This window comes from Lissotriton helveticus, chromosome 7 (assembly GCF_964261635.1).
Source record: "Lissotriton helveticus chromosome 7, aLisHel1.1, whole genome shotgun sequence".
NCBI classification, from domain to species: Eukaryota; Metazoa; Chordata; class Amphibia; order Caudata; family Salamandridae; genus Lissotriton; species Lissotriton helveticus.
In genome coordinates this window covers 65,758,601-65,830,689 of record NC_136068.1, presented here as the reverse complement: position 1 = coordinate 65,830,689, position 72,089 = coordinate 65,758,601, and the positions used below count along the sequence as shown (strand labels likewise).

Below are 72,089 nucleotides of genomic sequence, written 5' to 3'. Positions count from 1 at the left end.
CCCGCCGCCACATTAGGACGGCGGTGGGATCAGCGGCGGACGGCAAGTCCGTCCGCCGTTGATCCGCAGTGTATGCAGGCAAATATGGTGGCGGTGTCTGCAAGACGCCGCCAGCCATATTAGGATGCAGGCTGAAACATGCTTTTCTACGGCTGCTTTTCCGCCGTGGAAAAGCATGTGGTCTTTTATGTTTGGGGGCCCGTTACGACCCCCAGGGTGTCAGGGGGTGGGGGGTGCACATGGGGGGTACCTATGGTACCCCCCAGCATTTATATGCACAAAGCGGCAGGCACCGCGCGGTGCCTGCCGCTTTGTGCATGTAAATACAAAGCATGCATTTTTAACCTTGCGGCGGGTGCTGCTTCAAGCAGCACCCGCCGCAAGGTTAAAGATACGGGATGTGTCCGCCAGGGTGGCGGTCACATCCTAATTGGTATGGAGGGACCGCCGCTGCCCCTGCGGACGGTCCCTCCACCTCGGGGTGGCAGACGGACGCAGGTCCGTCCGCCATCCTAATAGGCCTCCTTGTTCCCCATTTCAAATTATGCTCCTCCAAGTCACCTTTCTGCATAGCTAATGAACACTTATATACAACCCCAATCCGCTGTTCACATCTGATAGCTTTGACAATTGGGTTTGGCTTTATAATCCTCTGTTTTTACTTACAAAGGCTCTAGTCTGTAGAAATTTAAAGAATTCAGTTTTGGGGAGTTCACATTAACAGCTAACATTGTAAAAGGGATGAGATCCCCTTCCTTATATAAATTACCTATATATAAAATCGCTTTACTCTTCCACTTAGTAAAGTGGGTGTAGCTATGGGTGTATAGTATCAAACCTTTTCTATCTGTAGCTTTCTCTGTACCACCTTCCACACCTTATAGGCAGGTATTATTACCTTAAAGCGGGTCTTTTTATAGTAATTAAACTCCAACATTCTACATAAGTAGTTCTTAATCTCCACACTTAATAACATCTGACATATAGATTGAGACTCCGCAGAGTTGCCTACTTCCTCCCCTGTCAATATTTTCTGTATATTTTGTAGGATACAGGAATAATAATAAAGAGTGGAATCCGGTACAGCCCAGCCACCTATCTCGTGGGGTAATGTCATGAAGCGCGTTGCTCTGCGCGGTTTCCCTTGGGCCCATAAAAACCTGATACAGTATGACTGCAGCTGTTGTAACTGCCCCCAAGTAAGCTCTAGTGGTACAGATCGAAAATAATATAAAACTTTGGGTAAAATCATCATTTTTAAGATATTGCACCTCCCCACCAGAGAGAGATGCAAACATTCAGCTCTATCTAGCTGTTGTTTAATGCTAGTAAGAATAGCGCTCCAGTTGACATCCACCAGCTCCTTTAAATATGTCCTAATCCAAACACCTACATTTGTCACTTCATTAGTTACTCTAGGGTCCCCATTACAGGCCTGGTTCGTGCAGATAATCTACATTTTCGAGGTATTGACTTTATACCCAGATACAGATCCAAACCTGCATATAGCTAACTTCGGTTCCGAAGTTATAACTGCTATATCATCTGCGTAAGCTAATACTCACAGCTACTCCTGTCCGCAGTACACCAGTTTAATTTTCGGGCTTCTCTCTAACATAGTTAAAAACAGATTTATATACAGTGCAAACAACAATGGTACTGGTTCAGAGACTAAACCATTCATACATATTCGAGCCTTGGGAGTCTTATAAATAACTTGGATCGATTTAATAAAACCAGAATCAAATCCTGAATCATGCAAAAAAAAAAACATAAAAACTCCCATGAGACACGGTCAAACGCTTTCTCAGCATCTAATAGTACCAAACCCAACGTGGTTCCCTGCACATTACCTGTATCTAGCAAGGTCACTACCCTGTTGATATGATTGACCGTGCCTCTGGTGGGTATAAACCTGTGTTGTCGTGATGAGACCAATGGGGTAATAACCCTAGCCAAATGAGATGCAAAAATGTTAGTATAAATCCTCCAGTTGCAATTTACCAGGGATATAGGTCGATAAGACCCCTGGAGATCTTCCGGTTTATCCTTTTTCTTAAACACAATGATATTTGCTTCTTCCCAAGATGGTGGCACCCTGTTATGCCTGTTGTAGAGAAGCCAGCATATCAGTTTTTAGTTCTTGGAAAAAGGTTCTATAAACCTCTAGGGGTAACTTATCTGGGCTGGCAGCTTTACTGCTGGATAGGCTATTTAGTACTTTCTCAAGTTTCTCCATGGTAATAATGGTATCCAAAATTAACGCTTCCTCCAGGCCCAATCATTTGCCATTCGTCCACTGCAACAAAGCCTCAACTTTCTGTCCCCCAAGATTATCTCCCTTGTAGAGAGCTGCATAAAACGTATGAAACACATTCAGGATCTCCAGAGAGGTATTGACTATCTTACCCTGTGTGTCTTTCATGATTTTAATTCTTTGTGCTGCGTCTTTAAAACAGAGACTTTGTGCTAGGCATCTCCCGGTGGCCTACCCAAATTCATAATTCTCCTCCTTGAACAATTTGTATTTCATAGCTATCTCTTTACTCCAATGTAAATAGATTTTGGCTATACTGCGAGCTACTTCAGTTTGCAATGAAGTGGAATCTGCTCCAATCTGTATAACCCTAACAAGATGTACTTCTGCTAATCTGAGTTTCCCGTATAGATCTTGTATTTCCACCCTTAGTTGCCTCTGTTTATGGAGCCCAAAGCTCAGTACCTCTCCCCTGAACCCTGCCTTTAGTGCATCCCAAAAAAAAGTATATGAGTGTGTATTACGATTAATTTCTAAAAATTGCCCAATCCAGTCTTTCATATAATTTGTGAATGCTATGTCTTTTAGGAGTTTCCGATCAAACGAGGAAGATCCCGGAGGGGAAAAAGCATTGCTTGTCGGAATGTCAATCACCATTGGACCATGAACTGCTTTAATTCTTGTATAAACCTGTATTTTAGAACCCAAGTCATGTTGATGGGATAAAGAAATAATCAAGCCCCACACGTTTATTGTGGGGGTGAGAATAAAAAGTAAAACCAGGATCTGGACTTCGTATTGTGGACCATGCATCAATCAGTCCATGGTCCTCCAACAAGTGATATTATGCTTCCTACTCTTATAGAACTTCAACCCCATTCTGTAAGTCCTGACCGCCTAAATTAATATTTAAATCACCACACAGGATCAATGGAGTAGGCCATGATGCCAACTCTAAGTAAAGGCCTTCAAGTACTGCAGCCTCCTCTAGAGTGGAACCATAAACAGAGCCCAGGGTAAATTTTGAGGCCCCCTTTAAACACTTAATAACCACCCAACGACCGTGTTTATCCTTCAGTATTCTACCTGTGTCCAGTATCCCGTGTTTGGCCAAAATGGCTACCCCCCCAATTTGTGATAGACTGCTCTGTGCAAGCCAATACTGCGTAGCCTATTTCATTTAGGATCTTCTGTTTACTCCACGGTACATTTGTTTCCTGTAAGTATACCAGATCAGGTTGCATCATATGTAGTTAAGCCGTCATCCGCCTTTTTCCATTACTGATTAACCCTCATACATTAAAGGAACATATGCGTAGTGTAGACATTAATATCTTATCCCCATCATATGCTACTATATCTCTTGAGTTACTAAATCTGCCATAAATGTTCATATATCTGTGTGCCTCTATCTTCCACTTGTTATGAATTGCATTTACTTTTCCACCCAACCCTCCCTTCACCTGCCACCCCATTCCCCACCTAGTCCCCCCTCCAATTCCTCCCCAACCCCATCTTCCCTCCCCATCTGCGTGGGGCTGACAAACAGCCTTGCACCCACCCCCACCCCACCAGCGATAAGGCATTAGGACCTATGGCCTAGGGGCGGCTCCTCCACTAGGGCGGAGGAGCACCGTCCCACTGCTTTCTCAGAGTGCGAGAAGCGGAAAATAAATTGGTATTTTAAATACCATTTTAATTTTCTGCTTCTCGCGCTGCAAGAAAGCAGAAGGCAATGGTATGCCTGATTGAGGCAGGCGGGGAGATATGCCTGGTTGGGGGCAGGAAGGAGTGGCTTGCACCACTCCGAGTACCCTGACTGTTTGGTCGGCACTCTGGGGCCGACCAAAGCAGTCCAAAGCAGTCATGCGCACTCTACATTTTCTCTATGTAGGCTGCTTGCAGCCTACATAGAGAAAATGGCCTCCCTGCAGGAGCTTGGCTGGGCGCTGTCCAGGACTCCGCACCAATCACGACGCTGCTATTGCAGCATTGTGATTGGCATAGAGGAGGGGAGGTAGCATGCCTGTTCCTGTTCAGGAGCAGGAAAACGCGGGACCCGGCCCAGCAGTAGAGGCGGCACGCGACCAGTCAAGTAAGTTTAATTTTACCCCCCAACCCCACCTCGCAGTTATCCCGAGCGACCCCCCCCCCCCCAACCACCCGCGAGAATTGCGAGCCGCGACTGATATGGTCCCAGTGATGGATAACTAGCTCTCCTCAGTAGTCCCCCCTACACATATAATTTCACACTATCTACTTAGATAATGATCCATGATCCCCGATTCAGAAAAGAACAAAAAATGGAGAAAAGAAGAATATTAAAGAAGAAACACAGATAAGGAGACCGAGAACAAAAAAGAAAAAAACAAAACAATATACCAATACAAGACCCAAGAAAGGACATGTATCCTCTGTTAACTCTTTAGAGATAGATTGTATATATTCTTTCGCCTTCACTTCCGAAGTAAAAAAACAAGTCTGCTCCTTATATATAGTCTTCTAATCTATGCTGGATCAAGTAAAAGTACTTGAGCCCCTTTACTTTGAAATGGGAGAATAAGCTGTCTTAATCGCCATCATTTTTCCACAGTCTGATGACAGACGTCTGGCCTTACATATAATTCTGTACCCTTCCCCATCCTCTTTCTATCCGGGCGTCCAAGTTGGTATACAGCTTGGCGAGCCAGAAAGTTATTAACGGATATCAAAATCTCTCTTTGTCTGGAGGTATTCTGTCCTGGTTTTCCACATTGTACGAATGGAAATCTATGTGCTCTTTGTATCTCTTGCTTGCAATCACACCGTGAGAGCTCCGGGAAGGCCTTAGAAAAAAGATCCACAATAAATTATCGTGTGTCCTGACCCTCCATGCCCTCGGCGATCCCCAAGATTCTCAGATTATTGTGCCGGAGATAATTTTCCAAATCTGCTAGCTTCCAATGTGTGTCATCTTTAGATGCTTGCTTTGACCCTGTGATTGCCTTTTGGGCTGCCAGCTTATTCTCCATATTCGAAATTCAGGCTTCTGCCTCTTTAAATCTTTCCGCAAATTCTGAGCAAGATTTCGCAATGCGTTGGATTACATTTTGTAATTTACAGCACGTGCCTTTGGTCCGTTGACTTTCAGTACGGGTTTCTTCCCTGTGAGCCATGATGGTTTCATTAATCACAGCTAGAGAAATATCTTCAGGATTCTCCACTATATCCTTAGTTAGATGTTTAGTTACACCCCCCCTCGTCTGTCCTTATTCTGGCCGAGAATGAGTTATCCCATATCAGGACCTCTCCCCCCCATCTTGAGTAACATCCTTGTCATGCTCGAACCTCTTATGCACTGTCCTAGGGGCAGTTTCTGATGCATCTGACCCTTGCTCTTGATCTTACGAGTGTACACTGCTTGACTCGCTGTGTCCACTGCATTTCCCTAGACCAAGATCTATGGCTCGACTCAATTTTGTCCCCAGATATATCCGACGGGTCCGAAAGCAAAAAAGAAAATTCACCTGAATCAATTTCCTTATTTATATTTTGCGCAGTGTCATTTCCATTCGGCGCATCTCTTAGGTCATCTGTATTCAAAACGGTATCCATATCTGCCCTTTTAATTAAGGTATCACTCCAAACAGTGTTCAGTCCTATATGTTTCTTTTTTTGTAGCGTTTTCTCCAGGGCAGGGGTCACAGAATCATACATTTCACCTCTCGAAGCCTCTGCGTTTAGGGGGACATCCCCCGCATTGCTTATTTGACCTTTAGGTTGGTCACCAGGGAGGTCTGTATTTTTCTCATCTTGTCAATTTGCCTGTACCTCCTACTAGCCCCCCAGCATCTTTTTGCAAGTTACTTTGTTTTTTCCCTTTCCCAGACAAACACAAAGAGGGTATGCTACGCTTACCACCATCTTTGTTATGCTGGTCGCCCCTCTTTTTCTCTTCCTGTTGGCCTGCATTATTATTAATAATGCTGCTCTTCCCACTCCGTTGCTGTACTGAGCCAGCTTTGGCAGTACCTGCTGTATCCATTGGGGTACGCAGCTTCGCCTGTGTACCTTTTGGAGGTATTAAAGCTGACGATCCAGATAGGTTCACTCCACGCTTTGCTCCGGGAGTACGGAAGCTGAGGGGATGCCAACCAAAGCCAGGACCCGCGACGCCACAAATCGGGAGGCCGCCAAGGGGCTCCACAACATGCCTCACTGGGTCCCAAGGTAAATTCTTTAGGTTTTCCAAGTTGCAAGGGCAACATGAAGGACGAATTGCTGGCAAGAGGGGGGGGGGGGCGAATCATAGAGTGCTAGTTCTACGGCCGGCGAACGGATGCCATCTTGCCTTCCGGTACTCTCCCATTCAAATGAAACAAGTGCAGGTACTCAGTACCAGACAGAGCCTGCCCATTTAAAGCACTGCATATGATTGATTGATTGATTGATTGTGGGTTTCTAAAGCGCTAGAATCGACTCCCGAAGGAGTATCTCTGCGCTGTAGACCGCTGGGGAACCCGTCCTGGCTTTCCCTGTGAGATGGTCCCTACTGGGTATCTCCAAGGTGAAACCAGGCATCCCCAGCGTATGTGTGGGGCCGTTGTGGAGATGAGGCAAGCTAATGCCCAGAGTTGCCGAGTGTGATTCCTAGTTAGAGTAGGCACCGAGGCGAGAATTATCAAGTCTGTTGACCCTGGTCCAAGACCCCTGCATACTTGCATTAAATACTTGGTTTCCTGAACTGGGACTTGTTTATACACTTATTTTAAAGAAAGTGCTGGCTTCTATATAAGAGCAATTTACTGCTTCTGACATACACTCAGACTACTTTCCTTTCCAGTGTCTTATTACATGTTGTGAGACACCTTACTCTTTGAAATTCAGCAAAGGTTTGTCAAATGCAGTGGAAACCACTCTGGTACTGCTAAACACAAGTTCTGAATCCCACGGAAAGGCACCACTGTGAGGATATATATATTTCTTTTTTTATTTAAGTTTTGTATAGCGCCAGCTAGACCCGAAGGTATCAGTGCGCTTCACAACGGATACAAATAAGCATCAACATAACAGGTAGGTCGAAGCAGGGTAGGGAGAGTATGGGAAAACATGGTCGCCTCCGTGTCCTTAATAGAATTGAAAATTCTTATCACGTATGTTTGCAAATTTTTAATTCTTTAACAAATTCTTCTTCTCTTCTTTCAAAGCTACATTAAGGTTCAGCGCCAAGACACCTTCGGGTATACGTGCGCTTTAGAAATCACATTAACATTAACATTTCCCCAGTAAAAACTGCAGTTTTTCATGTTTTACTGTCAAACAAGCACTCAACTGGAACCCTCAAGGGAAAAGGAAAAGAGGAAGGCCAAGAAGCACCAGGCCTTAAGGCGGACTGCAAAGAGATGGGTTACAACTCGAGTCAGATTGAAAGAAAATCCCAGGACAGAGATGGTTGGAGAGTTCTGGTTGGTGGCCTCTACTGAAACAAAAATTAGAAGAGATCCAGTAAAGTTTATAGCATCAATATTAAAAAACCAAAATCAAAATGGCCAATGAGAAGAAAAGCAAATCAGAACTCATTTGTTACTGATGTAGTAGGTCGTTCTGCATAAATGTGTTTAAAGGGTGTCCCGCCTTAAGGAAAAGATGCAGAATTTATGGTAGGAAGGTTCACATTGACAATGGCATGAAAGATGTAAAAAATGCAAAACCCAAATCCAGTTTGGCCCAAGTAAGTAAAGAAACTCTTTCAAAGTTTAATGTTAAATAATGGTCATAATGATGAGTCAATAACATTATTAATGAAAATTTTGGTGATTCTCCAATAGGTACCTGCATGTACTTGACACATAAACACAGATCAATGCCAGGCTCAGGGTCACCAGATTCCATCAAAACTAAGGACAAACTTGATACAGTTCTGAAAGACACAATGAAAAGGTAATAAAAACGTGATATTAATGCTTTGCAGTCAAAGGTTCTACTGCTAAATGTATGGATTAGTTTGCCATCAACACCCAATTTGATAGAAGATCTCCTTGGATAAAGGTTTATGTGCCTCGAAAAGTGGTTTGTGTTTTTTGGGTACGGATGCTAGAAACTCCTCAAAATAATTTTAATCAATGGGAACCTAAGCCCTTTACAGTTATGGAGTCAGACATGAGCACTCCAATTTTCAAATCATTTACTAAAGTATTTGCAAAAACATTTGGCAATTTGTGGGGTCTCATTGACAGGATTTGCCAATAGAAATGTTCAACTCCCGTTCAACAAAAATTCATGTGAATACCTACCAATGTCAGATAAGTGTTGCAACTTATACTGAATGAAACTGTGGGCGAGGGTATCACTTAGGAATCAGAGTCCTCTGAATGGAATTTGCCTATTGTCCTGGCTAAAAAAAGTGATGACAAATCACATTTGTGTGTAGACTTTAGGTCATTTAATGCATATGTTTTGATTGGCACATATTCCCTTGCCAAAGATACACAAAATATTATCCATGCAGGAGGGAGTCACAGTAATTTCAACCTTCGATCTAAGAACCAATAACCACCATCGGGCCTCGCCATGCAGCCTTGTTTTTCAGAGGTAAATGTTTCTCCTAATCAAAGACTAGCATAGCTCTCTCAAGAATTTTCAAGACAATATCCTAGTTTCCACTAAAGACGCTGTCTTTTATTGAGGTTCTTCATAACGGTTGCTCAAGGCTAACTGATAAATGGTTGGCATTCACTGTTGAGAAATATGCTTTAATGGGGATAATCTTGAAGTTCTGTCTCAGAGAAGGCTGTTGTAACAAATGTATCTCTGGTTGATGCTATTAAGAGTGCTTCAGCACCAGACTCCATGGACAAGATGTGCGTTTCTCAGTGTACTTTTGTAACTTTGTTAAGACCTTTGCCTGAGTCAAGAAATCCCTCACAAAAGTGAGAGGAATTTGATTGTGGGGAGTATAAGAAGAAAATGTTTGAGTTCTTCAATGGAGCATTTGTTTCTTCCAACACGTATAATTTCTTTTGTGTTGGCAAATTGAGCAACATTATTATGGATAGAATCACAGTGCTCTGTTCTCTCAAAGATCAGGAGCTCATGAATGGGTAGTCACTTTTGCCTACAAACTTTGGATTAGGCCTGGGCGGAGTTCCACTATGCGGAACTCCTCGAAGTAACCATAAAACTCCGCCGCGCTCAGTTCCGCAAGCAGCGGAATGTGTTATGTCACGCCATTTCCGCTGATTTTTAGCACCTGGTGTTTGTCCCGCGCTGGAAAACCAGCGTGAACAGCACCATGTGCAGTGCAAGAGGGTGCTGCTTTCTTCTGCTGCTCGAGTAGATATTCTACTCGAGAAGCAGCTTCCTCAAAGCGAACGGAAGGTTTCTCAATGAGAGCTTTAGCGGCCATCCGCAACTGCCTGTGTTGAGAAATCTCACCGGGATGTGGTCTGGAGTAATACTTTCCTCGCTCGCGCTCACCAACTTAATGTTGGTGAGCGAGGAAAAATCTTTGTTCGCTACGCGGAAAGCGGAGTGGTAAAAACTCTGCAAGTGGAGTGGAATTCCATGCCCAGGACTACTTTGAATGAGACTGACAGAATACACTGTAAATTAGTGCAACTTGCTGGCTTGTGTGTTGAACACTGACCATTTTATACACCATATGAACTGTAATAAGGTTGTGGTGACAACAGACCCTGAGCAGCTGCTCATCAAATTCTGTATTGGTAGTGCTACTGCATGCAGTGCTCCTTTGTGTCCGAAACTGTAAGAGTACTGTTTCGAAATAATATTTATTCCCGATATAAATATCCAAGCAGCATATTATCAGGTCTTCCTTGCCCAGGCTCATGGCAACAAATCCTGATTGAGTAAAAACCAATATAGTGGCAGTCATGTCAGAAAGTGTGATACAGTCATTCAGTGGTATAGTGGAGGAACAATGGTTCAAGGCTGAAGACAAAGATAATATACAAACTGGAGGAATATTTCATGAAGGGTTGGCCTTGGAGTATTAGCTTGTCCTTTTCCATGTGTCACGAGCTATGAGTAGAATGGAATTCGGTGATGAGAAATATCCGCTTATAAAAACGTATTCAGATCCTACTTCTGGCAGACTCCTATGAATGGTTAGACTGACCGTTGGTTAGGCCTCCTCGAAGTTTGTGGCGCAAGTGACTAAGTGTCAGATGTACAAACATTTGAAATACCAATGTCCAAATTGAGCTTCTCTCCGAATCACAATTAAGAAATTAGTATTCCTAATGTACGAAACTCATTGCGTTTCATTTAGGCATACATTGTGGGTCGCAAATTGACCTACCTCGTGAATATTAATGAGGTACGTCGCAGTTTGCGACCCATTAGGAAACACAGCCATCACAGATATGGTGGCCTGCTGTGGTCAGCTGACAACCATGTATGTGATTGCTTTTTAATAAAGCAATTCTTTTTAAATGCACCCTGCTTTTAGGTCTCACGCCTAGCGTTGCAGTGCGCAGCATTGCTCGCGCAGCGCAAGACCTCTTGTAAGGGGTTTTGGAAGCTGACTATACACTTGTGCGTGTGATCACGCTTTTGCAAGCAGGCATTGGCTTTTGCGGTTTTTTTTTTAGAAAGGCACGCGATGGGGCAAAGGCGGGCGCATGTACCGCCTTTGCAATGCCCATTTCCCTCCGTGTCTAGTGTGCGCAGCAGCGCGAGTTCGCCTCTCTGCCGTGCACCCTCCCCTGCTCCTCTGTGGTGCACGTGCACCACTAGTTTCCAATCCCGGCCCTGCTCCTCTGTGGTGCACGCGCACCACTGTGGATATTATGCGCCAGCAATCCCGACTCCCATTCCTGCACGGCATTTCTCCATCCCCCTGACCCCAAATCTTTTTGTTCTAGCGCTTGCTTTTGTTTTGAGCGCTGTAAATTACAGGTGCCACTGTTGTTAGATATTATCGGAACACGTCTGATATAAATCCAGGGGTACAGCGTGCCGTGCGAACACTGCATGCCAGGGTCAGAGGCATGGCCTGTGGCCGTGCAGTGGGAGGACGCGAGCTCTGCTCTAGCTGTGAGCTCATAGTGTCCGTTCTCACTGCCCCCTCTGACGCATGCTGCCCCCAGAGGCACTCCCCCGCAGATGGGCTGTGTCTATGGGTACAGACAGGCTGGGGGGCTCTGCTGGAAGCACTCCAGCTCGTTTCCACGAGTTCCATAGCCATTCTCAAAGTAAACCCCCAGGCCCTCCATGACCAGCGCCCCGGGGACGAGGTGGCCACAGCCCTGTCTAATGATCCGCGCTGGAGCAGCCTCGCAGTGCAAGACAGGAGTGAGCACTCACACCGGAAAGGACAGGTGGGGTACCCGTCCCTCCTGGCCCTCCTGAGGCACCCTGCTCAAGCCTGCTGGCTAAATAAGCGTCACCGTCGAGAAACCTCGTCCAGTCAGCTCCCGGTGGAAGCAGTCAGATGCTCTGAAGCAACAGGTATTCATTCACTAGTGCCCCCTCCCTCCCACTGAGTTCACAGGGCATCGCATGCATCTAGCGCTTGTTCATATTAATATCACCACATTAATTAGTTCAGAATATCCTGGCACCCAGAATGTTTTAATCTTCAAATATGAGGATATATTTTCAAGGCCACAGAACTTTTTATTTGGACGTGGCTACTTAGGGGGCAAAGTTAATACTGTGCACAGTGGTTTGGGACACTAACACTGACAATTTCCTCGTCAACACTTTGAGAGAAAGCCAATGCGGTCCCCTCTTCCCAAATCGTGAGCAGGGTGCCCCTTAAAACTCAAGTCATACGAGTGTGGCCCAAAAACGTTCTGCCTTACCTACCACGGAAACACACAAAAAGAAAAGCTTATCGACATACAGGTTTAAACCCACACACTGGGCATACTGGGTTATACAGAAGGGAGTTCTTGGCGGGGCATGCAGACTTTTAGCACCCCTTTACTCGACTTACTACTCTCTAAAGCGGCTAACTCTCAAAAAAATCTTCTGAGCAGTACAGAGGTAAAGTTAGGGAGATGGATAAGTCTAAGTCACATTTCTAAACAACAACTCGGGCCTGGGTTATTTTGTTTGACAAGGCTGTGCCTGTAAAAGTGTGTTAAAAACAAGAGGATTTTTTTCGAGATGCACCATAGGAAATCGTTTGCTCTTCCTCGTACCTTCCACGGGGCTGCAATTGCTGCGGTAGACTGGCTATGATGACCAGAACGGTCCATGTCACCCACAAATTAAGCTTCAAGCTACGGGGTACCAATTTGACATTAATTGTAAGCAGACGTGTTTGTACACCTGGCTTAAAGTATAGATCCAAGACTACAAAAGCCACAGTTCAAATACGCCAGTAACGAAAACCCAAATCAGCAACGTAACGAGCAGGGGTTCTCACCTGCAGGCTTTCCTTTAGTTGTGGTATAAGCAGCCTGTACTTTTGCACAGGGTCGAAATCTTGAATCTGCTGCGGTTGCTGAACGGGGCCCATGGGACCAGAGAAGATGTGCTGTTGTGCCCGAGGGGGTGCAGGACCCCCACTGGGACCTGGTGCTACGTTCATCATCTGAGCATTCATCTGCATCATCTGCCCCTGCATCTGCTGCGATGCCATCTCGGACTCCTCATCGAATTCTGTTCCAACAAAGCAGCGTGCATTTCGATTGGCCGCGCGCCCTTATTATACGTCATCACAATGCGCTCTGATTGAGCATCGCTCTGTCAGAAGACTTTCAGAGGAAGAGTTGCACCTATTTGCAACAGCAATGCGAATTAGTGTGTTCATGTAATAAATCATTGTAAGTTATTATTTTAGTGAATAAGCATACCAGCTATTGAAAAATAAATTGACCTAAAACTCACAATAACATTCAAAATTTCACTTATCCGTAGTTATTATCAAACTAGGTGTCAAGTTTACGCCTTCTTATGTTTGACAATTTGAGGTTTTCAGTATGGTTATGTGTGAAGTTTTATCAGTGGTCGAAGTGCATTAAAAACAAGCATTGGCAAAACCAATAGGTCTCGCAATGGCTTTGTTTTTTTTTTTAGGTCGAGCCTGGGCAGCGCATGTGCTGCTCTGCGAGGCATGCTGTTTTGAGGTAGGGATTTGAAGCTCCACCCATATTTTTAATTGGCTTGTGTTATTGTCAACTGCAAACTGTGGCTGTTCATAGTTCAAAAGGCTTAGCAGTCCTTCAGTACCACCGTGTCGCATTTTGTAACCTCCCATGGTGACACCTCCGTTACATTTGTTGTTACTCGGTAGGCTTTAATTACAGCTTCCAATAACTATTTTCTCAAATAGCTTTGTCCTGCTTGCTGTTGCAGGCAGGACACGCTCTCTCCTAACACTTTAAAAAAAACGTATAGGGTATATTTGCAATGTAAATGCCAATGCCTTTTATTTATCTGTTTTAAAAAACAACACATAAATAAAAGGCATTGTCATTTACAATGCCAATAGCTCAAACTCTCATAACTGCGAGACTTATTGCATTGCAAATGCTTGATTATAAAGGAGAACTGGATGCCTTTAGAAAGAAAGAAATTAAACCTTCATGGTTCATTTTTTAAGAGTAGGCAGTGGTCCCCACTGTGTGCTCTTAAAACATATTTATTACATTCTCAGAGGGGAAGGGGTCACCAAGTCACTGATGGATACTGGCACAAAGTTTTGATATCGACAGAGGATTGGCACATTTTGGCCATGGCCCTGATTTTAGGGCCTGCTATACTGAGAAGGTATTGAAATGTACCAATTGTAAACATTATTTAACTCTCAAAATTTAGTCAGTTTTAGACTTGTCTAAGAACCCTAGTTTATTGTCATTGATGATTCAAACCAAACGTGCTTCTCAAGCTTAATTTGTGCCGGTGCTTTCCGGTGCTTAGCACCGGTACTTATTTACCAGGGCCGGGTTTACACTGTCTGCCACCTTACATCAACATCAGGCCTGCACTCACTGCACATCATATCATACATGTTGAAGCAAATATAATTGGCTCACTCACTGTGGTGTTATTCAAACTCTGCTACAGTCTCCCGAGTCTCCTGGTAAAAGAGAGAATGATGTGCAGAGAAAGCCGATAATAAATCCATAACCCTGCAAATTTGCTTTCACTTTCGTGATGCCGGTGGGCGGGCCACTGATTCAGCTGTATTTGGTTCTGTGGGGGGTGGGGTAGGGGCTGCGGCAGCCTGCCTCTGTAACCTTTTTTTTAATTTCACGTCCGGCACACACCAGTGGAAGAATAGTATCCCATCATAGAAGCCAAGGCCATCTCCCATCCAACAGAACCCACGAGACTAGTATTGATAAAAGAATGTGCTTTGATGAATTAAAATTTTAAAGCATTCCCCTGCACCTCAAGTCTATGATTTTTTGACTTGTCGACGGCCACCACAACGGGCCGACAACGTGCCGCGCGGCCCCCGTGTGAAGTGCAAGAAGCGCACCTACTTGGTAAAGGCTGCCTGCAGTGCACGCACGCGGTGCGCGACGTACCACGTTTGTGATTGTGTGTCCCGTCCCAGGGCCATCAATCTTGTAGCGCGCGAAAGCGCTACCAATGACGGCCCTGGGAATGTTTGGCCAGGCCTCGCGCTGAAATTGCAGTGCCAAGGGCGTCATTTTGCCCCCACCTGCCCGCGGTGCATGTGTCACTAGCGGTAATTGTAAGACGGAGGTGAGACAGAGCTGAAGAGGGAACAACGAGAAAGAAGCCGAGGCAGCAGCAACCCGCCTGCAGCTCCCGCAGAACTGCCATTTCCCCAGCCCACAGGGCGGCGGCGCCTCCCACATCAAATACTAACTAAGTAAGTGAGCGGCATACATTTTTTCTAAAGCACTTCTGGCATGATGGTACAAAAACATATTTTCATTGCTTGGAGTCGAGCCCTGCACACTCAGCCTTATTAATAGCGGGCAGCATCGCATGCTGGATGACACCGGGGTCAGTGTGCTCAGCTAATCGCTTTTAATTATACTACTGCTCAGGCCTGTCCCTTACGGGACAGGCCTGAGTGAGCGGCGGTATTTGTCCTTCTGCAGAACCGCAAATGCTTAGAGAGCTAGCCCGTGCAATATGAAGTTTGAACACTCCACTATTCTTAACGAGGGTGAGTGAAAGTGCATTTAGGTCGTGTGTGCTCACTGCTAATTGATTTTAATTATTTATATTACTGCTCAGTACTGTGTCTTCACTTTTGAAGTAATACAGCCTCCGGCCTGCCTAACTGTTTTTTATTTGCGGATGAAATGGCCATTACTTTCATTCATCTTCTACCTCCTTTATTAGGAGACGTGGGGGAAACAGATTTCAAAACGCAGTGTGGTGACAGGCAGGGACAACTCTACAACAAGGCAGAATATGTCCAGGCTAGATAAGTGCCTGATCAGAACACAGTGTGCGCCCCTCTGCCCATACAGGGCCAACTATGGAGGAAGCAGCAAAATGTAACTACCTAGAGGAGCAAAAATCATTGCCCTGCCTTGTGAAAATGTGCAAATATGTCACACTTCAGAATAGCTACCTACTAGCGCTAAAGCAGAGTGGAAAGATGTATTCCGAACATCATTTCACCTACTCTTCGCGTATAACTGGATTGTTGCTGGCACTTCAAATTCAGAAGGTACTGTTTTTTTCTAAATCAGTGGACACCAAAAAATACATGTCACGGGTGTAGTTCCTGTCTAGGGGCCTGATTCATAAAGGGCCTCCGCACTCGTGGCAGAAGACAGGGACATCTCAAGTATTGTGGGCGCCCTGGGCCACAATCTTAAAGGTATAATTCAGAAGTAGCAGGTGTAAAGTCAATGTGTGCACACATATCAGGTTGTTTAATTAAAACCGCTATGGAATATGTTTAAATGCAATTAAAATTAGGCTAAAATGCAGCAAAACCATATAAATGCATGCATACAAACCCAATCTAATGTAGCTGGAACAACGTGATGACACGTCATGACAAATGAGTGACAGCGCATGAATAATACTGTGCATGTCGTGTGCTGTCGTGAATGAGACAGCATGTCAGTGGCAACTCCGTTGCAAGCAGTTGCAGACAGAGAAATCAGTGCATTAAAACTCCCAGAATCTTAGTCGAAAACAGGCAATATGCGTTCGAGCAGCGTTCCATCACACACTCAAAGAGGTATCAAACCTCGAGACAAAGCAGGGTTGGGCCAGCGGAGGAGTAAAACTGGCAGTAACTGAATGCAGGTGACATTAGGCTCATGATGAATTTTGCGCTTGTCGCCAAATATGTAGTGGTGGAAATCATACAGAAGACTCCATATACAGATGAAAGTAAGTTTACATGTAAAGGTACAGGAGCCCACATCCCGTATGTCCAACCTCCAAGGGACCCCAGCTGTAACTAACTATATTGCAGCTGGGTACCATGGAGAAGGAAAGCTGGGCATGAGCCACTACAAATAATGACAGATACAAAAAGAATTATGGTGCAAAACAGTGCATATGCCCTGGCAGTGATAATTGGAATATGATGTAAACAATACGAAGGGACTATGTAGAACACTACAATTCTGCACGAAATGCTGTCTGTAAGAAACATATACTCATGGGCCGTTAAAGGCCAGATCCTACAAAGGATGAAGCCATTAAAAGCTCTGAATTTGATGATGCTCAAGTGAAAGAATTGCTTGTCATTAAATGTTCTGTATTTCAAGTGAGAATAACAATGCTGTACTACATATATATATGCCCTGAAGAAGTCCAGTGGGGACAAAACGTGTTGCCTATCCTACAGTGAAAAGACATTTTTAGAAGATCACGAATAAAGAAAATAATGTTAAATTCATTCTGACGTTTCTTTGCATTATGTGGGTTTGTTATACTGACCTGGAAATTTGTTGTATAATTTATTTTTATGTGTTTACTATAATTTTATGCTGTTTGAGGGCTGGGTTTTTCATATTGTACACACACTGATGAATGCACAAGAAGCTCTCAACTGCCTTAGCTCTGGTTCCATTCTCTGCTCTCATCAGATCTTGGGCTGATCATGTACCTCACCAACACATTTTCACTCTGGCTCGTTCAGTCCCACACTTTTGTGGGTCAGCACAGGTTACTGTTCAGACTACTGCAGGCACTCTTTTTCATGGCCCATTATTCACACACATGGTGTGACAGAGCAGGGTCTACAACATGGTCACTCTACCTGGGACTAAGATAGATTGAATGTGGAGAGAGATGGTCCTGTGGCAGACCCCTATAGGTTGACACAGTAGATGCTTGAAGGTTACTGTGAGGCCCTGCTATTGCCTTAGCTGGATGTCAATTTACAGATCTTGAGATGAGCAGTTTTGCCTTTTTTAATATGCACAGGCTCTCCCAAAGTGGTATTGGGTTTGGCTCCACCTTTAAGAGCGACTTTTAGCGTACTGGTGAGCTACCAGTAGCTGTAGAGCTACTTGCAGGGGACCCTGCCCTACAAGTCTCCTGAAATGTGACAGAAATGTTCATTTTTATTATGCACTGAATATGCATACACATATTTCCATTATGAAAAGAAGTCACACTTTGGGCCCTGAAGTTCTGTTTTACTGGGTAAGCCACATTTGCTTATTACTTAATAGAGTCTTCCTCTATAAATGCAGGGCTTTAAGTGGGCCGTGTCTCACTGGTGCTGAGCACCGGCAGTTTTTTAAAGGGGGCCTCGAAACGGGTCTCTATCGGGCTCTGTTTTGTGCCCTTACCAAGACAGGGTCTGGGCTCACTGGCAATAAGGACAAGCCTCACAATCCAATAACTATAAACCAAAACGAGCACCACTATTGCCACACTACTTAGACTTGGATCATGGATGATCGCTCGAATTACTGAACCAAACAGTAACTCTCAGGAGGTGTTTTATCCGGAGTTAATCCAACGAATTTTATTAATTTTGCATCACAAATATCATATAAATGAACAATTTTTCTTGTTTAAATACAAACAACACTTATTTGGCTCCACGTCACATATAAAAGGACAATTATTTACAAACAAAGAGACAATTTTAAACAAACTACCAGCTTTCATTCAAACACTCATACACAACAGCACATTGATATATACACACATATAAGAATTACACAGCAATATTAACAATTTCCTGATTTAGAAAACATAGCATTGGAAAGAGCAAATGAGAAGTTTTGAAATGCTTGATAATCAATAGAATATTCCTAATGCTGGGTAGAGGGGGTCTACGCGTTTCGATAACCCCTTGTTGTGGGGAAATCTCATCAGGACCATGTGCCTGTAAATGGAGAACAAGAATGAATCAACCGGGGGGTAGAAAAACCATGCCTCTGACACTACAGTGGGGGGTGGGGAAACTAATCCTACCTGTTTTGTGCCCTGGCACAGGCGGTCCATTTTTTTCCGGACTATAGTGACTGCAGGCACATCGTTGTGCACGTGCTCACACTGTTCAATTCTCACTAGTTGAGAAGTTGCGGCACGTCATGCCAGGTGAGCGTTGTAGGCAGTGGCGTAACGAAACTTGAGGGGACCCCCCTGCAGGGTACATGGAGGCCCCCGCTCTGGATTTAATCTGGAGCTGTCAGGCCAGAGTACTGTGCTGAGGGACCCCCTGCAGCTCAGGTGCTCCTGCACCGCAGGAACTTGTGTTAAGCCACTGGTTGTAGGTGGAAGGGAAACCATTTAAAGAGTCATTTTCTCTCTGGGTTGACCTCTTTTTAAAACTCAGAAGCAGCAACATTGTTGTGGTGACACCAGGGCTTTAAGTGGAAGTGTTTTAAATATTATTTACAACAAGCCATAGCTGTTGCTTATTTATCTTATGCAACTAACAACCATTGACAAAGCCAAAAGTCCGGACTTGTTGTAGGTATGTTGTTACTTGTCGTATCATATATATCTGGCTGCAATGACAGAAACAGCAAAACACATGTCAGGCGGCACACTAAGCTAAGCACAGATTTTTAGCTTACGTTTGAGCCACTTCTCTTTGAGAAACACCCCTTCCCCCAGTTTTTTTATCCCACTTAAAGCCCTGTATAAAGCTTTAGAAGAGAGCAGCGAGCGTATTTGACTGAACGTCTATGCCACGATTAGACAAATGTCATTCATGTGGCTTTTAGTGGGGGTAGCGGTTCTTTCTTGCACGACTGTGTATTTGTGAGGGGGGGGGGCTGGCTGCAGCCTTCCACCCCTTCCTTTGCCCAACATGAATGGCAGTGAAGGGAAGCGGCTGACAAGGCCTCATTCTCCTCCCAAGAATCAACGCTCGCAACCCTTGGCGCCAGATGAAAACCACGTCCTCCTGAAAGAAGAGGCGCACTTCGCGCGCGCCCCCCTAAAATAGAGGAGGAAGAAGGCTGCAGCGCCTTCCGGCGACGGTTTCCACCCGACAACGCACGCGATCACCTGCAAGCTAGCGGCCAACGGTCTCCCTCGCGCTCTGACGTATTCGCGCTCTGACGTATGGACAACGATCTCCCTCGCGCGCTGACGTACACAGCATAAAGATGATGTCACAAACGTCTTGTACATTGTTCAATCTTCCACTCGCCACATGCGGAGAACAAGACATAGTAAAACGTTATTTTTCCGTCGGTAAACCACCGGTGTTGAAGCGAAATACATGGCCCTGCGCAGGCCACAGCCTCTTCTCGACACTTTCTCAATGTTCTCGTGGGGATGAAAGAACAAGCACGTCGCGCGCCTTTCGCGGAGAAAGCGAGGGAAACCCCAGCATGTGCCGCAGCGAAAACCGAAGCGCGCATGCGCTGTCCAGACGGGCTATATCGCACTTGAAGATGCCAGAAGAAAATACACGTCCATTTTTAATCATAGTAAAAAAACGGGACTGAGGAAGGTGTGTCGCCTGAAATCGACGGTTCATTGGCTGTTCGCTTGGGGTCTTTTTATTATGTTCCAGCGATGCACACGCTTTTAGCTCACTCCCGAAGCGAGGCTTGACACGCACAACTACAACAAAACCCTCCATTTTACTTTTGCGCGCATCTCTTCTATTGGCCCCGTTCCATTCTAACTCGCGGTACTCCTCGGGCTTCTGATTGGGTGCCTCGTATCCCATTTTGCCACGACTGTGCCCGCCCCGCGCTCAGTCGGACGAGGGTCGCGGGAGGGAAAGGACGCCTGTCTCGTTCCGAGGTGCGGTCTCCTCACGCGGTTTGTGTTCGCTCTTTCTCTTCACGCACGGAGAGAGGGAGCAAGCGTGTTTACTAAACACCTGTATATTCTCTCGGGACCGAAAATACAGTTGCCTAACTGTGAGCATTTTTTTTTTTAGGGCATCCCTGTTGTGTTCATTTTTTAATCGTTTTATTTTTTTAAAGGGCCTTCGTTTTAACGGTTTTTTTTGTCGCGGGGGACCGTTTCTTACTGCAGAATCCTCTTTATTGGCACAAGTGCGTCACTGAAATACAAATTTAATAAAACATATTTTCATTTTGCCTGACGCAGATATTTTAGACTGGTTTTTATTCCTCGGTGTTTATTTATTTACTCCCGCCCCCTCGGGTGGGTTGGTTCCGCCCCAGAAGCCTGACTCTGGCCTCACCGATTGAGCGAGGGTAGGGGGACCGTCCGCTCTCGCTCAGCGATTGGCTGGCTCCGAGGGGGGACCTCAGTCGCACGCCGACTTGTGAGCTAACGGGGCCGGCCCGCGCGCGCTCCCGCCCGCCACGCCCCCTCCCGCGCTCGAGGCTGCACAAGGAGGAAGCACGTGGGCAGCTGGTGTTGGGAGCTACAAAGGGACTCGGCAGCCTTTAGACCTGTCCGGCGGGATCCAGCTGCAGGAGGACACCGAGGGCCGCCGCTGCCTGCTGTCCGGGGGATCCTTCGGGGCGAGCATCGACCCGTGAGCCGCAGCCTGCCGCAGGAGAGCCCGGTGGTGAGATTTATGTTCCTTTGTCGGGGAGCCCTGGGCTGGGAATGGTGTCTGTGCGGCTGATGCAGTGGTCGTGTTCGTGCAAAGTGCATCCCTGGGGCTGCCCGCGTGGTTTGTCTTGTAATTGCCTATTGTGACGGCGGGCGGCCCCACTGAATGCTTATCGTATATGTATGTGTGTATGTATATAAGTGGGGTCTATTGTGCTTTGCTGATGGTTCTGATCTGTGTTGGATTTTCATGATGCGCTCAGGTTGACTGTATTTGAATCCTTTTGTGACTTATTGGAAATAGGACATTTATCTGACATAGAGGGGGGGGGGGGGGGGGGGGGAGATGCTCCGCATACTGTGAGTGAAGTGTTAATGTAGCGGGCGGCCAGCTTCAAGCGACCGTGCCATAGCGCCTCTTGCAGCGCGCTGGTCTTGTGGGCGCTTTGTGGGGCCCCGCGCTCTCGGGCCCTTGCGCCTTAGTAGGTCCGTCTGTCTGGGGGAGGATGCTCCGCATACTGTGAGTGAAGTGTTAATGTAGCGGGCGGGCGGCCAGCTTCAGGCTCCGCGCGACCGTGCCATAGCGCCTCTTGCAGCGCGCTGGTCTTGTGGGCCCCCGCGCTCTCGGGCCCTTGCGCCGATGCTCCGCAGCCTCCCGCCTAGGGATGCTTCGGCCTCCTCCAGTGCTTCGAAGTGCACGCGCTGCTTCGTGGCACTGAGGCCCGCGCGTCTGACCAGCATCTTGTGCGGGCGGCGGCGATCAGGCTCCGGCTGACTCACGGGGTAACCCGGGTCACCCGGCGCGGACTCCGATGCATGCCCCTTTGTGTCGCCGGGGAGGGGCGGGCGTGAGGCCGCCGGACCCCGCTCCTCGCGGGCCAGCTGAGCGCAGGTGAGCGTGGCACCAGGCGCACCCATCAGTGACCCACTTTGGCGTACATTGTATTTGGCTTCATCCTATCTGTCGGTGGTGCAATGCTTTTAAGGGGCCATGAGTGCGTCGGGGGCCCGGGATGCTCGGATGTCTGTCTGCATCATGTAGGTCGAGGACGCGCCCAGATGCAGAGGCGCGGGCTCCGCTCGCCCACCGTGGAGGGAGCAGGAACAGCATCCGAACAGATGGCACAAAGGCGGCTGCTGCCTGTGATCGCAACAAAATGGTGGCCGCCGCCAGCGGGCGCCCTGTGCACCGCAGCTGCTGCTCGGTCCCGGCCTTGGGGGCGATGGAGGGCGGCGGGGGAGAGGGATGCGGACCGCACACGTGTGCGCGCTCTGGGGCCTTCCTGTCACCGGGGTGACGCGGCGAGTAAACCTGGCCGCGATGGGGGAGGGGGCACTAGACAGGAATCATAAACCGGATTCCCAAAGCTGTCCCTTGCCCTCTACGGCCCCATAAAATGGGAACAAGTTGACACTTTCTGCTTCGATCGCCAGACCCCGCTGCGAGACAGAGGCAGTTCCTCCAAAGGCTCATGAGCTCGCGCCGGCCGTTCCTCTTCCTTTGGGGTGGGCATACCCGGCTGGGGTGGCGAGGGCACGCCGCAGCTTGGGTCGGGCATGCATGGATCCCCCTTCCCTCCATCGGTGTCGGGGGGCAGTGCTGGGTCGGAGCGCGCTGTCACTGAGCACTTGTGCGAAACGCTATAAAGTTGTACCATTTTTCCGTTGCCTGCTGTTAAGTGCACTGTTGGTTTGCGCCAGACGGTGGTCTATAATACTCCATACGGGAGCCCACCTAATGTATACATTCTTATGGTTCACTGTCTGGGCCCTGTCACTCACATCTACTACTCAAGTTAGAAAGTCTAAAACTAGCTTACACAGTGTGAACAAGGTGACTAACTGTGCTAGCGCAAATTCGACCCCAGGTTTCGACCTCGTAGTCTGAATTTAACCAACAGGACTCGCAAGCTGAGTGGCGACATTTGTAAGTTTGGCTACAACTTTTTTCCCTCCATTTTACCAGTGGCAGATTTTTTTGGGTGGCGGTGTAACTTGTTTTCTTTCTAAAGCAGGCGTTTTGCTTTACATAGGACTGCGGTCCGTCAACTTGTTTATGGGGTGGACGTAGAGCTGCGGAGTGGGGTGCATATCTTCACACGACTTTGCTGCATTATTTGGCTAAAATCCACCTTCTACCGTGACCTTGCAGTTGTGATGGATCAGCCATGGGGGCTTAAGCGCGGCCTTGCATTTTTCCTGGGGTTGCAACGTGGACTCCACTTTACAATGGCCTGCAGTGTATCTGCCTCTCCAGCACCTCTCGTAGGAACGGCGCCGCCTCCTGTAGTGTAAACTGTGGCTACCCCCAGCCCCTGCAGGCTGTGTCGTGTCATCTGCTCCGAGTCTCTCCTTGGCTGTAGTGGGGTCAAGTGATGCTCCTTAGTTTATGGTGCGTTCCTGAAACCTTGTTCAGCAAACGCGCTCACTTATGATGGGCTCCTGGTCCGTGGTTTCAGCAGTGGCCTCTGTCCTACAATAAACATCTTGTTCATGGCCCTTTATCCAGTTCTTGGGGGATCACTATTAGATATAAAATATAAGAAAGCTTGTTAGCAGTGGTGCCGCCTTTCGTCTCCTTTAACTTCTCATGTTGTCAGCGAGACTCAAGGCCGCGATCTTAGATGGTTTGCGGAGTCTCCTCGCATGTGTTTACAGCTTGTTTCAGTTTCTCATCGTGGTCTTGTGATTCACCCTCTGGTCTGTTATCAATGGTTTCTTTGTCCTATAAGATCCCGATGATGGCTCCCGCCCCACAGACCTCCGCAATAGATTGTATTTCAGTTGTCCTGCAGGGTGTATTGGCGCGGGAGCCCCCTGACTCTTGGGACCACCTCATGTGGTTTGTTGTGCCCCGCAGGCCCTCGGGGCATCCACCCCCTCTTGTCCTGCAGTGTGTATTGGCGAGGGAGCCCCCTGACTCTTGGGACCACCTCATGTGGTTTGTTGTGCCCCGCAGGGCCTCGGGGCATCTCCCCCTCTTGTCCTGCAGTGTGTATGGGTGACGGTGCCACCTGACTCTTGGGACCACCTCATGTGGTTTGTGCCCCGCAGGGCCTCGGGGGCATCCACCCCCTCTTGTCCTGCAGGGTGTATTGGCGAGGGAGCCCCCTGACTCTTGGGAACACCTCATGTGGTTTGTTGTGCCCCGCAGGGCCTCGGGGCATCTCCCCCTCTTGTCCTGCAGTGTGTATGGGTGACGGTGCCACCTCCGCCAGTTCGCTTCTCAACTTGTTCCAGATGCAATAGCTGCCTTTGTTTGCGGTGCAGACCGGTTAGTACCAGTCGCTCGCGGGCATCGATGTCTTCTCTCTTCCAGAAGAGCATATGTTGGCGTGGCGCCGTGGCCGCTGGAGTGCTGTGTACGTTTATGTAGGGGTGGCTAGTGTTAGTCCGGCGTCCCCCCTTGAGCCTTGTGTTTATGCGCGGAGGGCCCGCAGAACGTGTCCAGAAATTAGTGAGATCGCTGTAAGGCTGCCAGCATGGCCCTTAAAACTCGCTCTATCATCACCCCGCCCTTTAGGAGTCAACGCGGTCGGAGAAAAGTGCTCTCTCGGAAGAGCATGTTTTGCAATTTGCAGGCCTGCTGCGTGCGCGCCTCCAGCCCGGTTTTATGTGCATGGGGCGCAGATTCTGTGCCCCACATTGGTGGTGCATCCCTCCACCCACGCAAGGCACGCCGAGCGGGATCATTACATGATGGCTATCCACACAGCCGTGGGATTAGAACCTGCAGTCACTCACTGCACAACCGTCGTACCTTATTCAGTTTTATATAATTTGGAACGGTCTCGAGGTCGAAGTTCTTAACGCAGTCCTGATCATGAAGTTTTCAACCTGTCCCAGGACTTATATTCCGTTCATGTGGCTCCCACGTGCTGTCGCAGAAGCTTGGCTGTGATGTGAATGTGGCTTTGTCTTCCTTCCAACCAGCGAACCCTTACAAGCAAACGCCACCGTGTACAATTAGGTGACATCACTACCACATGGTCACTCACTGCTGTTGTGCTTTTCCTGATGAAACTCGACAAGGTTTAATGTTTCATGGTCCTGATCTCGCCCGTGCCTAGTAAAAAGTCCCTGCAGGCAGTGCATCTTATGCCAGCTGTCATTTACTTGTTGGCATTTGCAAGTACTACCGCTTTTGTTATTTAATTGCTTTAGGTCCTATGGAATGACATGTTATACCTTTTGTAGCTTTTTCCTGCCACACACTGTTGAAAGTTGACTGTAAATAACATTGGGCAAGGTTCAGTGTAAGGTAGGCACTGCACCACCCAGTGGCACTGGGGCAGCCTTGTGCAAGGGTCACTAACCCAATGTTAGTCAGTGGAGACCAGGGGCATCATAGCAGGTGCAGATTGTATGTAGGTACCCAGTTTCAGGGCACAGGCCCCTGGAGGGAAAGCAAGCACATGGTAGGTGGGGGACAGAATTAAGCACAAAGCTACACCGTTGGTGGCCGGGTGTACATTGAGTGCTCAGTGCAAGCAAATGGGGAGAATCTGTCACACAGGGGCTGCAGCTCAGTGAAGGTGACCACTGGCTGGACTGGTAAGTTGGGATATTGTGAAAAGCTGGGCCACAGTCAATAGGCTCACCAAGGTCAGAGGCTGAGAATGCAGGAATGCCTTTTGGTGTCAGATTTTTTTTTTTACCTGAGCCAGTAGTTGTCAAGATGACCCTTCTTGTTGACTCTGCAGGTGACTTCTTGTTGACTCTGTAGGTGACTTCTTTGAGTCCAGGAGAGGTCAGCCACGAATGGAGTAACCATGTAAACGGGGACACTTTCCTACACATACTGGGACACAAATCACTTTTTGATAAGTCGTGTAAGAAGCTACCCGCTTTATTTATTGTGCAAAGTGGCTCGGAAGAACATAATGTTTATGCGACTTCTAGGCCTGCGCTCGATGGCCTTCAACAAATGGGCTCCAACAAGCGAGGGGGGGCGGGGGGGGGGGGCTTGCAGGCTGTGCAAATACCACTCTGAATCATGGCTGCATCTCCTGTGCTGCTACCCGGCACTAGCAGGCCCCAGAAGGTCCCTTTTGAAACCCTTATTCTTAAAATGGGGCGCTAGGACGTGCTGGGAGGCCTCTGCCTTGTGCTTTACATCTACTGACACTCAAGTGCTCCCAAGGTTTGGAAAATTTGTGAGACTTTTGGACAATCTTCTATTACCTCCCCTGGCTGCCACGCTTTCTCCCCCTCCCCCCTCAGACTCATTGCAGATTTTTTCCGTCCTTTGACCCAGAACTCTTTGTATTAATTATTTTTATCTGGCCAAGCTCAGCAAAACGCCCACACAGGCAACTATAATGCTGTGCCTCAATAAGCATATCGGTCTCTAAGCCTGGAAAATTGTTTTTTATTCTTGTTTTTATCTGATAAATGTGTCAATAGCAAAATTTTATAATTGTGCTAAAGTAGATTTTGTAAAGCAATGGTTTTAAGTAACTGTGCTAAACTAATAAATACTTCAATACTATTTATTGTGCATAGTCTTAGGAGTGGTTGAGTTGTGACCTACGAGCAGTATCATGAGTAGAATTTCAATGCTGTGCTCAGTGATGTTTTCTAGACTCGAATGGTGTGTTCCAGCAGCTTGTGCACGATTGGTGTGCTAAATAAAGCTCAGAGGAATAGGATGTAGCTTGTTAAACAATCGATGTGACTTGTAGCCTGCTTTAGTTTTCTGAATCATGAGGGGAACTGCAAGCTCTAAATTCATATCCTGTGTTCTGGATGACTGCTGCTGATACTTATTCTCTTCGCGTGTTCCATGGCTTGCAAGTCTGTTTTTTTTTTCTCCTTTCTATGATGGGGTGGTGGGGGAGATTGGAAGTGTGGCAAATCCCAATGTGGCTAGTGTATTGTAAGATTGGATTGTGGAAGATTTGTCCTAGCATCCGAGTCTCGAAGTGAGCTTAGCAGGAGAGTTTCATGCCAGTCTGTTCCTTACTTCTGCAAGGTGGTTGGTCTTTAAACTTCGGATTTATCCGCCAGTGGGTTTACTTTTTGGAGAATTTACTGACCGGATAGCACCCATTACACCAAAATCCCTCTGCTGCAAGTACTTGGAATATATAACGTGTGGCTTTGTTAGATAGAGAGATGCCATATTTCGCAGATTGTAACTAGTTTTTGGAGGCTGTTCAACTGACAGGATGTGGGGAGGTTGTCATTTGCTGTCATCTTGATGGTTCACTTGAATATTGATCTTTGACTGGAACAGTGAATGCTGCTTGGCACGTTATTACTGCCTGATTGAAAAGAGGCTGCTGGTTTTTCACTGCCACATTAAGTCTGACTTGCCATTTGACTGGCAGGTAGGTTTCTGATGGCCATCTACCTGCTGGTAGTATGATTTCACAAACTATTTCATGTTATGCTATTACTGAGCAACAATTTCACTTAAACTGTTAAATGAGAATTTGCAGGATGAATAGGTTTTACCATTTCATAGAAACAAATCCTAAAATGTACATTTTTTCCCTTCAAAATAATTTTTTCCCCTCAAGTTGTAAAAGCAGTGTTGTAGGTCTTACTTTATGAAACACTTTGTCAGCGTTAGTTGTTTTTTTAAGGGAACACGGATTCATCTTTTACAGTACCAATACTTTAGATGCTTTTAATTCTCAAACCTCCTCCCTGCCCACTAAACACCATTCTTCCCTGACAGCCCCTCTTCCCCATAAAACCCCTAAACACATCCATCCATGGCCCACTACAAGACTCCCACCACGTCTAAACTACTAGCATCCCTGACCTTCTTCTAAATTGGACCCTTCCATCAACCTAAAGATTTCAACCCTTAAATTCCAGCCATCGCTAAAGTCTAGAACTTCCTCACACTTCAAACCACACCATTCCCAACCCCCCTTAACCATAAAAACCTGTTCTAACCTTAAATGCTACCCATCTATGAACCCTGAAACCCCATGCTTTCCTTAAACTCGACCCATTTCTGAACCCTTAAAACACTTCATGCCTAAGCTTTTGAAACCCCCTCCATCCCAAAACCCATCTCTGAACCCTAAAAAAACTCCCCAAACCACCTATTCCTGTCTCCTAAAAACTCTTAATTACCCATAAATACTTAAACCCTTCACTGCCCCATAACAGGGCTCGACGATCCGTCCCAGACCCCTAATAACTCATTGTCCCTAAACTCGCACATCTTTGAACCCTAAAAACCTTTTACCCTCTAAACTCCACCCATTCTTGACACCTAAAATCAATCACTGCTCCTAAACACCTATTCCTTAACTCTACCCATCGCTGAACCTTAAACTCCTCCCTAGACCTAAAGTCCACCCATCAGCGACCGTAACAAGCATTGAAAATGCAATAGGTCTCGCAGCATTAGAGTTAGTGCTTTTAGAATTGTTTATGGGTTTTTTTTGTAAATCTTTAGCATTTTTGTTTCCTGTAGCCAATGCTAAAGAATTTCAAAAAAAAAAAGCCATAAACATTTCTAAAAGCTCTGAAATGCTGGATATATATTCAGTACAGATACACTATATTGTTAATGAAGACATAGGATATAATATGTTGTACTGTATACACACAATTAGATGGGAACGTGCTGTGTGTGTCAGCGATTGAAAGAGACTGCACTCAGAGTTGCTGTGCGCATCAGCGAAAAGATTGCAGAGTAGACACGCAATACTTGTACTAAAGTGTTGTGCGATTGTACTGTAGGCACGCAATTTAAAATCCAGCTAAACGCGTCAGCAGAGTTGCTGTGCGCATCAGCGAGTGAACTGTAAACTAGACACGCAGTTTTAAAATCAAGATGTGCGTATCAGCGCTGCTGTGCGAGTCTGCAAGAAAGCATGGAGCTGCTGTGCGCATCAGTGAGTAAACTGTAAAGTAGGCACGCAATTTAAAATCCAACTGTGCGCGTCAGCGCCGCGGAGTTGCTGTGTGCATCAGCGAGTGAAACCACATATAGTCTTTAAATTAAGCTAAATAAGATTTTAATATAACATCGAGTCGAAATGATTTTAATAAAACCGAGTCGAAATGATTTTAATAAAACATCGAGTCGAAATAAGGGGCAACCCACAAGCTGGCTCAGGTTGTAAGAGTTAAAGTTGAGTAAGTTAAGTCATCAAAGTTTAACACACACTCTCTCTTTAGTGTTAAATGCACAAGTCCTACACAATTTCAGACCGTGAGCAGTCTGCGTGTTATAGGTTGGAATGATAGCAGTACTGATTCACCCTTTCACACCTTCACACCACAGTCGAAAGACTCACTTCGCAACCCGAACAGTATTTTGCACATAAACAGGTGGTAAAAAATGTCAGCTCAGTGAGCAGTCTGCAAGTCACCGGTTCCATACCTTGAAGAGCAGATTCTCCTTTTCGACAGCACAGTCAAGAGGCTGACTACAAAAGCATAACAACATGTTGCACAATGGGAAGGTGACAACAATATATCTAGCAGCCTGTGCATCACAAGTTATAACCCCAACAGAGTATCCCTTTCAACGTCCACGGTGGGGTAAATACGAGGAGCAACTAAGGTGAGTGGGAACATAGTTGCACCTTTTATTTGCGAATCTAAAAAAGCTTACACGCGACATAAAGTACTGTAACAATATACCATTCTTTCTCAATAAAGAGCACATAACCCTGCTACATGTATGGTCTTGGTAACTCATTTTACGCTCAGCCGTGGTTCTTTACATAACGTTATCTGCCTACATCGGTAAAGATTGGGGAAAGCAAAAATGCAACATAAAGCGCTTAAAAAACTGGAAATCAACAGTATATGAAGAGAGCAAGAAGATACAGGGAGGCTAAAGCTGGAGACGAGAGGAAGAAAGGTGCGAAAGAAATTGAGAGAAAGGAGGAGCTAACACGGATAACATGAGAAGAAAACATTTATTTCCGGTAGTTGTGCATTGCAATGCTTTTTTTAAATCACCTACTATATACTTTGAAGAGAACAGGTTCTGAATATTTGAGAAATGTAATAGGGAGGAAACCGGGTGGTGGCACTCTGATTATAAATGCAGAAACAGGCACAGCCTCTGCACTTCCTGCTTCTGGGGAGCTTCTGCTTATTTTTCCAAGTAAAGTTGCCAAGCTTCACCAGGCTAGGCGTTGTGACCCGACAGGCCTCTCCGGACACTTACCCCGGTGCCATTGTCGCAGACAATCACTTTCCTTCCCTGGCTGTCCATGCTCCGCTTGCCCCCTTGATCACCGCTGGCGCCTCTTCTAAGCTGGTGGCCTCGCCCTGGTCCTGGCAGAGATGCTTCCTCCCTGCCTGCCACAGGAGGAAATGAGGTGGGCGGGGCCGAGTCAGGCAGCTCGAGACCGAGGCTGGACGTAACATCCTGGGCTGGGCTCAGATGGTAAGGGAACAGGAAACCGAGCTAGAAAACACGGTGCGCGCGTAACAGCAACCAGAGAAATTTTGCTACGTCCGCATCCGTTGTTTGCAAAGTAGACTCCAAGGATTTAGCAGATGGGAGGGCGAAAAAGTAAACAAGCGGCTGTGGAAAAGCGTAGCTAGCAATTTAGAATAATATTCCGGGCAAAGCTAATAAGTCTGGCTTGCATTTTTATTCCTGCCCAAAACATAACAAAGCTTTTCTGTAGTGAAAAAAACAAGTAAATAAACCGGTTGTTTTCTGTATACAGTGCATCTTTGAGCTAAATACTTTAGTATAACAAGAAAGGGTGGAGGGGGCAGGGGAGGAGGGGTCCGGGGAGGAGGGAAGGGCCAGAGGGACTTGATGGGAGTGGTGGGGGGGAGGGGGAGGGTATAGAGAGGGAGAGGAGGAGAGACAGGACACGGCAGTAGGAGGAGGGGGAGGAGAGTAGGGGAGGCACGGCCTAGCGGCAGGCAGGCAGGGGAGGAGAGGAGGAGGGGGGAGGAGAGTAGGGGAGGCACGGCCTAGCGGCAGGCAGGCAGGGGAGGAGAGGAGGAGGGGGGAGGAGAGTAGGGGAGGCACGGCCTAGCGGCCGTGCAATCAAGTAGTGAGGGGGCGGAGCTGGGGGAGGCTGTGAGAGAGAGTAGGCAAGGCAGGCGGCTGGGGGCATGTGCACGTGCTTTTAAGCTCAATGCACATGCGCATTGAGCTTAAAAGTCACGGGCACTGCAAGGAATCGCCACGATTCCTTGCAAGTTAGATAAAGTCTGGATGAGCCCCTATAGTCTCGCTTGCTCGATGCGCATGCGCATCGACAGGCGAGACCTAAAAACCCCTTCCTACTCCAGAACTCCAATCATCATTAGACTCCTAAAAACCTCATCACTCCTAAACATCTGCCCAATTTTAATGGATTTTTAATTTTCCTTTAAAATTGTTTACATTAAATATGGAGAAAACCCAAACATGGAAAGCCAACCCAAACATGGAAAGCCTATCTGATTTCTCAGTTTCTTTTTGTTGGCTATTAGCCTGCTGTGTAGATTGGGTACATTTGATCACTTCCACTTAAAGGCAGACCACTCATCTGTTACATTGCGGCAAGGACTGCTATGTGCACTGTGGTTATCTTCATATTGGTTCACTATTCAGTTACTTATCCATCGGCTGGTTACCTGTAGTAATGGATTCAGTGTTTCTGTTGCTTGCCTTTAACAATCTTTGATCCACTTGGGCAGTTTGCTAAATGTTGGGAAATTGCTTGCATTTCAGTGTTGTGCTTTAGTCTTCCAAGCACAGTCATACCACATCCGCCATAGACTGTTGCCATAGATGTCACATACAGTTGTTTAAGATTTCTGTACAAAAGGATTGCTCATATTCCTGCAAATGTGCAATGTCCGACCACCATCCTTCTGTAGTTATGCCTTGCCTCTTCGTTCAAAATCAAGACTCCCTCAAGTAATCGTAACCTAATGTTTTTCTGTACGTGGCAGTGCATGGTTTCTCCGAGCAGACAATTTGGTGTTTATGTATTATCACTGTTTTCCAGCGGACGTCACCAGGAAGGTAGTGCTCATTGTCGCTGGCCAGGATGTGCAGCTCCACCCCTCGGATTTGGTTCTTGACCGACCGGCGCATCAAGGAAGACTACCCCCAGCTGGAGATCCAACGGGCATTAAAAGCCCGCTGCTGCGAAGATGAGCTTGAGTTTCGGTCCCTGCTGATGGATGAAGTGTTGCTGACCATTGAACAAGGAAACTTGGGTGAGTATGTAGACTGGGCACTGCAGGAACCTCCTTGGTTGTGATCTGCGTAATCTAAGTGTCTCCGACACTGGTGTACTCAAGACTGATCAGCTTGTTCACCTGCTTAGCATGAGCAAGATGGAGCTGCTTTTTACGCATTATCAGGTCTTGTAGCACTACACTGCTGTATTATCCATAACTGTTTGTATGGGCTAGGTTTGTAATTGTGGAAGTTTAACATACCCAGGTGGATGTATAGAGTGATGTGAAACGAGTATATCTTTGGATTCTCTTAATTGTACATAGAATGTTTGTTTTAAGAAAGGTCTACCCTTCATCTGGTTCTCAATAGGTCTCTTCCCATATTCAGTCATTCTTTTGTAGATTTACTGGTGACTCGTATCATTCTATGCCTGGTGCCCTTTCACAAGTGTTGGCTAATGAAAGATGGTCCCACATTTTCTTCTGGGGTGGACTAGATTAGAGAGCTCACGATGGGTTAGATTGATGTCAAGGTCCTGCTGCACAGCGGACCAAGATTGCAGGTCCGCCATTTGGCGATTGGTCTAAAGGGGTTATGGTGATGAGCTGAATTTTGTTTTCTCCAGGCATGCTGTGCATTACAGCCAAACGGGTTCATGTTGTCCTCTGTCCAGAGGACATTGTCGCAAAAGTGGTGTGCTTTGTTCATATGCTGTTCTGCAAATCCTAAACTGTGCTCAGAAGTCAAATAGAATTTTAGTGCTATTGCTACCCTTCCATAATAACTGAAAGTGTTCAGTAATGGACTCCTGTGCGTGCTTTATTGACCAGAGATTGTAGATTCCTGGATCTGGCTTTGATTTTGCAAGGGGTGAACGGAATGTTTCGTTCCGCCCGCAGCATTGGCGTAATCTTGTTCACTCCGCGTTACTCTTAAGTGCAGAGTTCTGGCCAAATTCCGCAAGTCACTGCGTGGCGGAATGTTTCTCCTGCTAGACTCTAAAAAAACAAAAAACACATGCTCGTGAGATTTGGCATCCCCAGGCGTAATTTTATAACAGGCGATGGCGGAGAGGCGGCCCTCTGGCGAGTAGGTAAAGTATTTTGTAGGGGCTGCTGAAACTTCATTAACACAAAACCACTTTTACACCTCACTGCAGCTTGTTTGGCTACCAATTTTTTTAGAGCTTTTAAGTGAATTGTAGTTTCATGCTAGTTATGCTCCATAACATATCTTTAAACCGCGACAACTTGCAAGGCTAGGGTTTTCTTAAACTTGTTCTATCACTAACCTGCTACATAAGTGTCCTACTTGACACACGGCTGACTGCTGCAAGTGGCGTATCTCCTACCCACCGTGCTCTTCGGCAGCATGGCTTTCGACCCCCATTGGTTGTTCTCTTCTAGCCCTCACGAGTTTAGAGGCCTCTAACTATTAACTCTGCCCCTGTCCCACTCTTTGTCCCCACCCCTCTGGTCTTTGGATGCCCTCCCTCGCCCTTCCCCTGCATTTCTCTACCTCTCCTATACTCTGCTCGCTCTTATTCCCTGTTCTCAGATCTCTTCATGATCTACTTGCACAACCTCTACCTTCATTGCTCTCCTTACCCAGTTCACTGGTTTTTGCACCCACTTAGCTCCAGCTCCCTTTCTTTGCAGCATCGATAGCTTACCCCTCACCCTCCCATTGCTCTCACCTCTGTCATTTCTCAGTGGAGAGGTGTGGTGCAGCGGCCAGGGCAGCTGACTTGGGAGCACAGGGTTCAAGGTTTGATCCGCGGCTCCGGTCTCAGCTCAGCACCATGTGACTCTGGGCAATAGCTCACCTAATTTCCACGACGGCCCCCAGTGCCTTGAGTCCCGTAAGGGTGATTAGTTCGCGCTTTACAAATACGGATTTACATAATTCTTCGGCTGCATTTATTTACCCCTCTACTTCCCACTTAACACTTCATTTGCTTCTGTCCTACTCTCAGACCCCCCCCCAGGATATAGCGGCATGGATTAGCAAATTTAGCGGCACAAAAATGGAAATTTAGCGGCACAAAAATGGAAATTTAGCGGCAATTTTGCGGCATTTTATTTGCCCATTTTTCCTACAACAAACACAGATATCTTAGTTTTTTTTAGTCATTTAACATGCAGCTATGTATATTTGGTTTATTTACAATGTAGACACTTTGTTTCCCTCAAAGCAAGACTGCCCGCAAGATCGTAGGCATCCACAACAGCTTCAACGCCACGACCGCCCCAACAAACACTGAGACCTCTGCCCCCACGACCACCACCAACCGCATACTCTCCTGGACCAACATCAACGACGACGACACCATCACGATCATGAACACCATCCACTCGGATCTCCGTCAGACCCATGCCCACACCACATCTTCAAGAAAGCCAGCACAGCCATCACACCCCATCTCCGGAAAGTCATCAACATCTCCTTCAAGACAGCAACCTTCCTGGAGAGCTGGAAGCACGCCGAGATCAACGCCTTACTCAAGAAACCCAAGGCGGACCCCAAGGACCTCAAGAACTTCCGGCCCATCTCCCTGCTCCCGTTCCCGGTAAAGGTCATCGAGAAGATCGTCAACAAACAACTGACCTGCTACCTCGAGGAGAACAGCATCCTTGACCCTTCCCAGTCTGGGTTCCGCAGCAACCACAGCACTGAAACTGCCCTCATCGTCGCCACCGATGACATCAGGACCCTACTAGACAACGGAGAAACAGCTTTGTATCCAGCTCCTGGAATTACTACAAATGTTTGGTTTCATAAATCCTCTATGCAAAGCTACCATATGAATACCTTTTACCTTTGAAAGGGGTGTTCAATGCAGAAATTGGTGTTTCTTCTTCAACTGTACCACTACGCCCTTCCTCCGGAGATCACCCACAGTTGATATGCCTATCGCATCCAATTTGTCAAATCCTTTACTATTTCTGAGTTGCCCAAGTCGTTGCGAATTCCAGAGAGGCGTAATTTTTGTGATGACCCCCCCGCCAACCCAACCTGGCATGTGCCTCATACCATATGTCAACTGTGTGTGCTGTTGGCCCAATCAGTAGTCTGGCTCCGTTCCTGGTATATAGCGCAGACATGACCCTTCCCTCTCCTAGCCCTTGCCTATCTGCCTGAAACACTAGGTCCGTCTGGAGTGCATGTATCCAGCAATTGACTACTTTTAATTGAGCTGCCCAATAGGACAACTGTATATTCGGGAGGGCAATACCGCCATCATACCAGCTCCTGACCAACTTATCCTAAGCTATACGTGCTGGTTTATTCCCCCTTAACAGACCGGAGACTTCTGTCGCTATTATTTTGAAGTAGCTCGGCGGAACTCTAAACGGGGTATTCTGCAAAACATACAAAAAGCGTGGGAGTGATATCATTTTAATAAGTGCTTCCTTACCCAGCAGTGTCAGTGGTAAATTGCGCCAGACCGTTAAGTCTCGTCGAAATCGTTCCATGGGGGGCCCAAGTTTTCTCCGAAAAAAGTCATCAGGCTTGGGTGTCACATAAATGCCTAAATACTTGAAGGCAGCCTCCGTGATCTGCAGCGGACAATCCCTCGGAAGCATCGGCTGTGGGCCATGCAGTATAAATAGTATCGATTTGGACCAATTAATGGTGTAACCAGACACCCAACCAAACATATCACAAATGTTCAATAGTACCAAAATGGACCGTCTGGGAGATGTTAGATATAACAAGCATCCTGAATTTTAACCCAGATACTCAACTATACTATACCTTAAGTCACGGTCTTGTCTGCAGTATTAAAGAGTTTGCATTATTTATTTTCATTGTAATTCAGAATATGTTGTTTTTCATCCTAAAAGTTTTAATCTTATTTCTATAGGGAAGATAATAAGCATCCCCTCTCACAACCGGCATGAACTTTGTCACAACTCTGGTTCCACATTTGAATAAAGTGCTCCTCCAATTAATCAGTTTTAAATGTTATGTCATGTAGGATACCCTGATTTAAAGTAACCAGGAACGACATAAGGAGTAAGTTTGACACATAGATACGCAGGAGCCAATCTGAATTTAAATGAAAAACATTAGGACTATCAGACCAACAACATCATTTCCTCTGCCACCTAAGTGGTGAAAGATACCGTGTTTAGATACACTTTGAAGGGATTCCACCATGTTCGTGTGGCATGAGTAGAGCTGTGGGCATGGAGAATGTACCCCCATTTTAAGTGCCTGTGATGTTGAGAGTGTTGTCCTCAGGATGTCAGGCGCACCTGTATGCCTGTTTCATCAAAGCTTCCTGACAATCTTGCATGACGCAAAATGGAGGCGCACTGGTTGTTCTAAATTTGTGGGCCTGTTCGTCAATATTTCAGGCAGAGAGAACCCGGCCTGATGACAGACTTGATGGAATTTGCTGATTTCTGTCAGAAGTCGTATTTCCACCCACCCTTAAATCATATGTTTAGTCATATGTTTAGTCATTACAGGGACCGAAAACGAAGCTGAGCCGCTATTATGAGAGTTTTGGTAATTGTAGAGCTCCTTATGGCAGGCTAAAGCAAGATCAAGGCTTGAGACGTGCCTCCATGAGATGAAGTAGTCAGAACAGCTTTCCTAAGGTAATATGGCCCAACGGACATATTTTGAAGGACGTTTTAGTGATGTAGTGTGGTAAATGAATCAAGATGGAAAAGACGCACAATCGTACCCTGTTGGGGAAGACCCCTGCGAATGGCACTAAAAGATGGGGACAATACAGAGCTAATTTAAGTTATTATTGTTCATCAGAAAAGGAGGGACTTACCAAGCAAGATGAAGAAAACTGCACTGATGTACAAGACCGCCACTCGCAGCACTCATGTCTGCATAACTTAAGACACAGAGGCACAGAGGGTGTCGCTATAGCAAAGAGGGGCTTGTTATCAAAGACAGGGCTCGGGGCATTTTGCTGCGTGTTTGCAGCTTCGTGGGCCGGCATAAGAGTTGTTCTCCAGTCACTATTTTTGAAACCGGTTGGCGCTTTGCATTTCAGCTCCATGCAAGGCGTTCGATAAAAATTGAGTTTCCCAAGGAAGAGGTAATCGGCCACTGTAATCAGACCCCCCAGCAGTGAAATTCATTCACACCATATAATTACCCTAGAATCACTTTAGACCGAGTTTTGCAGAGTTTGGCAGCCAGGAAGCAACTCTTTTATGGCTGCACGGCGACACCTAGTGACGTGTGTGCCACATGCTACCAATAAGAAGCCTTCATTACTTCCTTTCTTCAGGGAGACCCTTTTTAGCGGCCAAATCAGCAAATATCGCGGCCATCGCGCTAATCTGCCGATTTCGCGATTTTTTCGTGAATCGCGAAATGCTGGAGGGTCTGTACTCTCCATTGTACCAGTGATGGTCCTGTCCCCGTAGTCCCAGGCACACTGTGCTTCTGTAGCTCACTCTGCTTTGTGTGGCTTCCGTTTCCACTGCTCGGCCCCATGGACGGTCAGTCTGCTGATGTTCACTGTCTGCATACTTGCTTCAGTAAGAGCTACGCCCTTTAACATGGCTGTAACAAGATCTGGCTCGAAACAAAGGTGGCAGTCTCCAGGGGAGCTGGGAGTGGCATTGGTGCTCCCTTCGGTTGTAAATAAGGCTCCTGCTTTTCAGTTTTTATTTATTTTTACAGATAATTGCAAATCGAAAACAGTGTTTCCGGTCTATTTATTTTTACAAGCGGAAAAATGCAGAAAAGTGTGCTTTTTGTGGGTGACTCGCCATGCTGTTTTCGTGATTTCTAGGACAGCGGCTGAGCAGATAGACAGCATGGGAAGTTGAAAATAGGTTGAGATTTCCTTAAAAGCAGGTGTATGGTAACATATTTCTATTATGATGCTCATATTTACCTCAAGGTGTAGTGTTTTGCTATATTTGGCTGCTTAATTTGCTGAAACGCAACCAGCAGCAAAGTACGAGTGCATGTTTATCAAATAAATGTGGAAATATACCATTTTATGACTCCATATATTCACAAAATATGGATAAATGCCAATAAGATGGGGAAAAATTGAATATTGATTAATGCAGACTGAAATGTAATGAAACATAAAACTGGGAACCCTAGTTGTAAACCACTGGAGTTTCAGCGTACTCTGATACTTATTGCCTGAAACACTATTTTGTCGTCCCCATTCTCATTGAAAAACTCTTTGGCAGCACCGTACTGAAAAAGGGAGTAGTCTGAAAAACAAGCCTCCACCATGCTTTTAACACTGAACAAGAGAAATCTAATCCTTACATACAAGCTCCCATCCAGCCACATGTATCCTTTGTTTCAGCCGTTCACTCATCTGGCTAACTGCAATGTCGCCCTTCCTTTAACCATCAATACACTTGTCTGCCTGTCCATCCTTTTGCCTTTCTATCAGTGCTGGTTCCTTTGCTAAGGCGGAAGAGCGGCGCCCCACTGGTCGCGTTGAGCATTGGAAAATAACAGTTATCATATTTTTCTTTTCGGCTGCAGTCGGGTTGGGCAGGGTTGGCTCATGCGGAGCGAGCAGGAGTGGTTTGCACCCCCTCCCTAGGTGCGCAGGACCCTATGACTGGCCCTCTAGGGCAGGCCAAACAGTCATGTGCACTTGGCATGTTCTCCATTGGGCTGTGTTGCACAACCCCATGGAGAACATGCCCGGCCTCCCCAGGCACTGCCTGAGCGGCCAAACATGCCGCTCAGACCAATCACGATGCTGCTCCTGCAGCGTTGATTGGCCAGCAGAGTCTGAAAGCTTGGGTGCTTCTTCCAGTAGAGAAGACAGAGGCGTGAGGCGAGGAAGCTGCAAAGAAGGTAAGGTGGTTATTTATTTTCATCCCGTCCACCACCCCTGTTCACAGGCCCCCGCTGCTTTCTATCCAGCACCTATCCATCCCTCCCTCAGCCTATCTATTTACTCTCCCAGCATCTATTTATTGCCCATCTGTTCTATCATACTTTCAAATTCTTTTCATCCTTTCACCTATCCACGTATCAATCCTTCCACTTCTGCAGTTGTCTCCATCCTTTGACGTGTCCACACATTCATCATTTCACCTGTCATCCATGCATCCTTTCAATTATCATTTTTTTGCCTTTTCATTTGTCCTTCACTCCATTCGGGGTCCAAATTGCAGCAGGGCCATACCGGCAGCAAGCCACTTACCCGCAGCTTTCCTGGGTATTCTTGTGCCTCCGCCGCCGCAGGACACACGCGGCCGCCGAGTGGGGCGCTTCAAGGCCAACAAACTACAACTCCCAGCGTCCCCTGCTGGGCGGGGACGCCGACTGACTGCTGGGGCTCCCGTAGGGAGGCTGACAAAACCGAGCCCTTCCTCCGGTGGAGCGGGGGTCCAAATTGCAGCAGGGCCATACCGGCAGCAAGCCACTTACCCGCAGCTTTCCTGGGTATTCTTGTGCCTCCGCCGCCGCAGGACACACGCGGCCGCCGAGTGGGGCGCTTCAAGGCCAACAAACTACAACTCCCAGCGTCCCCTGCTGGGCGGGGACACCGACTGACTGCTGGGGCTCCCGTAGGGAGGCTGACAAAACCGAGCCCTTCCTCCGGTGGAGCGGGGGTCCAAATTGCAGCAGGGCCATACCGGCAGCAAGCCACTTACCCGCAGCTTTCCTGGGTATTCTTGTGCCTCCGCCGCCGCAGGACACACGCGGCCGCCGAGTGGGGCGCTTCAAGGCCAACAAACTACAACTCCCAGCGTCCCCTGCTGGGCGGGGACGCCGACTGACTGCTGGGGCTCCCGTAGGGAGGCTGACAAAACCGAGCCCTTCCTCCGGTGGAGCGGGGGTCCAAATTGCAGCAGGGCCATACCGGCAGCAAGCCACTTACCCGCAGCTTTCCTGGGTATTCTTGTGCCTCCGCCGCCGCAGGACACACGCGGCCGCCGAGTGGGGCGCTTCAAGGCCAACAAACTACAACTCCCAGCGTCCCCTGCTGGGCGGGGACGCCGACTGACTGCTGGGGCTCCCGTAGGGAGGCTGACAAAACCGAGCCCTTCCTCCGGTGGAGCGGGGGTCCAAATTGCAGCAGGGCCATACCGGCAGCAAGCCACTTACCCGCAGCTTTCCTGGGTATTCTTGTGCCTCCGCCGCCGCAGGACACACGCGGCCGCCGAGTGGGGCGCTTCAAGGCCAACAAACTACAACTCCCAGCGTCCCCTGCTGGGCGGGGACGCCGACTGACTGCTGGGGCTCCCGTAGGGAGGCTGACAAAACCGAGCCCTTCCTCCGGTGGAGCGGGGGTCCAAATTGCAGCAGGGCCATACCGGCAGCAAGCCACTTACCCGCAGCTTTCCTGGGTATTCTTGTGCCTCCGCCGCCGCAGGACACACGCGGCCGCCGAGTGGGGCGCTTCAAGGCCAACAAACTACAACTCCCAGCGTCCCCTGCTGGGCGGGGACGCCGACTGACTGCTGGGGCTCCCGTAGGGAGGCTGACAAAACCGAGCCCTTCCTCCCGCGTCGCGGGACGCGCGCGGGCGACACCGGGCGGAGCCCGGGCAGAGGGCGGGCCGTCTGTGGCCGTCCGGGGACGACGAGGGACGGGACGGGCCACCCCCCTTGGCCTGCACGTCTATGATACTACATATAGGTACTGTACTCTGGCCATAGGGATTTTGTCTAGGGCAGTGGAGCCCTAGAAAGTTACTCGCTAGCTTGCAGGAGGATTGGCAGAAACCAACGCCGATCATTGTTGTGGCAATAAGGAAGGAGACTCAGGGGAATGATGTCCACTCACCCCAACACACGCTCGACTGGGATTAAGTCTTCGAAGAGAATAACCCCCAAGTCAACAAGGGGGGAAATAAAGGAGGTAGTCCAAGCAAAGGGGAACAAACCTACAGCAATTGACCTTATGCTAAAAAAAGTTACAGGGGAAATTGAACGAATGGAACGGAGCTTATCCTCTTCGCCCAATCTTAATACCATCACTCAAACACCCCCTAGAGACGCTTCTCTGATTAATAGCTTAAACGCTCAGGGCAGTGTGTCACAAACAAACTATGATACAGGGGATGTCCCTTGTGCTCAAATCTCAGGGCTAGAATCCCCTGAACTTATTGACACGGCCCCTCGGAAAGGAAGGAAGCGAGTGGGAAGGAATAAGGGTCAGCAGAGGCAGAGGAAAGCACCCCCAAGATCCAATTCCCCAATAAGCCCCCAAGAATATAACTCATTAGAAATTAATTCCCGAGTGGATACTATTCCCCCAGGGTGGATTGAGCAAGTAGTAACAGATATATTAAAAAACAGTTAGAATCCTTTATTGCGGCACAACTAAAACCCATTACAAGCAAAGTAGATAAATTATTGTGTGAGTTCTCCAAACAATCCAAGGCATTAGAACACGCACTTGTAAAAACTCCCACTGACCAACCACAACCGACGGAGGAAACTACAAATGATAAGGCAAATGCAAAGAGGGCCCTAAATAACAACTGTGTTAGCCATGTTCAACAGGCTATAGTTCAGATACATGAGGCCCCTAACTCTGTCCAAAACCCCAAAGGGGGTAAAAATGATAATTCTAGAGGGAGACAAAATCATGGTGCGAATAACACTCAGAGGGAGAAACCTCCCATACAACCACTAATGCAATGGAGACAAGATGAGCGCCCGCAGAGAGAAGGGAATCATAATCACTGTTCTACAGACTCTGATCCCTTTGACAACACAAATACTCAGGCACCACACTTAGATTTACCTCCCGAGGCGAATCCCTTTGTAGTAATCTTTGCAGGGGTTCCCGAAAATAGGCCTAACGAAAGAGAAACACACCCACAATTGCTTTCAAAAATCTCCAAATGGCTGAACATCCATAGACCCTTAAATAGCGGGGAAAGAGGATAGTTTCTAAGCGTTAGAAGGGTAAATTGGGTTGGGGGGAGAAAGAAAGATATTAGAGGAGACTGTATAGTCGCAAACTTCACGGACACTAGCCTGGTAGAGTACATCTTAAAGAATTCCAATATGAACCAAACCAGCACGATTCGTGCTCTCCCACTTGGATACTTTTATCCAAGGACACGAAATAATAATCGTGTGGAGGATGAGGGAGGATGGACGCTGGTCAGATCACAGCGTACATATAGACCTAGACTAGCAAGTCACCTCGAACAGCTCTATGCCCAGCGTGATTACCCTCAATGGAGAAACAGATATGCCCCATTTCAATCTTTAGAGGACATAGATTGACTCATTTCCTCTACACCCACTAAAAAGAACTTTACAGGAAGCTCGGCCAGTAGTAGCTATCTTGGCCCACAAGTAGGGACTATAGGGGGGAGTGAGGAGATTATATTAACTAGGGGACTAGACTCACCCCAGCCCCAGAGGGAAAAGGTAAAAACAACTAAAGTGGATTTATCATCAGATGGGGTGGTGAGAGTAACTGAAACCCATAAGGCAAGAGACACAGGAAAGCGGGAGGGTCTGACCATTCTATCTTGGAACGTTGCGGGGCTGGAAGCCAAATTAAAAAACAAGGAATGGCTAGAATTCATTAAATGTTTTCATTTGATAGCGCTGCAGGAAACATGGGCAAGAGACTCGGGCCCATGTCAACTGGAGGGCTACAAATGTTTTTTTAAACCCGCACAGGGCACAAACTCGGGAAGAGCAAAGGGAGGCTTAGTTTTATATGCAGACTTGGACCTGAAAGGTTCCTGGTCATATACCGATCACCCCTCAGATAATTTACAAGCAGTTAGACTTACCCATCAGGGGGAGTGTCTACTGTTTGTGAATTTCTATAACTCTGGTCCGGTGGAGGGAAATCACCCAATCTTAGACCAGCTGGAGAGCTGCCTATCTGAGGAACTAGATCAAAGGACGACGGGGATTGAACCAACTGTCCTGTTAATGGGGGATTTTAATTGCCACCTATGCCCCAAATTATTCCCCTTAACTCCCGATTGGTCAGCTTGCCCCCTAGAAAAGGGCCCCCACTTCTCACACACTAAAGAGGGCATATTAATGAAGTTACTAGACAACTTTGCCCTCACTAAGGTCATGGATCTAGCCGCTTATAAGGCAGGCGAATCCCCAATACCAACATTTAAGGGTAAAGGCGGGGGTTCTATAATAGATTACGTTATGATATCCACCTGGGCTAGGGAAAGGATCATAAATACCAGGACAGAGTGGAGTCCCTTTAGCGACCACAACCCTATTATAATAGAAATTAAAGGGAATGATTTTATTAAAAAAGTACCAGGGGTGATTCAACAAGCAGAAATCGAACCAATAGACCGAGGGAGACGCCTAAGGTGGTCAGTGATTAATCCCCAAGATTTTTATGTCAAATTTGTTAGTGAAGGGAAAGATCACATAGAGACCTGTCTAGATGTTACAATAGAGGGCAGAGGAGTAGTAGAGGCATTTGAATCCTTAACTAAAATCACGGAGAAACTTTTGTCTACCAAGAAGCCCGTAAACCTGCAATCCACGCCCAGATGGTTTGATGCCAACTGCTCTAAAGCGCTAAGAGACTTAAAACAGAGCCTGAAAATGACACCAAGGGACAAAAATGAAATCATTCGCTGTAGACTGAACTATAAAACTCAGCTTAAGATCAGAAAAAGCACCCTCCAAAAGGAAATTTGGGCAGACTTAAGGGAGGCGGGTGAAAACAAGGACTTCACCCAGTTTTGGAAAATTATAAATAAACCATGCTTTCATGATTCAAGCTCGCCAGTCATCAGCTCGAACATTCTGCCGGAACAATGGATTGCCCATTTTAAATCCCTTTACAACCAGCAGGATGTTGACATTGGTGACGGAATATGGAGGGGGCCAAGGGCGGAAAAATTTGAATTATCCCTGGATGAAGTTCTTAAAGCAATCCTAGGGTTAACACGAAATAAAGCCCCGGGCCCAGATGGAACCCCCCCGGACCTATATCTTAGCAATACGGACCTTTGGGCCCCAATGATAACGAGAGTATTGAATGCAGCTATCAAAACGGGCCTGCCGAGATCATGGTCCACTGCGGTGATTGTCCTGATCTACAAGAAAGGCTGCAGGGACAGCCCGCAGTGTTATAGACCAATCTCGCTTATCGACGTCTCTGCCAAGGTACTGGGGAGGGCACTTCTCAACCGTTTATTGGATTGGACTGACACCCATAATATCTTGGTGGACACTCAGTATGGGTTCAGAAAGGGGAGATCAACCACCGACCAGTGCATCAACCTGTACCTGCTCACTGCTAAGTATACGAAGGCATCTGAAGGCACCATGTATATGGGGTTCATGGACTTAGCAGCGGCGTTTGACAATGTAAACAGAGCTAAATTATGGTCGATTATGTCCAATCTGGGAATTGACCCGGATCTTATCAACATCCTGAGGGAACTTCACTGGAACACCACTGCCAGGGTCCGCTACAGCGCGGGGGGGGTGAGTACCGATCCCTTCCTGTGCTCGGGCGGGGTCAGGCAGGGGTGTATCCTGGCACCTTTTCTGTTTTCCCTCTATATAAACGGCCTGGAGAGTGACCTTATAGCATTGGGAACTGATTGCCCAAAGGTGGGCTCACGTCATCTGCCAGTACTTTTGTACGCCGATGACGCCGTCCTCCTAGCTCGGACGGCGGTCGGCCTGCAGCTCCTAATCAAGGGTTTCGCAGATTTCATGATGAAATTGGACTTATCTGTTAACATGACAAAATCCTTCATCATGATAGTGGGGAAGAAACCTCAGAAGAAATTTGTTTTTAAACTGGGGGATCATGTTTTGGATAGTGTTAAAACATTCCCATATCTGGGTCTTTTATTCGACGAGAAGCTAAAGTTCGCCCCGCTGATAGAGGAGAGGGCGAGGAGACTCGTCTCAGCTAATGGAGCCATATTAAATTTTGCTCGCCGAATGGGAAGGTGGTCCCCAGAGCAGGTGTTGACTTTGTACAGATCAGTCAGCACCTCAAAGACTATTTACGGATCTGAAGTCTGGGGTTTCAGAGATGCTCAACTAATCCAAAGTGAGGAAGAGAAATTTTTTAAAAAGTTGTTAAAGCTTCCGTTGAGCACCTCCGCTGCAGTAATACATAATGAGCTGGGAATAACATACATAGCGGACTCGATTAGAATGAGGCCTATACTGGCCTGGATTAAAATTTGGTTAAATCCCAACGCGGAACTATCCAGACAGATTATCCAGGATTGTTTGACGAAAGAAAAATGCCACCAAATTCCCTGGCTAAAATACATTAAAGACACTCTGGGGGAAATAGATGAACAAAGATTATTTTTGGACCCATCCCTGGTGGATATATACACTAGTCATTCGGTACAAGGGCAATTGCTGGACAAATTTAGCGGCAGGAGGAGGGAGCTAGATTCTATTAAATCCTCGGTAGTAGCTCACTCGCTAGTGTCAAACCAAGTTGGCATGGAACCTTACCTCTTTTTATTACATAGTCAGCACGAGAGGTTTTTAATGACTCGTTTTAGGCTTAATTTGTTGCACCACAAGTTAGCTCATCCATTAGGGTTTACTGCAACAATTGAGCAGAAGGGTGCCTGCGGCTGCGACAATAGGTCTCCGCAGGACACCCTTCATTTTGTATTATTGTGTCCTTTTTTTTTTTAAAATACCTCGTCAAAGATTTTTAGTAGGGATTCTAAAAGACTCTAAAATAATCCATGCCAAATCTGCCTTATTGTTTTTGCAAAGAGCCACTGAAACGCGAACCCTATGTGCCATTATAAGCTTTCTTAAAACTGCTTTTAAATTGAGAAATACTAGGGGCTGTTGAAATTGGCAGGTTAGGGAGATTTCTATTATGTGATTCGGGGCCTTTGTATGTTATCTGCACCTTGGTTCTATTACTCTCAAAAACTCTTCTTTTTTAAATGTGATGCCACTTTTCCCTTTTTAATGATAGGTTGTTGAGACAGTTTGTAACCATGTATTTTATTGTGATGTATTTTCATGATGGTTTTTAACCTTCGAAATAAATAAACAAACTGAAACTGAAACATTCGCCCATCTTTTATATCATTCCTTCCTCCATAGCCATCTTTTCTCCATTTCATTTTCTTAGTTGCATTTACGTCGTTTGTCTAGTTATCCTTTTATACTTGCAGTCCCTCAGTTTTTATGTAATATTTCCTGAACTAGTTCATTACCTTTTGTCTGCAGAGAAGGCTCTTGGGTTAATCCTTCTGACCCGAGGTAGCAACCCCTGCTTTAGATATATGGCGGATTATGCTACTGATAAACATTTAAACACTCTGCAGTGTTTCATTTTATTAGGCATTCTCAGCGTTGTCAAAAAATGCCTTTTTTGTGAATCTAGCCAGGTGCCTTATTCAGCCCATTGGTCCTTCGCAGTTGATGCCCTCTTGTTGGCATTCATTGCACCCAAGCTCCGTGCAGCCTTCTCTGCAGGTGGGTCATTGAGCTGGAGTTGTGGACACATTCGAACTTGCAGGGTTTTTGTGCCTTGTCCCTAACGAGGTTAGCTCTGTGGCCGGATAGGGGTGGCGGGCCCTCTCCTGGTGAGTCTGCAGTGTGCACCCTACACCCGCTGACGGATCCTTCGGTCAGTTGTGCTCCGAAGCTGCTTTCATCTCCAGCTCCTCGTAGAACCTCTAGTTGTCAAGTAGAGCAGGTATTTAGGTGGCACTTCTAGATCGCTTTGGATTCTGTATGGGGACTGGAGAGGCCCATATTATGTATGGCGTTTACGCACTAGGTATTAATGCCAAGATATACTAAGCCCACATGTTGCCATGTCGGGTAGCGTAAAGATGGGACTCAGGATGATCAACAGACGCTGGGGCCTTCCTGCGTCGTTGATGGGATGTGCGTGATGCAGGAATGAATGTATACAAGATGGGCGTTGGCAGCAAGTCCTAGTGCACCAGTAAGGAGGCAGCGTGGCTGCTGGCACATCACTGAGCGCTGCATCTCTCCGCCCCGTCATGGGGCGCGGCTTAGTACACCCATGACGTACAGTGACTAAGTGCTACACGTTCTCGCATCTTCGTACCTGGTAGATGCCCGTGCTGACCGTGCTCCATTTTACCACCTATGGGCATTGCCATCTAAGGGAGGACTCGCCGTGTGCCGAGCTCGAAAGAGCGTCGTGTACTGACCGGGGCCGGCCTGGGCCGGGCTCCCAGTCGGAGCCTTGGCTGGAGGGGTTCACTGCGCTGCGGGCCGCGCTCGGGGCTGGCTTCGGATGGCACCGCCGGGGCTGGGGCGGCGTCCGCTGGCAGCGCGTCCTGTCCTGTGCCCAGCATCTGGCAGTGAAAGCACGCCGCCCTGGGTATTGCGCAAGATGGAGGCTCTGCCGAGGCGCTTCTGGAAATGGAGGGCGGTGCTCCTCCCGCCTGGATCCGGGCCTCTGCCCCCACCGTAAGGACGCTTGTTGGCAGAAAACAAACGCAGCAGGAAACTTGCGGTGACCGAGCACGACCCCTGCCAGCCTGCGCGGCGGCGAAGCCCGCACCCCACGTGCGGTGAAGCGTGCAGATCAGTGGCAGCTTCCTCGTGTGCCACAGTGCCAGCCTGCAGCAACCCTGCTTCGTGCCGACCGCTGCCCTCGGACTTACCGGCCAGAGATGAAGGCTTCTGGGGTTCGAGCCATCTTTAGGGTTTACTGGCAGACGTGGCGCTAAAAGCAGTGACGGCTCGGTTTGGCTCGACATTGCCTTCGTCCATAGACTCGGAGCTGCAGGGACTCCTGGCTTTAAGGTGCAGTCTTTGCCTTATCTAAGGGTCATCTTATTACCGTCCATAAGGGTCGGTTCTTTAGGATTCAAAGTAGTGATTGGCAGATCTCCGCTTTAGGCGACTGGATGTAGCGGACTCTGCACTCCTTACCGAGACCTCTGGGCCTGTCTCACCGTACCTGTTGCATGCTGCAGCAAGGTTTGCAAGCACCGTGTCCCACGTGTGCACAGTTTTTAATCGCATTGGGACGCGTATGTATGTATATATTTATACATACAATCAAGACTGTCTTTAATTCCAGAGACACCTGGTCACCCTCACACAGGCTACTTACTATCTATTCGTGGTCTTGTATCCCTCTGGGAATGAAGTCACGTCTGTAGATTTTAGCTATGGCGTGACATCATACCTTTTTGCAGTACCTATTACCAGTTTTGTGCTACACAGGTGCATTTGGCTATGCAGAGGAGTATTTGTATTCTTCCCATGCAGTGCTATTGCAGTGCATGAAGTAATATTTTACTTTTCAAAAGTATGCTGAATCCTCACATTTAAATACCGTAGATGTATATACAATATTCTTGCTCTAGTAAGCTGGACCAAGAAGACCCTCCATACATCCTTCCTCTTCTAGGCTGTTGAAAATCTCCAAAATGGACCTGCAGTGTGGCTAAAAAGCTACTCCCTATCGGGTTCTTATTCAATTCACGTCACCAAGCTTAAGATGGTGGTGTTTACTAACGGCTCCTGGAGGGCTGACTGACCATGGTCCCGCTTTCTCTTAAGGTTGTCAGTTTCCCTTTTGTAGCTCCTTCAACTTAGGAAAAATGTAAACTGCACAACTACCACAGGTGAAGCTTGCAGAATGTATTTATTTTTAGCAAGATAGAAAATCAGATCGGTGGATTATCAATAGCACCCATTGCATGCAGGTCTTGGCAATAAACAGCCTCCTGGAAATCGAGTGGGAACGTGATTTCAGAAGCACCTCTGAGAATTGAGCTCGTCAGATTATTTCAGAGGTGTCGTAACCGTTCCCAAGGATTTTAAGAAATTCTTGTGATAATTTGAAGTATGGCACCCTAAATGTTTGCTCAGCCATAACACCTTAAATGGTGGTATTGCATGATCTAATCTATCCAGACGATCAAAACTATTGAAAGGAGACTTCTGACTTCATCGGTTTGGGACAGGTCTGGTTCATGATCCTGTTACTACCGTATCTTAAAGTACTCTGATGGTAGACTGGCACTAGGGTTCATGGCCCTGCCTTAACCCTCATTTGCTTCCTGTATTATGCCCAAGTCCATGGCTCTGGCGCAGCTTTTCATGCGGCTGGCCTACGCAGGTTCTGTGGTCCCAATCTGTCTTCTTGACTGCAGACCCTGTATTTCTCCAGTATTGGGGTGTCTTTCATAGATTCACTGCAGACCCTGTATTTCTCCAGTATTGGGGTGTCTTTCATAGATTCACATGCCTGAAGCATTCCCCGTCGTCTGAGTGGGAGTCCCACTCCGACGACGGGGAATGATTCAGGCATGTGAATCTATGAAAGACACCAATACTGGAGAACCACAGATTACAGGTAAGTAACTATTCTTCTTTCCCCAGTTACTTTGCCATTAAATCTCCCGTATTTGATTACTCTTAGACTGAGAGCTGTCCCTCAAGTGAGAACTCGTATGCGAGATCACGCAGGCAGCGGAGCAGAGGTATGCTTTGAATTACAGGCTTCATTCAGTCCAGGATGACCGATTGAGCAGCAGCATCATGACTGGGTTGAGTTTGGGCTTCTTAGCAGAGGCCATTAATGTTCTACTAGTAGCATTGGATAGAACTGTCATGTTACAATGGTAGGGGCCCCCAACATGTAGGCTTTGTACAGAGTTGTGTAGGCCTCTTTTCCGGTTGCACATCTGGCACCATCAGCAGTATAATTCTAAATGACCTGTTCAGGATTCTGTACATGATGCGTACACTTTAAAGAAACCCATTATGTGTAACTGAAGAGCAGTAATTGCAAGTGCTTTTTCTACTCCGAAATCATCACAGCCTCAATCTTGAACCTCCTTTTTATTTTGCTACTTGTAGGTCTATTTTTGTCACTGCTTTTATCCACTGGGTGTAGTTGGTTATGTGGTCTTAACCTACCTGAAGCAATGATCTTAACACACTATTTCTTTCTCAGGTCTTCGTATCAATGGGGAGCTGGTAACTGCCTACCCGCAGGTGGTGGTGGTCCGTGTTCCAACACCGTGGGTGCAGAATGATAGTGACATCACTGTCCTTCGACATTTGGAGAAGATGGGCTGTCGGTTGATGAACAGGCCTCAAGCCATCCTTAACTGTATCAACAAGTTTTGGACTTTCCAGGAGCTGGCAGGGCACGGCGTGCCTCTCCCAGATACATTCTCTTATGGTAAGCTGAAAAATGTCCAATCATACACTCAGAATTGGGTGCAGTCAAGGGATGTCTGAATGGCGGCACAGAGATGCACTAGGGAAGTAGAATAACCTAAAGGATGATGCTGCAGTGTAGTGGCATAACTGTGTGTTCGAGGCATATGAGCTGGAGATCATATGCTTTAGCATAGATAGCCATCTGGTGTTGGGTCCAAATGTTTGCACTTTGTTTTGTTAGAAGTCTTTGCAGTCATGAGGTAGGTGACTCCTTTAAGTGATAGTGCGCATTGGCCTCAACTCCATCCCCCACTTTTTTTTTTCCACCACAAGGTTCAGATCTGTATTCCTGCGCTCTGTATAGTTTTCGAACTCCTTCGTGCAATCCTCTACCCTCGATAGTATTGTCTATCGATCGTGGTTTCCCATTCGACGCGCATCGTACAAATCGTGAAAACCTCAGATCAGGAACTTAAAAGCTGGCCGTCTGGCCTACCTGTGCCGAACACGCTAGCAGTTGATGGAACGGACTCCATTCAAGCTATGTCCCCAGTATTGTGCTAAGTTCCCATGCACCAACTTGCATATGGTCTGCAACTTCTGCTTATCCCCAGAACACGAAGAAAAATCCTGCGAAGCGTGTCGATCATTCCGATCGGACAAGACCATCTGTGATCGTCTGGCTCATTGCCACAAGATGCAATGTGACAGCGGCTCTATATAGGACCTCTTTGGCGAAGATCTAGAATACCACCGTCCAGCCAAAGAACCTCCATGTCTCCGTGTCCGAAGCAGACTCCATGGAGGAAGACCTGTACATCACTCCAGGTCAACATACTGAGTACAGATCCCCATGTGCCCACTCAACCTAAGGTTCCGGTATCACCATCTCCTTTAGGCTCGGGTCGACACGGAGGAAAGTTTCAGATGCCCCGTCCTTCAGCCCGGCTATGACACACACAAGCCTTCTATTTGACACACAAACACTTTCGACATCAACACATAAGGAGAAATGTGCCAGTTCCCACACCATCGGCACCGAAGACCCCTTCAACACCAAAGGCATCAGAGCTGAAGTCCTCGAAACCAAAAGCTTCGGATCTGAAATCATCCAAGCATAAAGCCTGAGAGCTGAAACCTAAAGGCTTGGAGCAGACACCCCCTGCGCCGAAAAGTTCGGGGCCTTAACAGCCCAATCCGAAAGCTTCAGACCTTAAACTGTCTAAAAAGCATTCCGATTCCAAATCTTCGCCACCTAGAGACACTGGGCCCAGATCTTCGATGCCAAAATCAATTTCTAAAGAGAAAGCTACTCCTTCCAAGGAGCCTCCATCCAAAGACATCTTTGGATCCAAAACAAAAAAACTCAGTATTTACCCAAAAACTGGAAACCTTCTGGTCACTCAACAAAAAACGGAAGCTGTATCTGAGGACTCCCCTATACCGCTGGTGAAAAGACATGTGCACTAACCCTTCTCCCCCTTCCATACCTCACTCTCCTCCTAATCCCAATTTACTAATTACACCCTCCAATTCACCTGACCCTCAGGGTGAAGATGATGGGTATGGTGGTGAGGATGATCAGGACATCCCACAAGATCTGGACGTACCACAGGACATTGATCCCTGGGAAGTTAATGAGGATCCAGATCAAAATAATGACCCCGACCTGTCCCTCCAGACCTCCTCCACCTAACAATAACATTGGTCTTGAGCAGTTTATTAACAGGGCTGCTCAATTTCATGGGGTGGAGCTACACTCGGACCCTCTAGAAGAGTATGTCCTTGTGGAGACATTCACAAGATCTAATACGTTAGCAATGCTCAAGGGCTTGCTAAAAGACCAAGTATTCAAAGACTCAGAGCCAGAATACTAACTCCTAGAGTGGATAAAAATATACCTGCTCCTACAGACCTGGCATATATAAGGCCAGTTGCCTTTAGACTCTCGTATCTAACGCCTACAAGAGAGCCAACTCCCAAACCACAGGTGATGCCCTTCCTCCTGATATGGTGTCCAAACCTATTGATGCCTCAGGCAAGAGTGGCTTCCCAGGTGGCTAACCATTGGCGTATTGCCAATGCTCAGACTCTGCTAGCATGTCATGATAGGATTCACTATGACGAGTTGGAAAAACTTGTGCAACATTTGCCGTATGAGTATGAAACTAAAGCTAACGGCCTCATCTAGGAAGGGGAGCATTTTGTGCCATCAACACGAGCATTCTCTTACGCAGGCATGCTTGGCTTGGAATCTCTGGATTTAAGCAGGAGGTACAATCCTCCATACTTAAGCAGCCCTTTGATGAAGATACTTCATTAGAGAAAATGAAAAAAGGCACAAATTGCAAAATCCATGGGGGGCTTACAATTGCCTTCGAACCAGGGTTCCTTTCGCCGCTCCTTTTTATAGGGGATGGCTCAAAAACATTGTCATCAGAGAATCCCTCCAAGTATAAAGGTAACAACCAATCTAACTCCAGAGGTTAAGGGAAGAGGCAAATGTAACTCTACCCACACTTCCCTTGCCAAGACGCAGTGACTTCCCTCCACTGCCCCGATCATTTCACTCCTATTGGGGAGTCTCAGTTCCTACCCATCTGGAATTCCATCACCTCAGACAAGTGGCTAAGAAAAATTATCCAATATGGTTATTGCCTGGAACTTACCAATGCGTCCCTTTCAGGAATGCTTAGCACGTCAGTGGAACCAGGCTCCAGGTCACTTAAACGATCTGGTGTTGGTAGACTGCCGCACCCATCGCTCTCTGCATTGGTGGAATATACAAAATCTTTCCAAAGGGCGGCCGTTCTCGACCCGGTTCCACAGATGGTGCTAACAGCAGACATCGCTCAATGGTTGGGGAGCTCATCTTCAAAAACATACTATTCAGGGCATGTGGACCATACGACAAACAGCTCCACATAAATCATCTGGAACTGATGGCAATCTTTCTAGCATTGAAAGCTTTTCAACTTCATCTAGTAGGCAAAGCTGTCCTAGTGCGTACAGACATGACCGCAATGTACCACATAAAAAACAGGGAGATACATTCTCTACTGCTTTCGCACCTAGCTCAGAACATATGGAGATGGGAGTTGGAATCAATGTAAACTTTGCAAAGCAGATATCCATACCTGGTTCTCTGAACCCTGAAGCGCTCCACAAAGGTAGTTTTTCTCAGCGCTTACACATAGTACATCACCTATCAGTGTAGCTCGGCTATATGGGATCAGAGCTATAGAAAGAAATGTATTACCAAAAGTTCTTCCAATACTATTTTGTCCGGGGTTCTCTGACCTTTGTAAGCTGTCAGGGCAAGGAGATGTATTACAAGCTTCACAGCTCAGTGAATGTAAGAAACAGGAACATTGGCCACACGGAGCAATAGTGGGATGTCTGTGCTTTGATGTGGACACCAGTCAGGCCCCTGAATGCCTACAATAGTATACCCACAGAAATAACGAACGATGTGTCAAAGTTACAAGTGAACCTTTCCTTCATCCATCACAGTACTTCTGCACTAGAAACATGTCCCTTTGATAAAGTGAAACTGCAGTGCCTCACTCTTAAGACTTCTTCCAAGGGCAAGGCGTCCTCTTTGAACATTGGGCAGGGTGTCCTCCAAGCTGAAACTGAATCTGCTACATTCAAATAATACATTGGTTTGTTCATCAAGTTCTACCATAAAAGAACTCTTCCTATTTAAAAAAAAAAAGTGAAATCTGAAACTCTAGGTGTTGCATAACTTCTAGATAACATGGCATAAATGCATTGCCACAATTCTGCTGTCAATAGAAGGCTCATTGTAATAATGTGTTAAGAAGCTGCCAGTGGAAAGCCATGCGCTAAGACTCAATCCCCCACAGCAGATACAGAAGCACACTATGAAGTATTAATGTTGTCTGTGCCCCTCGAAGTCTGACAAACCTGCACTGTATTGGGGAGGCTGAGAGGTACTTGAGGATTTTGAACTGTTGGATTGTCCTCAGGCCAAACCATATGGGAATGAAATCCTTGCTGCAATGTAAACAATATTGTGATAGCTAATACCATCCACTCCAGCCTTTGTTTTAAGATAATGTGCCCCCGAGTTAATGTACCAAATTATCAGCTTGGCTAATATTGTCAAACTGCTTGGAGCAGAAAAGGCATGCTAGCTGCATATTGGAATTCTGGTATTACATATGTTGGAACATGCTAGCATTGGTGCGACTTGTGTTTTGGCATTTAGTTACAAAGCCTTTGAAACTTCTTGCCCAGCTCAACTGTGAACCCTAAACCTGTTTCACGGCGAGAGATGTTTTACCGAGGGTATAAGCTACAATGAAGACAGCGGTTTAGGAGACAATCAATTCCTAAACGACACTGTTGTGCTTAAGTGCTAATTTCATGTATGGAAAGCAATAATAGTAGGCTTTGACTCTCGTTTTTAAGGTGACTTGGGCGGGTGAACGGAGAGTGTGTGGGGGTGGGGCCATTGAGATGTTGTGGAAAAGTACTGAGTGTTTACCAGAATGCTCATAGCTAACCGAGCCACTGTACACAGCGTGACTATTGTAATGGCTTAAACATGTTACATCCATGTCGATGTGACGAGGGGGATTTATTAGTAATCAGATATTTATGATGGGGAAATATGATTATAAGGGAAGTTTTAATTTTTTCGTATTCATTTGAATTGGTGGTCCAACTGAACATTGCAATGTGTATGCAAAATAACTGTTTTCTCTTGTCTAGGTGGCCATGAGAACTTTGCCAAGATGATTGACGAAGCTGAGGTGTTGGAGTTTCCAATGGTGGTAAAGAACACACGAGGGCACAGAGGTATGAATAGCTGAAGTGTAGGTAATTGAAGGGTCAATCGGTTAAAATCAGATTCTTGGCCACAGGCTCTTCTTTCTGGAAGTAGCATATGTAATGTGTAGCAGTGACTGTATAGAGGGTGCTCACTACTGCTAGTCCTGCTTGGTCAAACTGTCATTGTCTTCAGCATTGCGGGGTAAATTGGATACTGCAAGTACAGTTGTGATTGGTACTTCTAACCACAGATTCCTCACATTTAGAATACCCCCAGACTCCAGATTGCATCTGGAAGATCTGAACAGCATTGTTCCTGGCACTCTTCCAACTACTCTAGTGCGCTTCAGGCCCCAAGGATACTGTAAGGCCTCCATTTGGGTTAATTTATTTGGGTCGGCTCTGGTGGAGTATGCACCTTCTGAACCACTCTTGGATTCCTCTGTTTTAGCAGACTTCAGTGTGGCGCCAATACCCACTTAAGAGATTCCGTCCCAGATTCTGCTGCGAGACCTTCTAGTTCTATCCAAATTTGCCTCAACTGGGGCAAAGGTCTCGTCCTGAAGTTGTGTTGATGCACCTGGTCCCAGTTCAATACTCACCTGCGTCCTAGCAACTCTTTGGTTGTGACCCGGTCATCCAGCTTTTCGAGAGGACATTGAAGATGAGGATTATTTTTGCAGCGTGAATCTTTCTGGATTCACTATGCTGTGCATTATTCCGCGGTCTTGTGGTTGGGTCCGGATTCGTAGTCTTTTCTTTGTTTTTTTTTTTTTTTTTCTCTTTGCCCAGGTGGGCGTCGGCGTCACACCCCCTTTGGGTGTATTTCCGGTGACGTCGGCATGCTTCCTGCGGAAGCTCCCACTCTTGGGCGCCATCTTCAGATTCTTTTTTTCCGCGGTCGGGTCTGGATCGTTCCCGTTTGGGCTCCAGACATTTTTGGAGAAAGAAGAAAGAAAATACAGAAAAGACGAGGAGAAGTCATCTGAAGACTCCAGGGGACTTCACCGACGAAAGACAAGCAAAGATAAGGCGTTTTCCATCCAGATCTTCGACGACCGTCGACGAACACGCGACCAGAGAGGCCCTGGACGCTCGAGGATGGACAACACGCCGTTCAAGTTCTGCCGTAACTGCCACCACAAGTACGCGCAGAAGGACCAGCACCCGGTATGCAACCTTTGCCTACCGGTGGACCACGAAAGCGGAGACTGCAACGCCTGTTCCGCCTTCACCCCGAAGACCCTTCGTGTGAGAGAGAGGCAGAGGGTAGCACACGCCGCCCTGCAGGGGAAGGCCCCGACCCCGTCGCTCTACGAGCTGGGGATGTCCTCCGAGGAAGAAGACAACGCTGCCGCCGAAGACGACAGCTACACGGTCGTAGAGACCGATTACACGAAGACTTCTGACAAGGTAGGAGACTCTTCGGCCCCCAAGAACCCGAGAGACTCTGAGTCTCGAAAAATCGAGGGCAAGACCCCGAAAGCGCCGACGCCAAAAAAGGCGGCGTCCGCGACTACTCCCAGGCCCAGCGGATCCTCAGAGAAGGAGTCCCCGGCGCCGAGAGCTGCTGATCAGCAGAAGACGTCGAAAATCGTCCCCGAAAAGGATCGATCGACGAGGGAGAAAGACCCGAAACTGTCGACGACGACCAGAGACCCGATATCCGGTTCGACGTCGAAAACTTCGACTCCGAGAGGCACGGCGACGAGCCATCCGTCGAAGAGAGCGGCGGAACCATCCGACGCGGAACACGCGGCCGAGATGGAAAAGAAAAGAAGGCGCCTCGAGGCAGAAATGGAGAACTTCATGCAGCGGAAAAAAGATTTCGACGCAAGGATGAAGGCCTTCACGATCCCTCACAAGACCAAGCCACCAGTGCTGGAGGCGGTCGAGGAGGAAGAAGAAGAGGTCGCCGAAGTCACCGAGCAAGACCAGGACGTCGAGGTGTTCGACGACCAGGAGGAGTACGAGAATCCCCACGAGAGCTACAGCTATGGGGAGGAAGATGAGGGCAGGACAGACACAGAGTCGGCGCCCTATGACCTTCAGGAGGTAGATTACATCGATGTCGACACCGACAGCCCGGAGGAGGTGGTCGACACCTACCCCTCGAGGCCCTCGCCGCCGGACGACATCGGGGCCTACAACGCGGTGATACAATCTGCCGCAGCAGCTTTCAAGCTCAAGCTCGACGAAGAGAAGCAGAAAGCAGACTTCCTTCTGGAAACATTGCTCCCAACACAAACGAGGAGCCAGTTCCTCCCGATGCTCGAGAGCGTCTTGGCTCAGGGGAAGGAAGCTTTCAGGGAGCCCGCAACATGCAAGGCAGTAACTCCCAGAACTGAGAAGAAGTACAAGCATGCCGCAAAGGACCCGGCCTACATTCAGGGCACGGTCTCCGCAGACTCCATTATCACGGCCACAGCAAGGAGGAGGGCTAACGTACCCACTACCTCGGGCCCGCCACCGGATAAAGAGAGCAAAAGGATGGATCTGGTGGGCAGAAGGATCGAACGGAATGCCGCGACCCACTGGCGCATGGCTAATTCCAACGCCCTGGTAAACAGACACATGTACCAAATCATGGAGGGACTGGGGCAGTTGGTGAAGGACTTGCCCCAGGATGCCAAGCAGAAAGCCGAAAAGCTAATTGAAGAGGGGAAGAATGCTGCAAATTCTTGCCTTAAGACGGCCCTGGATGGGGCAGACACCGCCAGCAGGCTCATGATGATGGGCGTCACGGAAAGGAGACACGCCTGGCTCAGGATATCCGGTTTCAAACCGGAGGTGCAACACAGCATCCTGAACACACCATTCAACGGCAGTACGCTTTTCGGACAAACAGTTGATGAGCAACTCAGCCAACTTAAGAAGGATAACGAAACAGCAAGATCCATGGGAGCATTGCAGTTCAGAGGGAACAAGAGGGGCACCCCGTCACGGAGGCCCGGCGGAAGAGGCGGAAACCAGCCAGGTACATCACACCAGGCTTTCCAGCAAACGCACCAGGCAGACTCGCAGGGTCAGCAGGGCCATCAGAAACAGCCCTGGCAGTACCAACAAAGAGGCCAGTCCTTTCGAGGGAGAAATGGACGGGGACAAAATAGAAGAGGGGGCCAGCAGCCCACCTCCAAGTGACTTCAAAAAAATCCGTGTGCCCACCCACAAAAAAGATCCCAGGGGGCAGCACGTACAGATGGGTCAAGACAAACTAGACACCTACGACCACAGGACACCAGTGGGAGGAAGATTAAGATTCCACCTCCAGGAGTGGAGAGGAATCACATCAGACAAATGGATCCTCAACATTATCCAATTCGGATACTGCATAGAGTTGGAGGCGAGGCCAACAAACAGAAAACCAAGAAGAAAGCCGCTAGCAAGCAAGCAGCTGCAGTGCCTTCAGGAAGAAGCAAAAGAACTCCTGCAGAAGCAGGCCATAGAAAGGGTACCCTTCAAGGAAAGAAACACAGGAGTATACTCAACATACTTCCTGGTACCAAAAGTAGACGAGACAATGAGGCCCATTCTCGATTTACGGTTCGTGAACAAATTCATAAGAACGCAAAAATTCAAAATGACCTCCCTGCAAGAGGTGCTCCCACAGTTGCAGACCGGGGACTTCATGGTCACTATAGACCTCAAAGACGCATACCTGCACATCCCAATGAACAGGAAGCACAAGCACATGCTCAGGTTCACCGTCGGAGAAAGCCACTACCAGTTCACGACACTGGCCTTCGGTCTAAAATCGGCACCAAGAGTTTTCACAAAGTGCCTCGCAGCAGTCGCAGCGCACCTAAGAAGGCAGGGAATACATGTATACCCTTACCTGGACGACTGGCTGGTGAAAGCAAACTCATACCAGAAATGCAAGCTGCACGCACATACAGTGACCAGCACGCTCATAAACCTGGGGTTCTCCATCCATTGGAAGAAATCATCAATGGAGCCGGAACAAGTGAAGATCTTCCTGGGAGCACAGATCAACACCTTACAGGGCAAGGTGTTCCCCAGCGAGAAGAGGGCGAGGGCGCTGGTGAAGGAAACTCGCCTCTACCGGAAGGGACAAGCTCGGACAGTGAGGACGGCGAGCAAGATCATGGGGATGATGGCATCATGCATCCACCTGGTACCGAATGTACGACTCCACATGAGACCCATTCAAGAATGGCTACAGGAGCAATGGTCACAAGCTACAGGCAGTTGGGAGGATCTAGTGGTTGTAACGCACGCAGTGCAGAAGGAGATGACATGGTGGACCATGGAGAACATAGCAAGGGGAAAGCCTCTAACGCCCCCAACGCCAACAGTGACCATCACCACAGACGCATCCCTGAAGGGATGGGGCGCTCACATGGAGGAGCTCAAGGTGAGGGGACTGTGGACACCGACGGATGCCACAAAGCACATCAATTACTTAGAATTGAAGACAATCTTCCTTGCACTGAAGGCCTTTCAAACAAGACTGTACAAGCACAGGGTATTGATACAAACAGACAACACCACTGCGATGTTCTACATCAACAAGCAGGGGGGCACACAGTCCGCACCGCTTTCAACGCTGGCGCAGGAGATATGGAGATGGGCCATCCCTCTCAAGATAGACCTGCTAGCCATACACCTACCAGGGAAGGACAACATACAAGCCGATTGGCTCAGCAGGCAGACATCGGCATCCCACGAGTGGGAGCTCAATGCTCAGGAGACAAGATACCTGTTCGACAGGTGGGGGACACCATCGGTGGACCTGTTTGCCACACGCCAGAATGCAAAATGCCAAAACTTCGCATCCAGGCAGCCCGAGGAGGGGACACTGGGGAATGCCCTATGGATAGATTGGTCAAGGACATTTGCCTACGCCTTTCCCCCGATACCACTGATGCACAGAGTACTGAGCAAGTGCAGAGCGAGCAACATGACACTGATACTGGTCGCACCGCAGTGGGCGAGGCAGACCTGGTACTCGCAGATCATGGAGATGACACAGTGTGCACCCCACAGATTCAGCAGGAGGAAAGATCTACTGTCCATGCAGAACGGAGAGGTACTGCATCCAGAGCCAGAGAGCATGAGCCTAGTAGCGTGGCTCCTGAGGACATAGAGTTCGCACATTTGAGACTACCAGAAAGCACCCTGAGGGTACTTCGGGAGGCACGAAGGCCCAGCACTCGAAAGTGCTACGTTGCGAAATGGAAAAGATTCACAATATGGTGCAGACAGGAAAGACTCCACAATAAGATGAAGAGGGACTCCACAGTGCTAAGGTACCTGACGCACTTACTGGAGAAGAACCTTAGCTCATCCTCGTTAAGAGTTCACTTGGCAGCGATAGTAGCCTACACAAGGGGAGAAACGTGCAGGAGCTTCTTCACATCACAGGTGGTGAAGAGATTCCTAGAAGGAGCGAAAAGGATCGCACCACCCAAGCGGGTGCCGCCACCTGCATGGAACTTGAACACAGTCCTAACGGAACTCATGAAAGAGCCCTTTGAACCACTTCACAAGGCCTCCCTAAAGATGCTAACTATGAAAACAGCCTTCCTGGTTGCGATAACGTCCTTACGCAGAGTAAGCGAGCTTCAAGCGCTGACGCTACAAGAACCATACATACAAATACACAACGATAGAGTTGTGATGAGGACTGACCCACACTTCATGCCGAAGGTGGTATCCAATTTTCACATGAACCAGTCTATACAGATACCGAGTTTTTTCCAAAAACCCACAACCAGCGCAGAGAGAGCTCTGCACACCCTGGACGCCAGAAGGGCAGTCATGCACTACATTGAAAGGACAAAGGGGCACAGGAAAACGAAACAGTTTTTTGTGTCCTTCGCAAACAGCTTCATGGGCAAAGCAGTAACCAAAAGGACCATTGCACGATGGATCGCACAAACAATCCAACTCTGCCACAAACGGGCAGGACAGGAACTGGCTGAGGGGACACGTGCCCACTCCACCAGGAAGAAGGGCGCTACAATAGCCTTCCTGGCTAACACACCCATAGAGGACATATGCCTGGCGGCAACATGGGCTTCGGTGCACACGTTCACGAAGCACTACTGTGTGGACATACAAATGAACAAGGAAGCTCAAGTGGGACAGAAGGTGCTACAGCACATATTCAACACCCAACGCTCATCTTCCACCCAGCCGCCACAGAGATGAGAAACCGCTACAAAATCTATGCACAGCATAGTGAATCCAGAAAGATTCACGCTGCAAAACGAATAGTTTTCTTACCTGTCGGTGTAGTTTTGCAGCTTGAAGATCTTTCTGGATTCACTAGCGAACCCACCCACCTCCGCCAGAAAGATGAGGCTGGAGAGAGAAGAGGTGGTTAACTAAAGAATAGACTTTGAAAATACAAAGCGGTAAATACAAACTAAGAAGAACATTGCCATTACTTCGGAAACGAAAGAAACACGGAAAAAAAGAACCCGAAGATGGCGCCCAAGAGTGGGAGCTTCCGCAGGAAGCATGCCGACGTCACCGGAAATACACCCAAAGGGGGTGTGACGCCGACGCCCACCTGGGCAAAGAGAAAAAAAAAAAAAAAAACAAAGAAAAGACTACGAATCCGGACCCAACCACAAGACCGCGGAATAATGCACAGCATAGTGAATCCAGAAAGATCTTCAAGCTGCAAAACTACACCGACAGGTAAGAAAACTATTCGTTCTCCTCAACCATTTGACATCTCTACATCGATTTAGAGGCGGCCAGTGATTTTGGACACTTGCCGGGACACTTGATTGTGTTCTCCCCTGGACTATTGATGGAAGAGTGCTTCCTTAGCGCTTGTGATAAGGGGTGTAGTAGAGGTGCTAGACTTGCAGCTGTTATCTATGGTAGTTCAGGACATGCTAACGGAAGTATGCTACAAGGGTAGGCTTCCTCTGAGCCTTTACTACCATTCAATGAAGCACTACTGACACTTTTTTGGACACTCGGTCCAATCCTTGTCCTAGCCACTAGGTGCAACAGGCCATCACCAGAGAATCCTGACTGCTTGTGCAGCACTGCATACCAGAAACCCTGGTGGTTCATGCTTCCTCCAGCAAGGTGAACCAAAATTAATTCCATATGACTCACTACCTCCCTCAAGCAGACTTGGTATATTCTTGGGTCCTGTGCCAAGATGCACTTTGTCTGGAGCATTGTGGTATTCTGCTGGCCATCAACCACCTAGCAGGATCTTTGAATGCCAGGGCAGACTAACTCACTTGGTTGCGCCTGGCAGATCAGAAATGTTTTTTTTTTTTAACTCCCCATTGAGTATATTGAAATAGATATTCTACATTAAGTATGAGTTATGTACTTTCCCCTAATAAAGTTTAAGAAAATAATTACAAACTTGCCTTCCTCTTCTACGTTTAGCCTTGCGTTTGTTATTCAAGGACCATAACAAAAGTGTGCTCCTAACTGCTAGCTACTCTGATTCAAGCATGTGAATCTATGAAAGTTCCAATACTGGAGTAAAAAAACGTTACCTGTAACCAATGTCCCCTCTAGTTTTTTCCTCTATGCGGCAGGGGAGGGTCTCTGTGCGCTGCAACCATGGCTATGTGCGCCAGGAACCGAACCGCATGTCTGCGGCGCCAAATGCCACTCGTTTTTGGTGCCCTTCTGCCCTCTGTCACACTCGTTTTTGGTGCCCTTCTGCCCTCTCACACTCGTTTTTGGTGCCCTTCTGCCCTGTCGCACTCGTTTTTGGTGCCCTTCTGCCCTCTGTCGCACTCGTTTTTGGTGCCCTTCTGCCCCCTGTCGCACTCGTTTTTGGTGCCCTTCTGCCCTCTGTCGCACTCGTTTTTGGTGCCCTTCTGCCCTCTGTCGCACTAGTTTTTGGTGCCCATCTGCCCTCTGCCCCACTTCGTTTTTCCCTGTTTTTGTGCCCCTTTTACCTTCTGTTCTGCTCATTTCCCCTGCGGCCTTTTGTTTAAGTTTTGCGGTTAATCAGAACCCCTTCACAGGCTCAGATTAACAGCAATACTTAAACAAAAGGCCACAGTCTGCCCCGCGCTTTAATAACAAAAGCGTAGAGGCAGTACACGCTGTGTTTAGAAACTGTCTCTACGCTTTTGTTGTTAAAGCGCGGGGCAGACTGTGGCCTTTTGTTTAAGTATTGCTCTTAATCAGAGCCTGTGAAGGGGCTCTGATTAACAGCAATACTTAAACAAAAGGCCACAGTATGCCCTGCGCTCCCACAAGCCCCACCAGCCCCCCGCCTCCTTACCTGCACTCCTTACGCCCGCTCCACCGCATTCAAAAGTGCCTGATGATCGCGCCGCTTGCTTCTTTAAAGCAGCCCGCGACGTCCTGTGTGCGCGCTGACGTCAGGGCAGGTGCGCGCGCCCTAGAGAACGTAGCCTGTAACTATGGTTCTCCACTATTAGAATATTTTTTTAATAGATTCACATTCGCACCACCCTCTCCCTTTGAGAAGATCACCCTTAAAACCTTTACTAATATGCTTATTGCACTAATGCTGTGAAAATGAGATGATCTGAGGTACTCAGGAGTTTTATAGTGGATAGGGTGTTCTGTTAGGCTAAAGCCTAGATTTGGTCTTACAAAAAAAGAATTTTACAAAACTGAAATGGGCGTAGGCATGTTTTTCTAGTTTGTGCTAACTTTGCATTGCTATGTTGAAATACCTTGGATGCCAATCTCGACGACAGTGGAATCACTCAAGCGTGTGACTATGAAAGATTCCAATATTGGAGAACAATGGTTCCAGGTAAGTAACTTATTTTCTTGGAGTCTCTTGGCTGGCCTCGACTTCTCTTAAACTAGGACTCCGCAGGCACAGCCCACTCCTTTGCTAGCCACCAGGTTCAGCTGGTGCAGTCCATGCCGGTGCAGCCTCTTTGCCTATTCCATGGGGCAGCAGAGCAATTCTATCCAGACAAGATCAGTTATTTGGGTGCCACGGGTGGTTCAGAAAATGCCCTTGGGGTACTGTACAGTTGGTTTCTAATGGGCTGCGAAGTTTCTGCCCTCATGAGGACTATCCCAGGACGCTCCATTTTGATCTCTCCCAAGATGGTGGAACCACTCTCTACATTCAGAGCTCCCTAGCCCAATTTGGAGGTGTGGCTACCAAGGGAGCTTCACTCCCCACAAAAGTCGTTTTGATAACAGGCTTCTGCTCTTTCCCGTGTGCTGTCTAGCCTGCCTAAAGGGCAAGCCCCTCCCAAGTGTCCCCTATTCTTCATAAGTGGCTTCAGCTTTAAAACTCTCGTTTTGGGTCAGTCTGTGTAGGTTTTGGCAGGGGGTGTAACACCTCTCCAGTGCAGGCTCGCTGGGTCTCCTTTTCTGGGAGTCGTTGGCACGTCTCCCCAGGAGTGCAGCAAGTGGTCTGTTTTGAGCTCTGTGTGCAACAGTTAAGTGCACAGAAGATTGAAGGCAACAAAGACCACTTTTTAAAAATAATACACTAACTTGCTACTTAAATTTCGACTTTAGAGCCTAGTCTGGCTTAATTTAATAAGTCACTTGATAACTTGGAGTATCATCTTTGGTTGCACTGTTCAGGTATTTGCAGCGCTGAGGGGTCAGCGTGTAACCCTGCACTTGCCAATGGGGTGGCCAGGTCTTTCCAGTGGAAGAACAGTTCTGTGGGCTTTCTTGCTCTCAGAACATGTAAAACAGTGCTCTGCCCATAAAATATGCTGCACCAGGGCTCGGTGGGCCTGTCTTAGGGGTGGCTTGCACGTTTCAGGGGAACATTTGACTTTGCCATTGATTTAAATGGCAGTTGGGCTAGTAGTTTGAAACAGCTATTCCAGTCTGCAATGGTAGATTGGGAGTCTTGTGTTTTTTTTATTTTCCTTGGTCATACCTCGGGTGGCACACCCAGTGCTGCAGTTCCTGGGTAACTCCAAAATTTGCAGGCCTTGGGTACCATGTACTAGGGGCTTACAGATAAACTAGCCTATGCCAACATGGTATAGCCAATGTAACATGCATATTATGAGGTTGGGCACTGATATCTGGTTAGTAGGCCTGAGTGCACTCAGTTGAGAAAAAACTAGGAGCATCAGTCAACTTGAATGTGACCATACAAAAAGGCATTTCCTTACACTTTCCTGTCTCATTTTGCCTTTTTAATTTTTTTAAAAAGTATTTTAGTACAATTTAAGCAGATGTGTTGTGCTCTACACTGAAAGTTTGTTCATCTTTATTTCTGTATGACTAGATGAGGGCATGAACATTAGTTAAATCCAACTACAGGGAGGCATTCAAAGTTAATTTATCCTCCTGCATTCTACAAGAGTGAACGTGTTACAGATGTTAGTGTATTGTTTGTGACCAGAAATACAGCCACCAACTTGCTTTGTTAGATGGTGGTTGGCTTAATTGGCTTACATGACGGTTCTATAGTTGGTTCTGAGCTCTGGCTCGAGTTTTGACCTGGACTCATGTACATCGCTGTTTTCATTGTCCAGATGGACCTTACTACAAGTGAAGCACATTTCTTAATGCCAGGTGCCCATCTCCTTCTCTCCCCCCGCCCCTCCTTGCAGGTAAAGCAGTGTTCCTTGCCCGGGACAAGCACCACTTAGCCGATCTGTCGCACCTAATTCGACATGAAGCCCCATACCTGTTCCAGAAATATGTGAAGGAGTCTCATGGGCGAGATGTGCGAGTGATTGTGATTGGCGGTCGCGTCATTGGGACCATGCTTCGCTGCTCGACGGACGGCCGCATGCAGAGCAACTGCTCACTAGGTACGTCTGTTCCGCCCATGTGAGCTCATTGGAAGCGCAGCAGGCCTGTGCCCGCTCATGTTTTGTGATTAAATTGTGTTGGTTTTTAGTCCTGATCAGAAGGCAGTGCTTCATATTCTGAGTTTACTTGCACTGAGGGCATTGCTTTCCTCCCTTCAGATCGGTGGCATTGTTGGCAACACCTGTCTCTTTCCCTTTCTCCAGGTGGCGTTGGGATGATGTGCTCGTTGAGCGAGCAGGGCAAGCACCTGGCGATCCAGGTCTCCAACATCTTGGGCATGGATGTCTGCGGCGTGGATCTGCTCATGAAGGAGGACGGCTCCTTCTGCGTCTGCGAGGCCAATGCAAATGTAGGTTTCATTGCCTTTGACAAGGCCTGTAATCTTGACGTGGCAGGCGTAGTAGCAGACTACGCCATCTCCCTGCTGCCTGGCAGGCTGACGCGGCGGATGTCCCTCCTCTCGGTGGTGTCCAGCACCAGTGAGACCAGCGAGCCTGAACTCTGCCACTCAGTGGGCGCTGCGCCTGACGCTGTCGATAATATGAGTGCTAGCTCCAGCTCTGTTGACAGTGACCCGGAGACAGTAGAACGAGACCCCCCTTCCAAGCTCTCCGGGGGGCTGTTCAACATGAATCAGTTGCTGGCCACTGAAATCAAGCTCCTGGTGGAGTGAACTTAGGGCTGGGTGCAGCCACCCGCTCCTTCTTTGACCAAGCCGCAACGCAGTTTGTCAGGCGAGTGCATTGTATTTACCCAGGTTGGAAAATGCACCTCCTTTCCTCCTAGCACGCCTGCTTAGTCATTGGCCTCCAAGAAATGCGTCCGAAGCTCCAAGTTTCCTTTTTTCAGTATTTATTTACCGCACTCTTGGGCCTGTTGGCTGTTGCTGCAGCGCCAAGGGGCGGAGCTCACTATAAATATATATATATATGTACATGTGTGTAATATGGTTTATTTTTAATAATTAAGATTGGACATTGCCAAAAAAACTTCTTGCCCTGCTTCTGCGAAACAGGCTCGAGAGCTGCTGCATCTGTCCTATCTGGAGGAGTCTGCCTGGTTTTTGTTCTTAGTCTGCTGGCCTGTGCAGAGCCTTCACAACAGTTAAAAAGACACACTTGTTGGCTCTTGTGCCATGCCATGTGGAGTAAGTGTGGGCGGATAGGTACACTGGGATTATGCAAAACCTATTTGTCGCCCTTTAAAGGCCGGGTAAACTGGGAGAGCAGTTACTATAACTGAAGGAACCTGCTATTTCTGGTATTTGCGAAAAGCACTCCATGGCTTTAGTTCAACCAAATTACTTGGTGTTGCCACCACCTTATGATTATGGCCACACTGCTTTATTGAGGCAAATTCTCGTTTTTGGGTAGTAGCACTTTGCAGAGGAGCAGTAGTAGGCCTGAAAGTCATAAGGGTTTCAGTCCTCCAGCAAGTGCTTTGTCATTTAGAGATGTGGTCCGTCCTTCCAGACGATAAGGTGACTTTCATACAGCTGACGATAGAGTAAAGAATGGGAGGTTGGCTGAAGGAACTTCACCACCAGAATTGACAGGTTTCTGTAATGACTTCTCAGCCCCTACATTTTGCAGGCCTGCTAAACTGCGTTGTGCGCTTGGTTGTAAAATAGTGTTTAAAATGTGAAGCAGGCAGAAATTCTTACTTTGGCTGTGCATTGCTTCTTAATGTTAGTGTTTAGTCTAATTTTTTTAAACTCAGTCTTGCTTTCTTTATATAAATAAATGCCTTGTTTTTTAATACTTGCTAGCCCAGATCCAACTCCAATGCTTGCAACTTTGAAGGTGCCCCCTGTCTGCAAACACACTACCATTTTACCAAGCTGTAAACCTATTTTTTTTAATTTTTTTGTTTTTTTTTGTTTTTACTGGGCTGGTGGAAGTAGTGAAGGGGGTGTGGTGTATTGAAACGCCAGTGGTGGCTTGTCCAACACAACTGGGTAAGATTAAATATAGAAGCTTTCGGTTCACTTGAGAAAATGCAGTTTCTCTTGGTTTAGAGTTTTAAACATATTGGGGATCTTGGTCACTCTGAGAGCCCTTTTTGTGCCTATTGACCACATCTTAAGCTGATGGCCTTCATTTCCTGCCCTGATCACAGCTTCAACTATCAAAGCTGCGGCAAGAGCTGGTACAGTGGGTGGAGTTCAGTGCAGGATCTCATCCCTTGCTCATGTGCATGGCTGTAACCCTGGCAGCCTGATGCGATCTTTCCTTCACGTTGGTTTGAGCCATTTCCAAAGCGGCTTTTACTCTGAACATAATGCTGTTTGTTTCCAGGGGCGCGGAGCAAAAAGCTTACCAATTCTATTAGTCCGTGCTGATTATGCCATTCTCTTCCGCCTACTTCTGCTAGACCTCCAACTCTATCCCCTTCATCTCCCCATTGCTTGCCCATTCCCCCACCCCAGTGATGAAATAGTGAAGTTCTTTGAGATGCCATCATGGAGCGAGAAATGTGGGCGAGACCATGCCCAGCGTGGGGGATGGAGGAGGGGGTTTCTGTGAAAGAGGGTTGGGGGTGCTGCTCTACCTCCGCCCACAGGTGACTCGGGTGCTCCAGACTTTGGACTCAAAGCAGGGGAGCATCAAGTGCGGCTCCTCTCCATGGACTGAACCATCGCTTCTGCCATGCCACACCCTGTGCTGTGTACATCCTTCACTGGACCTGTTTTATTGAAAGGAAAATCCCAATGGACACTACAGGAGCGACAGACTTCAAGCGGCATATGGAACAGTTGTAGAAACCGGCAAAGGTCCGAACATAAATCCTGCTGTACAGTTTCCTGATTTTTTTTAATTTAAAAACGGAATGTAATAAAGGAAGAAACCATTGAATTTTTTTTCCCGCTACAATTAAATGAAATTGAAGATAAACAGGTTTGATTGTTGCCAGTGAGCAGCGTAAATGTGGGTTGCCCGCTGAATAGTATGGTTGGGTGGTGGGTAGCTTGGCTTTGCTCCCTCTTGGGTTCAATGCTGGTCCATGAATAATAGGCTGTTTTAGTCCTAACCAGGAACTAGCAGGGTAATGGTTCGTAGTGCAGTCGTTTGTAAACTGAGCAGATTTGCCTTCAGTGGGTGAACCCTTCCTTCTTGGCAATCTGGAGATGCATTGCAGAAGGGCCCTCCTGCTAGATTTGCAGATGCGCCTTTGAGAGTAGTCGTGAAAAGGTCTGCCTACACTCTTGTGACTCTGCGGCAGCCGGCTTGGATCCCTGCAAATGGTAGAGGGGAAGCCAAGACCGCTAAATTGGAGGAATCGCTCCTCATGGAATGCAGTATGAGCGTTCAGACCAGGACTGTGGTATGTGGCCAGTGCACTGTCCACTTGGCTTGGTCAATGAAGGTGCAAAGCGCTCTAGAAGACAGGAATGGTGTGAGACTTCCACTTTCCAGACCTCTGCAATACTTGGGCGGAATGGGTGAGTAGCTTGGGAAGGCACTGCTGTGGTTCTGTTGAAAGTGTTTGAGTCGTATGTCGTAGCATTCAAGTGGTGTGGGTGAGGCTTGAAATCACGTGTTGGGTGATAGATTTCTTGTGGTAATTGTTTGTGACGTTGAAGGTATTGATTTGTACGGACAGTATGGTCATCTGAACAGTGCGTGAACTCTTGGTGGGAGGGGTGGTTGTTGGTCCTGCAGAAGTGTTTGGGGTGGGGGGCGTGTTTATAAGTACACTTTTTTTTTTAAACGTATTTTCTTCATGTGGACGACAGCCCTGTTTGGCCATTCTCAGGAGCTGGTGTGGAGTTGTTCGACTTTTGTGAGTAGTGGAGTATGATCTCTTGGACATCCGTAGTGTTTAACCCCAGTTTTGCTTGCATGGGGTGACATGGCACTCTGTCACTGTGCTGCAGTCATGGTGCAGTATTCCTTTCCGGTGGGATGGGCTTCAGTTGAGTCAGATGGGCCGGCAGTGACTTACCCGAGTAGTAGTCTCTGGGGTTGAGTGGGAAGTAGTGTGTATGGCCAGTCTTCAGTGGGCACCAGATGTGATTCCCAGTTAGGTTGAGAGCAATGGCGTTACATCTGTCGGAGGTGCAGCTGTGGTATTGAGTAATAAACTTGGGCTGGAGGGGAAGCAGCATATGGTGACTTGGCTGAAGTGTTTCCATACTTAGTTGAGCACTTGGGCTTTTCCTAGTTTTAGGTGGGTAGCTTTGAGTTCTTTTGGGTGTGTAGATGTGGCCATCTCACTGTCGGTTGGCAGAGGTGATCTTGGGTGGGCAGCATTGGTGTAGAACAGTTAGTAGAGAGCAGGATTTCTGGTGGTGTCTGACCAATGCCGCTGTTCTGGGTGATAGAGGGCAGTTGGTGTATCACCTTCATGCAGGGGTACGTTTTTGCTTGACCGTGGGAGGTGGGAAGAGGGGGAAGCGAGTCTGAAACTGCTTTTCACTCTTAATGCTTTTTATTTTCAGGTTTTCTGTACTTGTATGCGTGGTGCCATGGGTGAGGATATGGGGCAGCGGAACACTAGCCAATCACGCGGTATTTTTGTAACTGATAACTTGTTGTCTCATTTGCTGTCTTTATTTTGTTTTTTCCTCTTGAGTAAGCACTCCCAACCCTCTTTGGCCCTTCTTGGTTCTGATTCACTATCTTGCCATGTCTGCAGAACAGACTTTGTGGGTACCCCTTAACTGGACTCTTGTTACGGAAACACCTTTTGACTTCCCGCTCTTGTCTTGTAGTATAGTCACCCTCTTCCACCCTACCCATGGATCTTTGAAACGTAAAGGGGCCACCAACAAGGGACATTTTTAGTATTCAATAGAACCAAGGTTTGGTACGGTCTGACAGTGCTTCGTTGCACCAATTCTGGTATTAAAGGATTCCCATGCTGTTCTCGCAACAAAGCTGCAGATCAACCTGTCTCCCTAACATGGCTTGAATCTGGTCTGCAGCTAGCCCTGGCTCCTTATGTCCACCTGAGTGATATTGATGTATTGTATGACTTGTCTTATTTTTCACCCATGCTTGATTAAAGTCTTTCAAATGCTTTTCAGGACCGTGAACCACGTGATAAGTTCTTTTAAATGTAGGATTTCGCCACAAGAGCAGACGAAACGGCATGTGTTCATAAAATCTGCGTCGGGTGACTTATTTTTTAAACTAGTTTGAAAAGAATGTTCATTATCTGTCAGTTTAATTGCTTTGATTGCTTATTTTGAACTGTTGCCTTTAACCCGCTATAATTGCTTCCACAGGCCAAAAACATTAAGTGCTTTGAATGGATATGTTTTGTGTCTTTGTTCTAACCCTGCCCACTGCTCTTCTTGCCAACATTGCAGGCGTCCAAACCTTCCCCTGATGAGAGTGGGGTTAAGAGTTCTGTGCCCCCAACCCAAAACCCCTATATCCATGTGGTATAATGTAAAAACACAAACCTCAAAAAAACAAACCTTGCAGTCATCAGGAGGAGGACCGGCCCACAAACCGTGTCCCCAAGGTAAATCGGTTTTATTTTTCCCCATCCTATTACATCCATTTTTTGCTCAATATCCCTTCTTGCCTCTTTGCTTGACCTTCTCTGTGCTTTTCCTGTTATGCGGATGTGATTGTTCCTTTTTCTAATGTTTTGGGGGGAAATCGAGGGTGGAGGGATTAAGTTTCCTGCTTTCCTTGTATTTTGCACGGACTTTTCATTTGGAGCCTTCTGGACTTCTGATTTCAGGTGAGACTGAGGACCAAAAGTATACAATTTGCGAAGTGTCTAGAAAATCCACTTTCCTGTTAATTTGTGACTTTCCTCCCCATCAGCCCTCAGTTTCTTTGCCCTGCCTGATAAGCTTTTACAGGTCTTGGTCCAGAGTGCTGTGTAGAAGACAGGTATGAATTGGCCTTCGTGGGCCATTGACTTTAGATTGTCAATTTGCATTGTTTTCCACTGTTTTGGTTATGGCACTGTTCACAGCCTTTGAGCTTGGTGGGGGTGATAGTTGGGGTTGGGTGGTGAGCACAAAGGTGGTGTACACACTTCTATTTAGAAGCAATTGAGTTTGAGGAGAGCAAGTTGTCCTGGAGATCTACTTTTGCCATATATACACCTTCAGTGTGCTAATCACAAACTGTTCATAAATCCAGTGTCACTCGCAGAATTAGCAACAACTCCTTCTTTGAATTCTACAGAGGAAAGTCACGGTACATGAGCTCTGCCACATTGCTTCTTCCCTGCCTGACAT

At 47.4% G+C, this 72,089-nt stretch overlaps 1 protein-coding gene across 1 annotated transcript; it reads left to right on the top strand.

Annotated features, from left to right (window-relative positions):
* The first annotated feature begins 20,341 nt into the window (after window positions 1-20,341).
* RIMKLB (ribosomal modification protein rimK like family member B) lies at window positions 20,342-68,739 on the top strand. Its single transcript, XM_078651441.1, has 6 exons — window positions 20,342-21,131; window positions 32,065-32,278; window positions 50,133-50,363; window positions 55,085-55,171; window positions 65,680-65,883; window positions 66,088-68,739. The coding sequence occupies exons 2-6, from the start codon at window positions 32,107-32,109 to the stop codon at window positions 66,555-66,557; spliced, it is 1,164 nt and encodes a 387-aa protein (XP_078507567.1). The 5' UTR covers window positions 20,342-21,131; window positions 32,065-32,106; the 3' UTR covers window positions 66,558-68,739.
* The last annotated feature ends 3,350 nt before the right edge of the window (window positions 68,740-72,089 follow it).

What these genes read in the sequence shown, in the direction of transcription:
- RIMKLB (XM_078651441.1), top strand. Translation starts at nt 32,107, where the DNA reads ATGTGCAGCTCCACCCCTCGGATTTGGTTCTTGACCGACCGGCGCATC. An exon ending in GAACACACGAGGGCACAGAG is followed by an intron (nt 55,172 to 65,679) that starts GTATGAATAGCT and finishes CCCTCCTTGCAG; the next exon opens with GTAAAGCAGTGTTCCTTGCC. An exon ending in GCAGAGCAACTGCTCACTAG is followed by an intron (nt 65,884 to 66,087) that starts GTACGTCTGTTC and finishes CCCTTTCTCCAG; the next exon opens with GTGGCGTTGGGATGATGTGC.